Source organism: Bidens hawaiensis, unplaced genomic scaffold (assembly GCF_021521415.1).
Source record: "Bidens hawaiensis isolate Kalapana, Puna unplaced genomic scaffold, B.hawaiensis_p1.1 tig00031396_1, whole genome shotgun sequence".
NCBI lineage: Eukaryota > Viridiplantae > Streptophyta > Magnoliopsida > Asterales > Asteraceae > Bidens > Bidens hawaiensis.
Genome location: NW_027495278.1, coordinates 166,122 through 230,441, shown reverse-complemented (window position 1 = coordinate 230,441; position 64,320 = coordinate 166,122). Strand labels below are relative to the sequence as shown.

At 37.5% G+C, this 64,320-nt stretch overlaps 3 protein-coding genes and 2 pseudogenes across 3 annotated transcripts; 2 read left to right on the top strand and 3 right to left on the bottom strand.

Moving 5' to 3' along the window:
- Positions 1-6,796: 6,796 nt before the first annotated feature.
- On the bottom strand, positions 6,797-7,668 carry LOC143582016 (ATP-dependent zinc metalloprotease FTSH 12, chloroplastic-like). Its single transcript, XM_077064675.1, has 5 exons — positions 7,648-7,668; positions 7,490-7,564; positions 7,297-7,404; positions 7,124-7,204; positions 6,797-7,028 (listed from the first exon to the last, which is right to left on the bottom strand). Exons 2-5 carry the CDS (start codon positions 7,532-7,534, stop codon positions 6,951-6,953), a joined length of 312 nt encoding a protein of 103 aa, XP_076920790.1. The 5' UTR covers positions 7,535-7,564; positions 7,648-7,668; the 3' UTR covers positions 6,797-6,950.
- Positions 7,669-15,932: 8,264 nt separating this feature from the next.
- Positions 15,933-18,023, top strand: LOC143582014 (putative serine/threonine-protein kinase PBL7). Its single transcript, XM_077064674.1, has 3 exons — positions 15,933-16,974; positions 17,218-17,378; positions 17,564-18,023. The coding sequence occupies exons 1-3, from the start codon at positions 15,933-15,935 to the stop codon at positions 17,954-17,956; spliced, it is 1,596 nt and encodes a 531-aa protein (XP_076920789.1). The 3' UTR covers positions 17,957-18,023.
- Positions 18,024-40,468: 22,445 nt separating this feature from the next.
- Positions 40,469-41,239, bottom strand: LOC143582003 (receptor-like protein kinase FERONIA pseudogene; annotated as a pseudogene).
- A 5,170-nt stretch (positions 41,240-46,409) lies between these two features.
- On the bottom strand, positions 46,410-49,041 carry LOC143582013 (putative receptor-like protein kinase At5g39000). The gene is made up of 6 exons (XM_077064673.1): positions 48,021-49,041; positions 47,722-47,882; positions 47,425-47,629; positions 47,125-47,356; positions 46,926-47,058; positions 46,410-46,802 (listed from the first exon to the last, which is right to left on the bottom strand). The coding sequence occupies exons 1-6, from the start codon at positions 49,039-49,041 to the stop codon at positions 46,515-46,517; spliced, it is 2,040 nt and encodes a 679-aa protein (XP_076920788.1). The 3' UTR covers positions 46,410-46,514.
- Positions 49,042-50,535: 1,494 nt separating this feature from the next.
- LOC143582002 (putative receptor-like protein kinase At5g39000) lies at positions 50,536-56,166 on the top strand (annotated as a pseudogene).
- The last annotated feature ends 8,154 nt before the right edge of the window (positions 56,167-64,320 follow it).

Here is a 64,320-nt window from a genome sequence, read left to right as displayed (position 1 = left end):
GCGCTTTGGAATAGGAGTTATATCAAAGGGGAAACCTAGGAAATGAAGTTCTTTACTTGTAAAGGGATTCACAAGCCAGAAATCACATGCTCTCCCGCTCGAAAAAAATCAAGTAACCACAAGTTATCCCAACACAAATCTTGCCATTAGAATGGGGAATGGTAGTTTCAACTTTCTCCTTTGGTAGTCCTCCAAGCACACTTTTTTCATTTAAACGAGAAGAGATGGATAAACGCACGGGTTGTTTAGACACCATAAACCTATTCCAGTTACGCACCGCAAATGATCTCCATGACTTACAGACGCTACCGAAAGCAATAAAGTCAAGTAGTCCCAAGTGCATCATAATTAAAAACAGTAGGTCATGGCCAAGGTTTTGCCCATGATGCTGAACCATCATTGTTTAGCTTTCTGGTAATGCTTCTAGTATTGGCCATTCTGCACTCGCAAAAGAACAATTATAAAAGCTTGGTAAATGCAAAATTCCACATAATATGCAAAAGAAAATGTAACCAAAGAACAAGCATATAAGAATGTTACACTCCTCAAATCTAATCAAATTTTACAAAAGGCATCAAGACTATATTTGTAATTTTCTTTTGTAGACAAGTGTTGATTTCTAACCAACCCAAAAAGGAAAGTCCGAGATTAAAATGTAACTTTCAGTAATAATAATAGAAATGCTAAATATCTCATGTGGGATCCAGGTGTTGAATGCGTTGATTCATCACGCAGATCACAACAACTCATTTTACAAGTTCAGTAACCATATTAGCAGATCATTACGTGTTGAATCAATGAAGTGTAAAAACTCAAATCAGATTAGATTAGGTAAAAAAAATTTAGGACAATGGCAAAAAGATCAGATTTCTACACTGAAGAGTGAAGTCTAGGTAGAAAAAAGTCTGATTTGGTAATAATCAAAGTAGACAAGTTATACCTGCAAAATCTGAAATAGCAAAGATAAGGTGCTGAGACAATTGCGACGAGCGAGGGGGCACGAAAGAAGTATAAGACCATGAAATCTGAACGAATGCTAAAAGTAGGCGTCACATTTGAGTGAGAAATTACAACAACACCCCCCCCCCCCCCTTATCGAAAGACCTGTGAGTAGGAGTGACTTCACATGTTATCATTGTGTCTCCGCTACGCAATCCATATGGAATGCGCATGTTTAATTTCTTGTATGCGTTTTGCATAATAAGAAACTTTATCCTCTAAATCTAGTAAACACACATAAAACATAATATCATATATCCAAGGTAAAGCATACTTCTACAACACACCACACAACATTTCTTATAGAGTAGAAATGACATATAAGAAGTGATCAATCAATGAAGAGGTCAACCAAATCCAAAAGGCTCCAATACAGCTCATAGCATAGACCAAGACGAAACATCCGACAACCAATTAGTGGGCCAGTGGCTAAGGTTTACTTTTGATAATCAATACATTGGATCATAGTGGATCTAAAGAGCATATAGTTAAGAACTATCTGTACATATTATCATAACAAGCACTCAAGCACATATGATATGCAATATATCATAACATCTCTATAAGATATGCACACTGCAAGTGGAAAATCAGGATTAAGAAAACTAATCAACATCATATAAAATAAGAAACATACCTGGTAAATGATTGTGTTCACTGCAGGCAACAAACAGCACAAGTTCTCCATCAAAGTAAATGAATTATAAAACGCTTGGGTGTATAAAGGATAAATAAATACAGACAACTTCAGCAACTGAACGCACAATTAATCCATTAGAACCACACTTCAATTTACTCGAGTTTCAATGTGGGCTCTGAATGAGTCTCACTTCCAATTAAATAATCATGATGTGTGTATATGGAGTAGAGATGTTTGGAACCGGCTTCTTTAGGGAAAATACATACAATGAAGAAGGTGTGAACAGGAAACCAGCTAGGAATATAAATAAGCATTGGTTGTATTTCCATAAGCATCTTTATGTTATAGAGTGCAACCAGCTGACCTCGATGATTTGCAATACACAACTGAATGAAACAAAATTAACGAATCCAAGTAGCGTCATTATTTAACAAAACATGATGGCTAAGATTTGACCATGATGCTGAACTACCATGATCAGAAGAAGTCTTGCTGCTAGATGTATCATAACTTTGTTTATGCGCACCGCTTGTCGCAGCCATTACTAAACGTACTTGCAAAAGAACAGGCATCACCGGAGAGACCTTGGTAGATGCATAATCCCACATAATAAAATTGGAGCTTGTGAGCACGGTTTCTTATATATGATACATAAATTGACCTGCTTTGCATTATTCCCCATAAATTAGAGCAGTGAAATACTTAATCTGCAACTCCCAATTGCAATTACATATCGAGCCACGTGCTACAATGAAATAAAACTTAGTCATTTAACTTCTAAAGCATTTCATCGAACACCTTCTGGGCATCCTCTTTTTATATTTTTTGTATTACTTAAGAAAATCGGATTTAGTTTCGGAGAACGTGCATTGACACCGTCAACTGAACAGAACTTTTGACGAAGATGGCGGTTAATATTCTTTTAAGTAGTTGACATAGCCAGCTAGTCAGTCCCTACATTAACATATTTGCAACATTTTTTTACTATTTGCTTTTTTAAGGTAAAATAGTCGGTTTTTATTGTTTCTTTTGGGTCTATCAGGGTGGCAGATCTACATCGTTTGGTCAATCAAAAATATATAAATAAGTAGTAGCATATGAAAGTCGAGTCGTATTCATTAGGAATTTATGGTTAATTTTAGTTTGAACGATTTTTACTTTAAAAAACAAATAAATTTAATTTAGTTTTGAAGACAATTATAAGAAAAAGCAATCTTCTTCAGGTTTTTGTTAATCTCAATCACTCCTGTTAACTAGTGGGAAGCCATTAAGAGTGACCATGTCTATGATTAATCATGTGATATTTTCAGAACGATAACTTAATAGGTTTATTCAAACAAACAACAATTTGATAATATGAGTAATCAACAATTGGATTTAAAATAACTAAACAGATTAACAAATCCAATCCCAATATCTAGTATAAAACAGAAATATAGCTTTGTTGGTACTCGGTCTGTTTGCCTCCGGCTTGAGTCGGATCGTGACTCTTAACTATTTAAAAATTGTTTTTCTCCGTTAATGATTTATATGCTAATGTTAATTTTAGGGCTGTTCACGAGCCGAGCCCGAGTCGAGCCAGGGTGTTTTCGAGCTCGGGCTCGAAATTAAACGAGGTAACTTAGTTAGGCTCTAGCTTGATTTTGAAGTTAAACGAGCTTAAGATCGAGTCAACGAGCCGAGCCAAAGTCGATTTTGGCTCGGTTACAAAAATAATCAAAATCGGCTCAGGATGTTTCAAATCAACTTTTTTTAGCTAGTTTTAATCGAGCTTTTTTCGAATGAGCCACGAGCCCGAGCTTCGAGCCTCGAGCTTTTTGAACAGCCCTAGTTAATTTCATAAAAGTTGATGCGTCACAGTATTATAGCTAGTAACAAACAATCATTATATAAGAAAAACTAGTTTGAGACCCGTGTATTACACGAGTAATTGATAAAAATTTTAAAATTTAGTCATTAAGCTTAATACAGTCAATAACACAATTATCATATATTGTTAAAACAATGACAATTTACATTAAAATTACAAACAATAATTTTACACAAATATGTTACAAATAACTTATAGATAGAAATTAATAGTTGAGTCGGTAAGACCCACGTGGGATATGAAAATGAAACCATATATTGAAAATGGGTTCAAACTGTGAAGAGGATTGACAGAGTGACAAGTGGTACAAAATGATATTCTTTTATTATAGATGAGACTAATTTATATAAGTCAATGAATGAATTACTATAGTCAAATCAACTAGAGTTTTTAACTTTTTATACTAGAGAGGTACTCGGACTGCTCACAACTTGAACAATGATAAAACATTTGTGTCTTTTGGCTTTTATTTGTACATTTTGGTTTTCATTTGTGCTTTTAGGATTCTATTTCTTTGTCTTGGCTTTTATTTGTACGCTTTCGCTTCCATATGTGACTTTTTGCTTCCATTTGTGCTTTTTGGCTTACATTTGTGCGTTTTTGCTTCCATATAAGTATTTCGACTTCAATTTGTGCATTTTGGCTACAATTTATGGCTTTAGGCTTATGCTTGTGTGTAGGTCCTGAAACCAGATCCGACCAATGAACAGATTTTGTTCTTGATAAACGATCGAGGCGGGTGCGATGAAATCATGCAACTGAACGAAAACAAATAAAGATAATATAAACGAACGATCTCGCTATCGGGTAAAGGATTTAAAATATTAAACGAACCGATCCCACCCAAGGTGAGCTTCCCTTGGGTGGGTGAAAACACCATACAAAACACACACATAAAAGATACAAATGTTCTATTTATAACCAAACAACTAACATTCTAGAAGAACTCCTCCCCGTTGAAGCTAGTATCCGAATTTCTCTCCCACTTTAATTATTAGCTTGATCATAAATATATTACAAGTTTCGCCATATTGATATCGCAAGTCACAAATTATTGGCCTAACAATCACCCCTTGACTTGTGATATCAAGACTTTGTCAAATCGTGTCTCGCATCTTCACAAATCACCTGATAAGCCGAAGCCTCTTCGTTTCAATTCACCCCATTAAGTTATGACCCACCTAATTTCATTCATGAATGAGTTCTCGCTTCTTTATCCATTTTCTCAGATCTTAAGCAATATAGGTTGAGATGAGCTCGAATATCCACAAATCGTTTTCGAAATACCGGCTTCAACGATCAAATGACAAAGCTTATTAATTCGTTCGAAGTTCACCTTTCGGATCCAACTTCTCGAACGCCTTACAACTAATATAGAAATAACAAGCTTTGAACACGTTAAACGACGACGAAAACCCGTTTAATTTTGGCTCTTTAGTTAGTTCGAGGCCCAAAAACTATTCCACCTAATCGGGCCAAATATGTGATCAAATAAACATGCCCAGATTATAAAGTCATGTCTAGAGGTGTGCAAATTGGGTTTTTCAAATACCTGGGTTCGGGTATGATCGGGTATTGGAAAATCGGGTATTGGTAATATCCGGTTCGGGTCAGGGTATTGTCTCTAAAATCCATACCCTATGCATCGGGTTCGGGTCGGGTATGGAACCGGGTATTTGAATACCCTATTTCCGGGTATTGAAAAAAACCTTATTTTTGGATTTTTTTGGGGGTTTTTCTGGGTATAGATTGGATTTTTTTAAGGGGTTACAATTTTTAGGGGTATTTTTCAGGTAATTTCGGGTATAGATTGGGTATTTGAAAAACCCGGTTTCGGGTATTGGAAAAACCCGGTTCCTGGTATGGAACCGGTTCCGGTTTTCGGGTATTACCGGGTATAAATCGGACCCGGTTCCGGGTACGGGTTTTGGTACTAAAATGCATACCCTATCTGTACCCTACGGGTAGGGTCAGGTACGGGTTCGGGTATTAAAAACCCGGGTATAAAAAAAACCGGTTCCGGGTATTTTTTTCGGGTCCGGTTCCAAATTTGGGTTTTTTGTGCACCTCTAGTCATGTCCACATTACAGCCAAAAAAATAATTCATTGGCCCAATAACAGACAAAAAAAAAAAGAGAATTGTTGGCCCAACAGCCTGATCAGCCCAACACACAGTTCATTAAACAGCCCACATGGAGAAGTTCACATCATCTGCAACCCTAGCTGCCATCCCAAATAACCGTTAATTCTTTGGTCGCCAGCGCCACTTCAAGCCGGAAAAACATTTCTCTGATCAGACGCCCTCCAAACGCCGGAATGCACCATTACAAACAAACTAGAAGCTTATTATCACCATATGAGAATAACATGAGCCGAAATTTCATGGACAATACTCTCTCTTCCTGTCCATCGTTTATTTCGACAAGCTACCATAAACCAGCGAACTAACCTTGCCGGAACCACCATAGTTTTTTAGAAACCTAGCCGTTATGTTAGATGAAAACGCTTTGGTACAGAGAATGGAATTATAGAGAAATGGAATAGAGAAATGGAATTGCAGAGAAAGGGAATTGGTCTGGAGAATGAGAATTGACTGTTCTGTTTGTTAGTACAGAGATTTCAGTAGAGAAATATAGCTGAGAATCATTTCTCTTGTTTGGTACATAGAAAATAAACAGAGAATTATATCAACTTTATCATTAGCACAAGTATTTTTTTCATAACAAATATTTATTAAAAAATAAAAAACAGTCAGATGAGAGTGGTGGTGACATTACTTGAACAATAGGTACGTTTACTATGTGCCATGAAGCAGTCAAGTATCTGAAGAAAGGAGGACCTGGAAGAAGCTCAGATGAGAGTGGTGGAATAATATTGAATATCAGTGCTACTCTGCATTACACAGCTGGTTGGTACCAAATTCATGTAGCTGCTGCTAAGGTTATACAAAAAGATTCTAAATTTAAGTAAACATTATGTTTATATACATTCATGTATGTATGTTTCTTTAATGTGTAATATTATAGGCTGCAGTAGATGCTATTACAAGGAATCTGGCATTGGAATGGGGTACTGATTATGACATACAAGTCAACGGGATTGCGCCTGGGCCGATAAATGACACTGCTGGCATGAGAAAACTCGGGTCAGATGAAATAAAAGCCGAGACCAGGGCGAAAAGAGGAAGTGAAAACGCTTTCTAGAATTGTGGAAAAACGTTCTCGAGCTGCACCCACCGGGGTACCTTCTAGCAAACTCTAGCCTACCGGAAATCTGATTAATATGCATATTTGGTGATAACAACTTTTGGTATTGATGTAATTTTCTTGAAAACATTTGTGATCATTCTAGCTGTTTATCGGTCAAAAATACAATAAATATAAGAAAACAAAAAATAGAAAAGCATGTTCCTTTGGTGATACAAATTTGACTTTTTGTTGGTCAACATCTATGAAGAGGTGCAGGGTAAACATCGAGTGGTTGGTATCTCAAACGGTCATTGTGAGGTATCGGTCCTTCCTGTAAAAACAAACAAACCAAACCCGTCAACTACATTTCACAAACTACTGAATTGATATTATTAATATTTTAACTTAAAAATATATAACACGTACGTCATCTGGATTTATTTGGAAGGGCTTAACGAAATCTTCAAACATCTGTGGGGATAATCCGCTTATCTTATCTTTAACTTCCTGAAATCATCCAATCAAACTTTAAAATGTAAACATGACCTAATTTCAACTAATCTGTTAATGATATGTAAAATGTAACATGTAAAACTTACCAGCCCGGTAATTCTTGAGTTCTTTAGTAGTTCATTTGTAATCAAATCCAGTATGTGCCTATTATCCATCAGTCCCTTCATTGCAAGCTCTTCAGTCTCTTCGATATACTGGAACCCACATCAGAATAACATTAGGTAACAAATATAAGTCGAGTATATTAACGAATTATATTAAATAAAAAGTTATGCGTACTCTTGTCAATTCACGAGTGAAGAGCTCTGAAACTTCTACTGTCATATCAGCAGGAATTACATGCGGGTCATCCCACTGAAATATAATTCCAAAGCAGATGAATTAATCAACGATAAGAATGGATTAAAGGCGATGATAAATAATTAAATATTATATACCCTATATTTTATAAGTTCTCCATCAGTGCTATATGCTCTATTGGCCAATCCGACTCGGTGTGTCAATGTTGCATACGCTAATCTTGCATTTCTAGGGCTTATCACCATTTCTCGAGCAATCTAACAGATAATAATCAATCACATGTTAAAACCAATGTGATTATTAATTTGAAAGCAAAATAAAACAAGTGAAAACATATACACCTTTGTGATCTTTTCTAGATCATCAGCTCCACCATCCTTCACCATAAACAACACGTTTGGCACATCGTCCACCATGTGCAACCACCATTTGCATCATCATGTACCCAAATGTTGTGTAACCTTGGTCCACCATATCTTCTCTAGGGTAAAAAACAGATATTGCAGTTTCCTGCTCAAATATGTTAGATATTAACAAACATAAAAATATAAAATTTAAACGAACACTTTAAAAGTCAAAATTCCGATATTATAACCATACCTTACCACCGGGTAATAACTGAGAAAACGCGTGCCAATCGTATCGAGGAAATAAATGTGCTAACAAAATATGACCGGCTTCATGTACTGCCAACAGCCTCTTCTTTTCAATAGATACCTTTCACGTTTTAACAACATGATTAATGACTATACTACCCTTACAAAGATGTAAGATTCTCAAATGTCAAGAGGGCAAAAAGGGCATACTCTTTCTGCACATTTTTGTTGCTCTTCCTCTGTCAAAAGCACACCCATTCCCTCAAGCAACTGCTTATCTAACACATCAACAATATCTTGCTGGTATATTTTTGTATGTCCTTTTCTCACCTTCATAAATTTTATCATTTAACCAATTAATTCATATGAACAATATTAAGTAAATTATATAAAAAGTAACACTTACAGCCATTATTCCAGCTTCATTGACAAGATTTCTTATATCTGTCTATTATCTGTCTATTAATAAACGGAGCTCGAACCGCCACGAATATCCTTTGACACGAAACAACCTTCACCAACAGATAAATTGCCAACGCACCTACTCTTGTGGGATCCCAATTATTAACATCCTGCAAAAAGACAACATATTTCCCAAATGTGGGTAACCCCGAACACCAATAAACTCATTTAAGCACAATGTTATAAATACCCCGACTAGGCGCCGATTAATCCCCATTTGTCCAAAATCGGTCAAAATTGAAAATTTTACACAAATTTAAATATATATTCCAATCCGATCAATCTTGACTAATATCTATTAATCCTGATTAATCACTAGTCCCTATCCCACCGCCCGACTAGCGCCTAGCGATTTCTACAACACTGTTTAAGCACAATTTAGGATTACAACTACCTTCCAACGCTCCCATTCATTCCAATTCTTGAATTCAGCTTGAGACTTCAATACAGAATCTTGAAACTCACCCATAAACCCATAAACCTTAGAACTTGCATCTTTCAAATCAACCCCAGTTTCTTTCTTCAACGAATCCCCTAAATAATTAACCAAACCCTCTGAATTGTTGAACATGGCCGCTAGCCACCATGAGGGTTTAACAAACAGCAAACAAGACCCACAGCCGTCAGTCACGGGGCTTTACATCAGAAACCCTAACCAGGCCACCACACCACCGTCACCTAGGGTTCAGAAATTGAACCCGACAACAGTAGGCAAACAGGGGCGACAAACGACCATCACATCGCACATAGAGGGAGAGAAAAAGAGCATTTCTGATTATGATTAAGGTTTTGTGGGAAAGCGGTGGGTACACACAGATGGAAGAAAAACCAACTTGATACAGCAAGCACAGACAAACTACACAGAACTCAACATCTCAAAACCCAGTTCGTACGATTAATAATAATAAAGTGAAAAGGAAGCTGATATATATAGATTGAATGCTTATGGATCTGTTAATCGGAAATTTGAACCATACCTTGTTTTGGGTTGCGGTGCTCTGAAGGAGGAAGCTGGTGATAGAAGTGAAAAGGAAGAGAATGGAAGTGAGAAATGAAACCCTAGAGAAATGATTTCTCCTCTTTTTTTAGAGAAAAGAAATCAGGGAAATGGAAATGGTTTATTTCCATTTCTCACCTCTTTCTTTCGTAAACAAACAAGAGAATTGTTTCCATTTCCATTTCTCACCCCCCAATTCTCTGTACTAAACACCCCCTAACAGATTTGGATTGCAAAAAAGTTTTTATTTTATTTTATTTACTCTCTCACACACACAACTGTGTGTACGAAGAACATGACCAAAGAACAAGATGAAGAACACGAAAATGATGAACATGAGAATACAGGACCTGATGAATTGAAGAATCTTTAATTTAGTGGGTGCATATTTAATATATTTGACCATATTCTTTTCCTTATTTACTAGCTTAATGATACGAGTGATTTAATCTCTTGTTTACAAACCATGACTATAATAGTCGATCTTCTCTTTTGTAGTTTGGTATCAAATAACAAATTATGATTACCAAAGTGTTTTATATGGTATCAGGGCAGACCGCATTCAAACCCTAAAACCAGAAAATTAAGAACAAATGGGTCTTCAAGAAATTAACGTTTTTGTTCGGGTATTTGCGAAATTAGAACCCGAATATAAAGAACAAAGTTGAATAAGTTGATTTGATCCGCTCTGATACCAAGTGTAGGTCTCGAAACTGGATCCAACAAACGAATAGATTTTGTTCTTGATAAACGATCGAGGCAGGTGCGGTGAAATCAAACGAGCCGAACGAAAACAAATAAAGATAATATAAACGAACGAACTCGTTATCGGATACAAGATTTATAATATTAAACGAACCAATCCCACCCAAGGTGAGCCCCCCTTGGGTGGGTGAAAATACCATACAAAACACATATATAAAAGATACAAATGTTCTGTTTATAACCAAACAACTAACATTCTAGAAGAACTCCTCCCCGTTGAAGCTAAACACGTGCACCGAAGCTCTCGTCTTGTATCCGGATTTCTCTCCCACTTTAATAGCTTAACCATAAATATATTACGAATTTCGCTATTGATATCGCAAGTCACAAATTATTGGCTTAACATTGTGCCATTTGGCTTCTGTTTTTCTTGTTTTGGCTTACGTTTGTGCCTTTTGGCTTTCCTTTGTGTCATTTGGCTTCCATTTGTGTTGTTTTTGTGCGTTTTGGCTTCCATTTGTATCATTAGGCTACCTTTTGTGCTCTATTTGTGTCTCTTGGCTTTCATTTATACATTTTGCCTTCCATTTCTTAGTTTTGGCTTTCATTCGTACCTTTTGGATCCTGTATTTGTTTTTTGGTTTACATTTGTGTTGGTCCTGAAACGGAATCCAACAACGAACGGTTTTGTTCTTGATAGTCGTGCGAGACGGGTGCGGTAAATCATGCAATCGAACAAAAACAAATAAAGATAATAAGTATAGTGAACGACTCCGTAATCGGTTAAAAGATTTTTAATAAACGAATGAACTGACTCCAGCCAAGGTGAGCTCCCCTTGGGTGGGTGATTACACCATAAGAACACACACATACAAAGATAACATGCGACATATTTATAGTAAAACATAAATATTCTAGAAGATCTCCTCCCCGTTGAAGCTAAACGTGTACACCGAAGCTCTCATCTCGTATCCGGATTTCTCGCCCACTTTAATTATTTGATTGACCATAAAATATTTAACGGGTTTCTTGATATCGCAAGTCACCAATTATTGGCCTTACAATCACCCTTGACTTTTGATATCAACTTTGTCAAACCGTGTCTCGCATCTTCACATAGTACCCGATAAACCGATGCCTCTTCATTCATGAAGAAATTCCCGCTTCTTTATCCATTCTCTCGGATCATAAGCAATATACGTTGAGAAGAGCTCAAATATCCATAAATCGATTTTGAATTACCAAATTCAACGGTCAAATGATAAGGCTTATTAATTCATTCGAAGTTCACCTTTCAGATCCAACTTCTTGAAAGCCTTAGAAATAACAAGCTTTGAACACGGTTAAACAATGATGAAAACCCGAACAAGTTTGACTTTCTCCAGTTTGGTCAATCCGAATATTATTTACTTTTTTGCCCAAAAAGTATACCTCATAACCAAATCCATGCAGTCCAACACAAATATTAAATAGCTGGTTAACAGCTTTAGCCCATAGCTAGCAAAAAAAAAATCAAGATGGACCTGATCTCTTTGGCCCAATTAAGATCAGCCCATATGCAGTAATATGGAAGACTTACATAATTTGTAACCCTAGCTGCAAACTCATTAGCCACCAACATGAAGATGAAAAAATATAACCTAGCCGCCACACCAAAGGTCACCACCAAAAAACCTACCCTCGGTGACTGGCCGCAGAAATCAAATTCCGGCCACCACATATGCCGCTGCCGCCGATAACCAACATCATCAGCTCCACATATCCTCGAACTCCTCCTGGCCACCACTGATATCATCACCCGTGACAATCTGTCGGAAGCCGCTGCCGCTGTTTCTGGCACACCACTCATCGCCAACAAACACCAACATCACTCACTAGAAAGCCGAATTCCAGTGACTAGCTCTCTTCGCTGGAAAGATGGGCTCCGACAGCCACCTTTTGTCGGAAAACCGTTAAACACCGCCTTCATCTTCATCGTAAACACATGGTTACCAGCCACCTTTACCGGAAACCCGTACTCCGGCCACCGGAACATCCATTGCCACCTGTCATCGCCGCATACACATAACCACTTGTGACCGGCCTGCCGGAAAAACGAGCTGCCGCACAGATTTTTTTGCTCACTCCTCACCGAAATACAGACCTCCTTGAATAAACAGAGATAACCGAAACTCATGTCGAAGTTTGATGTGCATCTTCAATCTCTAGAATTGTCGTAGGAGAAGAACTCGGCTCGCCGGAATCTCGGCACATGGCAGAACGGTCCATAAAACGCCGGATCTACAAAGACGAACTTCTAGCACGATTATTTCCAACTTTCTTTCCAAGATCTTCAAACTTTATTTTATAAACTTCAACGGTCTTCAAGAAATTAACGTCTCGGTTCGGGTAATCGCGGAAATAGAACCCGAATATCAAGAACAAAGTTGAATCAGTTGATTCAAACCTGCTCTGATACCAATTGCAGGTCCCGAAACGGAATCCAAAAATGAACGGTTTTGTTCTTGATAATCGTGCGAGATGGGTGCGGTAAATTATACGATCGAACAAAAACAAATAAAGATAATAAGTATAGCGAACGATTCCATAATCGATTAAAAGATTTTTAATAAATGAATGAACTGACCCCACCCAAGGCGAGCTCCCTTTGGGTGGGTGATTGCACCATAAGAACACACATATATAAAGACAACACGTGACATATTTATAGCAAAACATAAATATTTTAGAAGATCTCCTCCCCGTTGAATTTAAACATGTGCACCAAAGCTCTCATTTCGTATCCGGATTTCTCGCTCACTTTAATTATTTGCTTGACCATCAAATATTTAACGATTTTGTATTTTGATATCGCAAGTCACTAATTATTGGCCTTACAATTTATGTCCTTTTTCTTTCAATTATGTCTTCTGGCTTCTATTTGTAAAATTTGACTACCATTTATGCATTTTGACTTTCATTTGTTTCTTTACTTCCATTGTATGTTTTGGCTTAAATTTGTGCCTATAGGCTTTCATTTGTGCCTTTTGGCTTCCATTTGTGACTTGTGGCTTTCATTTGTACGTTTTGGCTTCCATTAAGCATTTTAACTTTCATTTTTGCCTTTTGGCCTCCGTATTTTCATGCAATCATCCAACCACTGAAATAGAAATAAGGCCTAAAAACCTAAAATTTAAACAAATTCACCATTCATACACACTCAGAATTATAGAGTGTTTATAATTAGGTTAAGACATTGTTAATGAGTGATACCTATAGGGCGAAAAATTTAACCAACAACATCGGAGATGTTATCGATGCAGGCCGGCATAGCCGCCTTTGAACTATCGTCAAACACAGTCTCTTTAGCCATAGCTTGAACCGACAATGTGATTGCTTCGTCTTATCAGTTTGCAATTGAATAACACATGCGCTTACATTTATCAAACGGCCATGCTGATAATGACATAACATAAGGGTGCTTGTTAACATAAACAACATCCATAAGAAGGAAATGTTAGGCTACATTTTTATATTTAAGGGGCTGTTTGGGATTTCTTATTTTCACCTCCTTATAACTTATAAGGAGAAGTCATAAGTTACAAAAGTGTAACTTATCAACATTTCCTTTCACATAATAAGGAAACCCAAACACTTTTTGTTTAACTTATCATAAGTTATAAGTTATAAGGAGGTAAAAATAAGGAATCCCAAACACCCCCTAAGTCTTTTGTATTGTTTGCGTTTGTACGTATTTTGTCGTCTTTGTATTTTCTCATGTATTTGGGCTCGAGGCCTTGTAAACAAAAACCCATTGGGCCATGAATAATATAGACTCGCATGGCATGGCTTCCCCTATAAAAGGTGAAGCATGCACATGCTACACCAACCTTTTGCAAAATATTATCTTCTTACCACCTCCAACTTTCTCTCCTCTCTTCTTCTTCTTAGCCGAAAATAAACAACCTCAAACATGATCTGAGATCTCGGTTCTTTTAGTGTGATTTCCGCTAGCACTAAAGAGATTGATCCAAGAATAGTTGTTAGATCCGGTTTCAGGACCTACATATGCCTTTGGGGTGGTACCATTTGAAGTCTTATGTGGGAAACAAGCAGTCGATATAAGTATTAATGAGGAGCACTGGGGTTTGGCAACATGGGCTCAAGACTCCATTAAAGAAGGAAGGTTAAAGCAAATTATTGATTCTAACTTAAGGGGATAAATCTTAAAAGAAATTTGCACTAATAGCTGGTCAGTGTCTGCATAGTCATCCCAAGCAACGTCCTACAATGGCCGAGGTTGTGGTGGGTCTAGAGTCTATTCTAGCTTTATAGGAGAAAGCCAATTGATCATTGCTCCTCAAACTTTTTGGTACGAGGGCACCATCCATTTAGGAAAGCTTAGGTATAATCTAATTTAATGCTTGGCGGAAATCGCACTAAGTACCCTACATCTCGGATCTTCCTTTGAGTTTATTATTTTCGGTTTGAGAGAGAGAGAACAAGAGTTGTTGGATGGATATAAGATTAGTGTCAAAAGGTTCAAAAGTTATGTGTTGCATGCCCATGCCTCTTATTTAAAAAGAGAGCATGGCATACAACTCTTCTATTATTAACGGCCCAATGGGCTTTTGTTTACAATAGCCTCGGGCCCAATTACATGAGATTAAACAAAGACGATAAAATACAAATGTTAACAATACAAAAGACTTCTAAATAAACAAAATGGGCCTGACAAGGTGAATGCCCGGTAAACCTCCAGTAAAAAGAAAAAGAGACCCTCTGGAAAAATAGAATAAAAACAAAAAAGTTGGAACGGGATGAAAAGTGACTTGTCAAAACTGCTTAGGAGTTGGCCATAATATCATGTCTTGCATAAAAGAGAAAAAAGACCCGCAATCAAAGTTGGCGAAACCAAGAGGAAGACATAAAAAACTAGACCGGAAACACTTGACTACCAAAAACAAAAAAAAACACAAAAATAAAACAAAATCTGTTATCTTCGTTGGAGTTGTGTTCAGTTGCGGGTGGTGTCAATGTACGTTCTCTTCTCCGGCTTCTGCCACCATTCGATTAGAAGTTAAATGAATAAGTTTAATTTGATAACACTTATCTGGTCAATTTGAACAGAAGACTTCCATTAACAAAGTTCAGGTAACAACAATAGATAATGTGAAGTCGCATTTTAGTCAATGATGGCCTTAGATTCATCTTCGTTGTACATATCTCAAGTACACACACAAAAAAAAAAAAAAAAAAAAAAAAAGAGGATGCCCTTAAGGTGTTCGATGAAATGCTTTAGAGAGTAATTTAGAAGTTTGATTTGATATTGGTGGTGATTTTGTAATTACTACAGTAGTCTTCTGTGATTGCAATTGCAGATGAAGTATTTCACTAATTTACAAAAGCAGGCCAATTTATGTATCATTATTTCGTGGAAACCGTGTTCACAAGCTTCGATTTGACTAGTTCCTTTTGAAATGTCAGCAATTACCCGGGGTCTACGCCTCTTTCCGGGAAAAAGAAGTAGAAATTTCTACCAATCAGAGTGTATATTTGACTACTGACTATTGATAGTCCATTAGATTGTTTTCACACCATGATCTGTATATCTATAACTACGATCATTTATTTGGTGATGATACTATCCAGACTCTAATCCTAGTTCATACCATTGCTAACTATGTCTTTTTCTACTCGTCACGCCGTTGGATCATCGTCCACCTCGTATTCCCCACCACTGTGCCGTCAGTTTACCTTTTCTGAGATTGAACTTGCAACTCACAACTTTGATGAGTCACTGGTGATCGGACGTGGGGGGTTTGGCAAAGTTTACAGAGGAACCATCACTCATGGCGAAATACATTTGGATGCTGCAATTAAGCGGCTGGAATCAGGATCTGCTCAAGGAGCAACAGAATTTTGGGCTGAAATCGAGATGCTCTCAAATTTAAGGCACTGTCATTTGGTATCTTTAATCGGTTACTGCATTGATGGGCAAGAGAAGATTCTTTTATATGAATATATGCCTAAAGGAACTCTTGCAGATCGTCTCCACAAGCGTCGAGCTCCTCGAATTACTTGGGTGCGAAGACTCAAAATATGTATAGGGGCAGCCCGAGGGTTAGATTACCTTCACACATGTACTGGTATTAAGCATGGAGTTATACATCGGGATGTTAAGAGCACAAATATATTGTTAGATGACAATTGGGCAGCTAAGATTTCAGACTTCGGGCTGTCCAAAGTCGGTCCAACGAATCAGCCTTCAACTTATGTTAACACATTGGTGAAAGGTACGTTTGGATATCTAGATCCAGATTACTATCAAACGGGTAGGCTGACTCGAAAGTCCGATGTGTATGCGTTTGGGGTGGTACTGCTTGAAGTCTTATGTAGGAAACAAGCAGTCGACAGAAGTATTGATGAGGAGCAGTGGAATTTGGCGGAATGGGCTCAAGACTCCATTAAAGTAGGAAGGCTAAAGGAGATCGTTGATTCTAATATAAGAGAGAGAATGTCCCCTAAATGTTTAAAGGAGTTTGCACTACTAGCTATCCAATGTTTGCATAGCCGTCCCAAGCAACGTCCTACAATGGGCGAGGTTGTGGTGGGTCTAGAGTCTATCCTAGCCTTACAGGAGAAAACCGATAATGCATTGCTAATCAAACTGTATGGTAGAAGAGTACCAACATCTATCTTTCCACCCCGTCTAGAAAACTTCGGTATGTTCTCTTTAGATTTCTTTAGTCATCTTATCATTGGGTTATTTCAATGCAAAAGAAACACATAAATGTAGATGGAAGGCACCACCACCACCACCACCAGCAGTTATATATCTACATTGGTGGATTAAAATTTAAAACATTAGGGATTGCCATTGTCTGCATCTTTTAAAGGGTATCTATTCCCTTTCTTTTATCATATTCATTTCTAGTTTAACAATTATTTATTTTTGGAACTTGCAGATGGAGGTACGAGTTCAAAATCCTTGGATCTATACCTCTACATTGTTGGAGGTGAAGATCGAATAGTACACCGGTTTGATTTTAATACTATTCTTTATGCAACTGAAAACTTCTCTGAAGCTAATATGATTCCGCGGAATGGATATCGGTCTATGTATAAGGTATCTATTTTCATGGTTTAAAAGTTTTAACTCTTATTTGCTAGAAAGACCTACTTTGTTTATGTTTTAATTATGCTACAAAAACATGCAAGTAGATTTGCCATTTGTTGATCCTTATTATTCTGTATCTTATTTTTACCAGTTTACCTAAAGCTCCAATTCTTGATTTCTATTTTACTTTTCAGGGAAGGCTACAAAATGGACAAGATATAACAATCACTCAATATTCCAATGCCGGAGTATACAAACATTGCATAAAAGAAGCATCAATACGTTCAAAGCTTGAACATGAAAGTGTGACTCAATTGCTTGGATATTGCATTGCCGGAACCAAGGTGTACCTCCTCTATGACTTTGCACCTTATGCAAGTCTCGGTGGCTTGATTTCGGGTAATTTTTTTTTTCATTTGGCATGCATTCCTTTTAATTTAGGTTATTATTTGCTTGGTTCAACAGAAAGAAAATTGCAACTCTTGGGAACTCCTGATAGAGTTTTAGAGCAAGCAATTAGTGTTGTTAACCTGCTTTTATCTGAATATTTTACCTACAAACATGTGATCTGTAATCTGCATTTATAGATCCTACATGTAACCTTTTGGACTGGAATAAGCGACGCAAAATAATCCTTGGTCTTGCTAGGGCACTTGTATACCTTCACCATCATGCTCCCATTCGGATCGTTTATCGTAATATGACACTGGAAAAAATTATTTTAGATGAAAATTTTCACCCCAAGCTGTTAGACTTTGGGGTGGCAGTGGCAGTCGACCACGAGACTGATGGCATTGAAGATCTTTCTTTTCATGGTGGCTTTCTGTAAGTAATTAATATTCACTTTAAGTACTGTCATTATTCTTCTCATGATCATCTGTTGTAATCTATACATTTGTAATGTATCCATTGTTCCCAACGAAGGAGTCTCTTACGGGAAATTACAAGGGCATTTGAGACCACATTTAATTAGTGAATGAAAATTGTATCCTGGATTAGAGTTTTCCATCTACATGCATTTTCTGCTCCTATATTTTCCTTATGGCTGATACCTGCAATTGTGACAGCGGTTTCCCAACACCTGAATATCTTTCGAGAGGTTGGATCTCAACCAAGGCAGATGTCTTTAATTTTGGTATAATTGTTTTGGAAATCGTAACTGGACAACGAGCAATGGGTTTTTTGCGCCTAGAAAACGCCAAGGACATCGCGTTTATTGATTATGTAAGTGTTGTCAGGCTCTATGGACTATGATGGTACAGTTGTGCTTGTATAATCTGTATAAAATTCTAAAAAGTAAATGTGTTCCTACTTCTTTAATCAAACGCGTCACTTCCTAAGCATATGAATTTTAATATCTACATATAGCCTAACTTCTTTTCAACTTACAATATACATTTTCTAAAAAAAAATTAAGTTGGTGGACATGCATTTTATTATTCTAGCTATGATCATTTTGTTTTGTTTTGTATGTCATAAATAATAGTTGTATTTTCACATGTATAATTGTTGCAGGTCATGAGAAATTGGTTGGAAGGAACATTGTCAGATATAATTGATCCCAGACTTGACGTTGATTCAGTTTTGATGACAAAGTTTATTGAGATCGGATTGTTGTGTGTTCAAACAGATGATGTCGTTAGGCCAACAACAGAGGAAGTTGTCGGCATGTTGCTTGACACCTCGGCTGTAGCCCTCCCTGTGTTGGAAATGCGAGCAAGGATGAATAAGCCTCAAAAGTTGGGTTGGCCTATCAATGATGATTACGATGCTAGTGCAGTTGAAGCGTTTGTATCAGAGCTAGGCCCTCGATAGTTATACCGGACTAAATCAACATTGGAATAGCCGAATAGGAGGTGAGGAAGCATGGAGTTGAACACCATGATCAAGCATTATGTAAATGACAAGAAGTAAGGATAATGAAAACTTAAAAGAAACCTTGCAAGTTGAAAATGTAACTTGGATTACAATTGAAAAGAATATTTTGTGTATTTGATTGTTGGCGAAAGGTTTTTTTTACCGGCCCATTTTTAATAAAAGAAATCACAATTACTATAGTATTATTTACTTTATTTTATATATGACTTATCGAACTTATTTTTTACTTAAGGCTCAAATCCTTTAATTCTTTTAACGATTCTCAGGAACAGTCATGTTTTCAAATATAATGATTGTTTGTTACTACATATGTAACATGTAATAATTGTATTTACATGTCGCTTGCAATTCCTTATTATTGTTTTTTTTTAATTGATCTTGATTAGCACATTGAAGATTTGACACAAGAAAAGTTCTCTTTGCAACGAGCTCTTGAAGCTTCTCGGGTTCTCGCAGAGTCTTTAGCCACTGAGAACTCAGCATTAACTGATAGTTATAACCAACAGGTAGGAAACTAATTTATCAGTTTTTTTTTTTATTTTTAAACCTAATTTATAAAAAAAATGTTTTTTTTTTCAACTTTGCAGGGAGGTGCTGTCAACCAATTAAAGACTGATATGGAAAGATTGCAGGATGAAATTAATGCTCAACTGGTTAGTATCGTATATAAGTTGCGAATAGCAGTAACAAAATATATTATACTGTGGTCGACATATTTTGTTAAATTTTTCTTTGATAATTTTCTTAAATTTTTTATTAGGTGGAACTTGATGCTGTAAGGACCGAGTACAGAAATGCACAGTTAGAATGTAGTGCAGCTGATGAGTGGGCCAAGTTGTTGGCTTCTGAGGTTATTGGACTAGAAGAGAAGGTACGGATAACGGGTAATTTTGACCCATTGACTCATTTGGCCTGTTTCTTTATGGCAGTTACTTTTATGCTTTTTTATGTAGGTACTCAGACTGTGGTCTAATGAGCTAAAACTGGAAAGACAGTTGGAAAATTCGGAAGTTGAAATGTCCTCACAGAAGTACGCTCTAAGCTATTTAGTATTCTATGTATTTCAAGTAGGGTCCAAATATTAGTTGAACCGAGAACTATGGCATTCGATGATTGAAAATTATATTTATGATATATTCAGGAGAAAAATATCTAGCCTCGAAAAGGATCGCCAAGATTTGCAGTCCACTATTGATGCTCTACAAGAAGGTATTTGTATGCATTTGACTTTTGACTTGCTTTAGTTGACTGACTGATCTGCTGATTTGACTTTTAGAAGTCAAGTTATTAAGAAGATTAATCACTTGATTTTTATGTTTCTTCTTGTTTAGAGAAAAAACTAATGCAATCAAAGTTGCGGAAAGCTCCCTTGACCGTTGGTATTCAAATACATGCTATCCTTTAAACAAAACCGGGCTCTACACTGATGCAGTTACCCTCCCTGTGTCGGAAATGCTAGCAAGGACTCTAACCCTCCCTGTGTCATAAATGCGAGCAAGGATGAATCCAGGGCCTGTAGATTCGGATGAGAATGACTACGAAGGTAGTGAAACTGATGAAGTTGAAGAGTTTATATTAGAGTTATGCCCAAGATAATATTAATAATACATTGAAGTGATGCAAAAATCCAACAATGAAAGAATTTGTGAAATTAATTTTTTCCTCATGTAAAAATTGACAAACCAAAAACTATTTTCATAACTTGATGAGATTGGAAGACTCGACACAAAATCAACACATGTTAGTCAAATGCGAACAAAAAAAAAAGGAAAAATGCACGCGACACCAAATCAGCATGGTCCCAATCAACATTGGAATTGCTGAATAGGTATTAAGATTGGCAGTCGAAGAGGCATGGAATAGTGTCTCCTCATTAGGTTGAAGGTTCGGACGCTCATGTGGGTGAATAATAATGTAGATTTAGATTTAGGTTTAAAGAGTGTGTTAGTTCTTAAAAATGTATTTGAATGCTAAAACAAAAGTAGCTAAAGTTTAAAACTAAGCCCACCTTTAGCTAAACCACTAGAAAAAGTTTCTTGTTTATTGTTGTATTGTTTCAACTAGGATAGAGAAAATAAAACAAAATAATATACATAATAACATATATTATGGATTTATAAGACATAAATAATTTTTTAAAATACATAAATTAGTAACAATAATTTGTATTTGTATTTTAAAATAAATTAAAACAGAAAGTTGTGAATTTATACCAAATAAGAAAAAGAGAAGGTAACATCAATTCATCCTAGTTGAGTTGATAAGCCACAAATATTTTAAAAGCAAGGTAGTGAGTTCGATTATTATTATAGATAGATATTATTTACATAAATTGTAAAAAAATATAAAAGAACTTTACATTAAGTTGTTGTACGGGTTAAAACTGACTCACGTTAAGAAAGAAAAAAAGAAAAATGAGAAGATCAGGTATAATTTATTGAAAAGATACCAGTAACCCTGTTCCTTAAAATCAATTATAGCTTGGGACTCGCATCTAGATTGTTGACTCGTATAACTTAACTCGTTAAAATCTTAAGCCGACTTAACTCGAGCTTGCTGACTGTAGTTTGTATAAAAAAAGTTAAAAACTCTAGTTGATTTGACTATAGTGATTCATTCATTAACTCATATAAATTCAGCATGTCGACAACTTCATCCTTGGCAGGGCCGGCTCCGAGAAAGCAAAAAAGCTTATGGGCCGAAGATGAAATTTTTTTTGGTCCTTAAGTAGAAAAAGTATTTTGTTGACTTTAGACAGTTTAATATTTATATGGGCTTACTTGGTTATAATTTGGGCTGTGTAAAAAATTTTTGTATAAAAAAAAATTAAAAATGCCTTAAATGAGGCTAGAACCCACAACCTTTTGGTTGTGAGTAATAACCGTTTGCCACTAGATCAAGCTAATGGTTATGTGATTATGTTTAAACATTAAATATACATATTATTTTTAATAAAAGTACATATAATTTTTTTCAAAAAAATTTTTTCGGGTCTAGCGGGTTGTCGGGTCTGTGGCTGTCGACTACCCTGCCACCCCCAAGGGCCGGCCCTGCACTAGCTAGCAGAAATCACTAGTGGTTAACCTAGATCTCGAATATTGAAAGTTTGGTTTATTTGCTAGAAAGTAGGAGAAGAAGAGAGTTAGAGAGAAATAGCAGAGAGTTTTTGGAGGGTGAGAGAAATGTGTTTGGTAAAAACATGATATGCATGTGAAGTCTCCACTATTTATAGCGAGATACTTCCATGCTTCCTTTCATATTATTTACGGCCCATTGAGCTTAACAAAGCAAGGCCTCGGGCCCAAGCATACAAATAAGCAAAACCGACATGCTACCTAGTTACAACGATAATTGACTAAGTATTTACAAAAGACTAAATAAACAAAACCGGGCTCTACACTGATGTATCTTCTTGAACACACAACAACCCGATCTCGATGAGTTTTGTCATCATGCATGACTGAATCAGCATTAATTCTGGGATCAATAATACCTAAGAATGTTCCTTCCAACTAATTTGCCTTGACCTGCAAAAATTATACATGTCAAAATTCAAAATGTATATAACTATTTCTTTATGATGATCATAGAATAGTTGTAGGTTCCTATTCGGGTGGATCTAACAACGTCTTTGGATCAACCTAATTTAGTGCTAGCGGAAATCACACTAAGCAACCAAGAGGTCTCGGATCTTGTGTTTATTTTCAGTCAAGGAAAGGTTAGTGAGAGAGAGAGAGAGAGCCGAGAGATATAAGAAGAGAAAGAGTGATGGTGTTTTTTGCCAAAAGGTTTTCTATTGAATTATCCACCCACTACTTCTCATGGCATGCTTCCTATATATAGGGAAGCATGCATGAGAAGTAAAACAAATTTAATGCCCAATGGGCTTCTTTATAATGGACCGTGGCCCAACAACGTACAAAATGACCAATCGGCCCAAATACATAACTGAATCAATACAAAAGACTAAATATATAAAACGGGGCCTAACAATCTCCCTCTAGTCTTTAGTATTAAAACCCGTCGGTGTCGTATATCAGACACTTGTCCTCGGTTAGTGGAAGTTCAACAAGTCTACGCACGAACTTGTTGAAGGCTTCCACTATCCGGTCGGTATTTTGACGTCCCAAATCCTCGACGGTTCCCAGCGGCTTGTTGTAGAGCTTCCTCACATCTTCAATGTGTAGTCCCATAAGCTCATGCTCGTCAAACACTCTGACCTCATGCATATCACGGCAGTGAATGACGGCCTCGCCGGTTGTGTTGTCAAACTCCCAATCGATGAAGTCTCGGAGAGTGTTGGGAAGATAGGGCTCGCCATGATAAATCTCGTGACATTCTTTTGGCGCCTTGTATCTACATATAGTGCGAGGCTCTCCGGTAGCCGGGTTTCTCTCTTTTGGGTTCTTGTACTTTCGACCCTTATTCGGCTCGAAGTCCTTGTAGTTGACTCTCGATTGACGCTGTAGATAAGTCGAGACCCAACTTTCCAGCGTACTTCCAGTAGCACCATGACCAAGAGCTTTCTGTAGATAGTGTAGATCAAGCTCAGGTAGAGTCTTCAGCTCGTGATGACTGAGATAGATGAGGTCCTCGCTGTAACGTCTGATGGCCCAAACGCTATTCCGCTGATCGTACCTTGCGTATACAATCAGCGAGTCATCATGATACGGATAGTTGAGCACGCGGGCAGACGCACAGTTTGAGACAATGTGCGTCTTTGGCTTCTTCTTTGGCGGGCGAACAATGACAGGATCGGTTGCAGGAGCCTCTGAAGCTTGAGCGGGAGGAGTATCCGGATTTGGCGAGTAGTTAATGTCATCATCTTGTTCATTTGTTGCCTTTTCCGTTCCCGTTCCTTCGATGAACTCCTCAAAGCTCATACCTGCATTAATAAAATCAACGATCACACTTGTATTGTCAGTCGGAGAGATGATATCTTTATACAAGCTATCGAGTAGTGAGTCATCCTCTCTGACTTTGCTGGCTGAACCGGGGTTAGCAGGGTCTTGAGCATCGTTTTGAGAGTGTGGAGGTGATTGAGTATTATCTCCACCTCCACCTCCTGCCGCCCCGGCCCCTCCATTTCCACCACCACCGTTGTCACCATCACCATCATCATCATCAAAGCTGTCATGAACTTCATCATCATCGTCATCGTCTTCATCATCATCATCATCTTCATCACCATCATCTTCTTCATCACCATCATAACCACCACCAACACCGCTAGATTGGCCGCCCTGTTGTACTAACTGACCAACAGTCGCCTCTCCTTCAGACACCACAGCCTGTACGCCTCGCATGGTCATAGAAGGACCTGCAACAGGTTGCGAACCACCAACTTGAGAAGTCTCACCAGACTTTCTCCAAGTTATAAACACAGCGTCAAGCCTATCCTCCAGACCATGAAATTCGTCTTCTTGAATGCCCATGAGGTCTGAGGCCGCCTGGTACTTGCTCACCATCTCTTCATTAGTCTTGAGCTGTAGCTCATTCAGACGGTCTTGTTCCTTGATTCTTTCTTTAATGGCCTCCATGTCTGCTCTGAGCGTATCGAGAGAGGTAGAGGAAGCAAGCTAATTTTCCAAATCAGCAACTCTTGAGTTCATAGTTTCCTTTTCAACGTCCCACCTTCTCGTAGCATCTTCAATCTTCTTGTTTATGCTTGATCTGAGAGCACTAGCACTTGGTAAGTCTCTTTCAAGTGTAGCCAGTCTATCTCCAAGTCTAGGGTGATCGGCTCTCAGATTAGTGTTCTCAGAGGCCTCATGATTCATCAACGTTTGTAGATTCTGGGTTCGGGTGTGGAAGGTGTTGGTCAATAACCGTTGATTTTCAGCAATTTCATCGCTTGCTGCCTTCTGTTCTTCCAACACCCGGATCCTTTCCCTCAGATCTGCCTTTTCCTTTTCATCCTCAATAGCCTTTTGCTTCATATCTTTGATGAGCTTGAGGAGCGCAATCTCTCGTTCCACCCGTTTAGCGTTTGATTCCTCCAGTGCGACGATCCTATCGAGGATAGGATCAACGTACACTGGAGGTGTCGAAGACATCCCTCGGGAGATGGGTTTGGGTGAGATAATGGTGGATGGTGGGGTGGTGGTTGCTATGGGTGGTGAGGTTGTTGGAAATGGTAAGGTGATGGCTTGAGTAAGGATTGGTGGAGTTATAGTGGTGGGTGGTGTTGGTCTTATTGCAGATGGTGTGACGGATTGGGTTGTGGAAGTAAGGATGGTTTTGCTCCATAGGCTTGTTGTTTGTATTGGGGAGCTAAAGACTAATGAAGTGAATATGGATGAGGTTGGTTGTGCAGGTGGTGTTGAGGCTTGAGTTGGTTCGGGTTGGGTTTGTTGTTGTGGTGGTGACTGTGGTAAGGAAGGTATTTGGGGTAGGAATGTTGAAATTGGTTGGTCTATGGGTGAGGGTTCAGGTGAGTCATGAAGTAGGGTCTTGGTTTTCTTGGCTTTGGTTTTCTTTCTGGTTTTTGGTGGTTTGTGGGAAGGGATTTGTATTTTAGTTACATCTAGGGTTTTGAGGGCTTGGGCCAAGGCTTCTTTGGTTATTTTTGGTTGGTCTGAGGGCTTGTCTTGTGAAGAAGACTTGACATGAGACTTGGTTGACTTCTGGGAGTCTCCAAGTCTCCTCAAACGCTTCAGGGGCGGCTGATCTTCTTCCTCCTCCTCAAGTTCTATCAATATTCCTTTTTCAGCCGCCTTTCTCTTCAAATCATGCTTGGCCTTTGTTCGATATTCAGCCGGCTCATCAGATGAATCTTGACCACCTTCAGCTACGGGTTCTTCATCACCTTCACCTTCACCAGACGCCTCATCCCCAGCAGGCTCTGTCTCTTCAAACAAACCAAACTTGGGCCCAGGTCGTGGTCCCGTATACTGATGACCTCTACCCTTGGTGCTCAACAACACACCAAAAACTGATACCTTGATCTCGTGCATATGAAATGGCTCGGGGTGTGACTTCTTGTCCTTTGCCTTCTTGAATCCCGGCCTTTGAATATCTGGAATCAGATCATCTAACAACATCTGTACGAATCTCGGGTACATCAACCATGTAGCCCCGCTCTTGATGTTCGCGAGCATGCACAAAAATATCCGTCTTTAGTAATTAAACTTCTCCTTGTTGGTCAATGCGGACATAATACGAACCCAGTCCGTACTCGTGCTGTCAAAACCACCTCGAATGTCTGTGAAACAATGAGTGATGATGTGGAAGAAAAATCTCCAGTATGGTGACAGATGACTCTTCTCTAAGCTCTTCCATTCCGGGTCGTACCCCATCTGAGCAACGAAACCTTCCAGCTTCTTTTTGTTTCCTCTCTCATACTTGTAATCGGGCTAGTCATCAATCTTTAACACCCTTCTAATGTCATCTTCGGTGATAGTTAATTCATGTCTGGCAACGGTTGTTGTAAATGATAGAGAATCATCTGCAACCCTGGCGAATGCCCAGAAATCTAAGACCCATTTGTAGTAAATGGCTGGATCTGCAGTGATGGCATAGGCAAGGGGGGATTGCCTGAGCCCCTTGACCATAGGAGTGAACACCTTATCAGCCTTTGCCTTAGGCAACTCGAGAGCACAGAAGTTGTTATGACCCTGAAATTGAAAATCAAAAGATCATGAGAATCATCATTAAGACAAAACAAAACAAAACAAACAAGATATGTACATAGACATTAAGTATTTACATGTTAGATAGATTAGATTTTATATTGTACAATTTAGATTAAATGAGTTAAAAAGTTAATTTATAAGTTAATTAGATCATACTGTACAAGATCAGGTTTAAAACAATCCAATGGACCAAACAGTTTATTTGAGTAAAAACAAATCAGTGGCACTATGTTTAAGACTCTGAAAAATGTAAGGCCCCGTTACCGGTAACCCTACTTTCCTGTTGGATTTACTCATAAACACAGTTCTTCAAATCAGAGTTTATTAAAACTTTTCGCGGAATATAAAACGTCAATCATTTGTTACAAAACATTAAATCTTTTCTTTGATACCATAACACAAAACTTTATATTTAAAACATCTTTACTTCTTTCTTCAGATGCCAGCCGTTCAATCCATGCCGTGTGTCATCCTCATGCTAACTCTATAATCAGCTCACCTGCGTGCATACTAAAAGTCAGCTACGCTGAGTGAGTTCTAGTTAATCGAACGCCATACAATACATACACATACATACATATCCGTAGATACATATCCATACTTCACTAGTTACCCTTCTGTTCTACATACATACTTGCTACCATACATACATACATATCTACAATCACTAACCTCAGTCTACCGAGAGTACGTTCATAGTTCACCGTCTATACCTGTACTCAAGGTCGTGAACACGTACAAGGTTCGCAGTCCTTACCTATGTTCACCGTTTATGGTATGTACAAGGATCGCGGTCCTTCCCTATACCATAGTACATCCACAACACGTACAAGGTTCGCAGTCCTTCTCTATGTTGCAACCTAATTCATAGCACGTACGAGGTTCGCAGTCCTCCCCTATGCTACAAGATCAGCACGTATAAGGTTCACAGTCCTTTCCTATGCTGAAATACATCCACAACACGTACAAGGTTCGCAGTCCTTCCCTATGTTGCAACCTAACTCATAGCACGTACGAGGTTCGCAGTCCTCCCCTATGCTACAAAACCAGCACGTATAAGGTTCACAGTCCTTTCCTATGCTGACGCCTATCTACATTACGTATAAGGTTCGCAGTCCTTATCTACATTTACATATATCATCTACTTCACGTATAAGGCTCGCAGTCCTTAACTACGCCATCACCAGCCGAGTCTATGTCCGACAGAAGCTAGAGGGATTTGCCATCCTAACTTACTATGTCGAACGTAGAACTCACCTGCCATTCGTGTACCTATATTCACATACTTCTCATATACAATAATTACATTATAACATAAGAACACTCTAGGCGTCCTTTACATCATTCGTTTAACAACCATACCCCTTATCGACACGTGCAATATCCGAAGATCGTTCACGCCCCGACAAGTATTCATTTGAAATATTCATACATCTTCGATATATAATATTCGTACCTTTATTTTTAACCTGACAGTACGCGCAATATCCGAAGATCGTTCGCGTACCGACAAGCGATCATTTATATCTATCACACATATCACATATGACATACACTTATCACTTAGGATAAATGTATTAACAACACGTCGAGTATGCACACAGCCCCGAAAACATAACAAGGAATGGGGCTAGAAACTCACCTGAACACGGTTACGTTCACCGTTAATCGTAATCCCTTTCTTCAGCTGTGCACGGCTGACTGTATGACAAGTACACGTATCAAACAACTATCACTACTCATATCATCTTTCCAGTCTTAACTACTACCCACAACGAACGGGGGTCCGGGGGCAGCGCCCCTGGCAGCGGGGTCTAGGGGCGGCAGCCCCTAGCAGGGTCCAAGGGGCAGAGCCCCTGGCTGGGGTCGAGCTGCCAGGTCAGCTTGAAAAAATTTTATTTACATTAACTGTCTTAACACATTTTCCATTAGGTTTTTAATTTATTTTCTAAGCGAACTTAACTTTAGGCGAAGTTAAACCTTAGGCGAACTTAGCTTTAGGCGAAGTTAAACCTTAGGCGAACTTAGCTTTAGGCGAAGTTAAACCATAGGCGAACTTAGCTTTAGGCGAAGTTAAACCTTAGGCGAACTTAGCTTTAGGCGAAGTTCATCAGGCGAACTTAGCTTGCAGGCGAAGTTGTCGTCTGCAGGTTCTGTTCGCGCTTAAATCCTTCGTTCCTTAACCAAATAACTCGATTTAGGTATCCATGGAATCGTCTGACCAGCGCCTACAAACCCCAACTATTAAATCGACATAACATCGATGTTTAGAGGGTGCGATTTAGGCATATAGGTTACGGGTCCTTTTTATCAATCGATTAACCCATCAAATCATAACCATTTTCAGTAAGTTTAGCTTTGTTGGATTCGTTTTTACCATACAAACTCAGATCTACCATTTCTCAAATCAAATCGAACCTATACGAACGATTTCTAACTATAAACGTACCTTGAACGAGTCGAACTACGAACCCGGTTAAGCCTTGATGTTGTTTTGGTCCGTCACGACGTTCCAGCACCAACAAGCTCGGGTTTTCGCCTTCGGATCTTGGTTCGGGTCGTGTGTGTTTTGGGTGTGTGTATGGAATATGTGAGAAATGGTGGTTAAGGGTATTTATATTAGGGATCATGGGCTTAAGCCCATGGACTCTCCTTCCTTCGTTCATAACCCAAGTCCATAACCCATATCCATTACCCAACACTAGCCCGACCCATACCAACTCCTACTCTATTTATTTCCCGATAACCCGAGTAAACTTTCCCTCTATTATTAAGTAATATAATTAATATCATTTTGGAAATTTCGGGATGTTACAAAAAATTTGCTAAGTATGGGTTTTTCGCATGAGACATTGTTTCGCTTCGCATGGGGTCAAGCGAAGGCTTGAAGCGAAACAGAGAAGTGTTTCGCTTCGCATGAGTTCAAGCGAAGCGAAAAACCCTTTCATGCGAAGACCTGTACTTAGCCCCTTTTTATCCTTCCCTTTCTTTACACAAGGTCGCCTATATGCGAATTAGGTTTCTGGAAAGTTTAAACTTGAATCTCCTCTATTTACTAGATCAAATTGTCCTTAGAACATTCAAATAAACAAAAAAACTTAAATCTACAAACTTTATACAAACAACCCTAATTCTAGTAAATAATGATGATATTCAAAATCAATAAGTCCAATCAACAGATTGTTCATAACATATGAATCAATTTCATATGAAGATCAGTCATGAATCAAGCCGATGGCTCATCTGAACCGTCGTCTCGATCCACGAGAACCCAGAAAACATGAAGATGAAATGATTTATGGTGTTTTGATGTTATACCAAAGGTGGATATTCTGGATTCAACGGCATGTTTGTGATTATGAGGGCCGGATTCTTTGAAAAATGGAAGATGATCTGGGTTTGAGAGTTTGAAGATTTGAGAGAGAAGAGAGTAAAACTTTAAAAATGTTTGGTGAATAGTGAAAGATATTTTAGGTTTTCCTTATATATATAGGGTTAGCCTATCTCGCGATAAGGTCAAAACATCGTGAGTATTCACAGAAAATACACTCTCAGTCCTCGGTCTATAAAACAATTAGCATTTTCAAACCCGAAAAACATTTACCCACCGAAACCACGCACTTGATTGTTTATAATATTTTCTTTTGTCAGTCCTTAACTGTTAACATTTGCACGATCGATCTCTTTTGTCAAAACAAAACATAATAAAAGAAGACACTAAAATAAAATTAAAATTAGAATTAAAAATTAAAAATAAGAAAGAAAAAATAAATAAAATTAAGATAACATAAAATTAAAAATATTATTTTTTAAAGTTAAAATCAATAACATAGAATTTTCTTTGGTTAATTTTCAAAGAATGATCACGATATGGAATCATATTGATTTGCAAAGCCCTAGATCGGGTTTCCATTTTGAAATTATTGTGACACAAGTTCATCATTGACTATAGATATTGTCCTCCTTTTTAACTTGACAAGTGTTTTGATGCCAGAAGTGATACATTTAAAGCACAATTAGGCACGGTGCTTATGTGGTCCCCGCTTAATCGGACATGTTACTGATTCCATCATATCTCAGGCCTACTTTGTGTTAACATATCACCTCAACTTGACTTAGACCTTTCTTAGTTGATCACAGTAATCTTATTAACAAACTTGACTTATTGTACACTGTACACATGACACTTTGTGCTTTGCACACTTGACTCGATCTAGAAAGATTAAAATAAGGTAGAAGTTCAGGCCATAACAATCAGGTCGGATAATACCATATTATCGCGCAGAGAAAGTCCAAGGCTTGAACAAAAGAAAGAAAATAAAACAAAGCAGAAGACTCAGGGCCTTAACAATCAGATCTTGTATGACTACAAACGTAGAAAGTCCAAGGCTTGCGTCGAAAATAAATGAAGAAATAAAGCAGAAGTTAAAATTCCTAGGACTGACTCTTTTTCTGACTTCTTTTCTTTTGTGTTTCTGACTCTTTTGTTTTCTTTTTCTTGCTTTTCTTGACTTTTTACTTGACTCAATGAAAACTAAAATTGACACTGACTTTCATAAGACGACTGTGATCAGGTAAAGAGAGGCTTGGGTATGACATGTAGAGTTACATTTTTGCCTTCATGAATATGACTTTATGGAATCAAGCAACCGCTTCATAATTGTATATCCACTAGTACCGGTCATTAGTTTAAGTTTATATCACCCGACACTTACTTGTTTGTCAAGCCTACCTACACATCAATGATTGATCTTGTAGCCTTTTGTTCTATTCTTTTAACGCGCTAGAATCATTACAAACCAATGTACTATCACTTTCCATAAAGTCGGATCAAATTCTTGATTGAAAAAATTTAAGTATCCGACTCCCTCTAAACAGGAGCTCCCTCTAAACGGGATAATTTGTTTTGAATTTTCTTGAAATATAAAAATAAAATCTTTTTGTTAAGTCAAATGACTTGTTTTTGTTTTACTGAAAGTAAATTTAAAATCTTTTTGGTGAGTTAAAGTTAACTCATTTTCTCCCTCTAAAAGTGTGAAATATTTGAAAAATATTTACAGTTTTAAATTAAAAGATAGACGATAAAATTTACTGAAAGGAAATTATGCCCAATGACTCAACGAGAAACAAAAATTGGGCATGACTGAAAGCTTTTGTAAAGAGATCTGCAAAGTTAAAATCAGGATGGACCTGTTTTATGTCGACAAGCTTGCGATCATAACAATCACGAATAAAATGTATCCGGATGTCAATGTGCTTAGTCTTTGAGTGCTGGACCGGGTTTTTGACACTAGCAACGGCCGCCTCATTATCACATTTGATCGTTGATCCATAGAAATTCAAACCGTAATCCAGCAGCTGATGCTGGATCCATATCACTTGAGAGCAGTAGCTGGATGCGGCTATGTACTCGGCTTCGGCTGTGGATGTAGACACAGTGACTTGTTTCTTGCACTGCCATGAGATCAACCGATCTCCCATGAATTGACATCCACCAGATGTGGATTTTCTGTCCAAGTTGCAACCCCCATAATCACTGTCGGTGTAAGCATGAAGTTCCAAGGGAGAATCTTTTGGATACCAAAGACCCAAACGTGGTCTCCCTTTCAAGTATATGAAGATACGCTTGACAGCAGTCATGTGGGATTCTCTTGGGCCAGACTGATATCTGGCACATTGACAAAAAGGGAACATGATGTCGGTCTGCTTGCAGTGAGATACATCAAGGAACCAATCATTGACCTATAAAGGTGTTGATCGACTGGTTTTCCTGATGGATCAGGAGCGAGAACAGGACGCGTAGCGATTGGTGTCCTGAAAGCTGTTGAGTCCTTGAATCCAAATTTCTGAACAATGTCATGAACGTACTTTTCTTGATGAATTAAAGTCCCGTCCTTCTTTTGTTTAACTTGTAAGCCCAGGAAGAAAGTCATCTCCCCTAAGGAACTCATTTCAAATCGCTTCTGCATGATCTCAGAAAACTCCTTGCACAGAGTCTCATTCGTGGACCCGAAGATAATGTCGTCAACATATACTTGAACGAGAATTAAATCATCCTTCACTTTCTTAACAAAGAGAGTTTGATCAACAATGCCTCTCTTGTAACCGTTCTTTACTAAATGATCAGCCAGTGTGGCATACCAAGCACGAGGAGCTTGGTGAAGACCATAAAGTGCTTTGTCAAGACGGTAAACGTGGTCAGGATAATTTGGGTCTTCAAAACCTGGTGGTTGGCTAACATAAATTTCTTCTTTTACTTTCCCGTACAAGAAAGCAATCTTCACATCCATCTGATATACTTTGAAATTCATGTAAGAGGCATAGGCCAAAAAGATACGAACTGTTTCCAATCTAGCCACCGGTGCATAAACTTCATCGTAATCAAGTCCTTCTCGTTGCCAAAAACCTTGCACAACTAACCGGGCTTTATTTCTTATAATCACCCTTTGTCATCTTTCTTGTTACGAAACACCCATTTTGTTCCGATTGGCTTCTTGTGATCTGGTTTCTTCACTAGCCTCCAAACGTTTAGCTTCTTGAACTGTAACAGCTCTTCCTGCATTGCTTCTACCCAAGAGTTCTCTTTCAACGCAACTTTGTAGTCCTTGGGCTCTACCTGTGAAATAAAACAAGCAAAAAGACATCTGTTAATGTTACCAGAGGTGCTGTGTGTTTGGATGCCAGCGGTCAGATCTCCAATGATGTTCTCAGTCGGATGTCGGCGATGGATTGGCAACTGTGGAATTTGTTCGACACTCTCGACTGGTGTTGCCTCAAGCTCAATGGTCAAGCTCTCTATGGGATGAAAGACTGCGGTCACATCGACAGCAGCATTTGGTTGGGGATCGCTTGCATCTTCTTCTTGATCAACCAAATGTTCCTGAGCGATGGCGCCTTCCCATAGGTTGTCGTAGAAAGGTACGAAGATTACAGGAACCGACGATGAGTCAGTGCTGCGAGAAGTTCCAATAGGAACGGTGTCATTCTGCACATTCTCTTGAATAGCTTCCTCAGCAGATCCATGAATGTCATCTTCAGAGGATGGTGTAGGAACTGATTCAACTATACTCGGATCATCAGCTTGGGAAGTTTCCATTTGGTGGGTTTGTTGATCCACCGCTTGATTGGTCTGGTTATTTTCCACATTGTCAGCTGACATAAATGAGTCGGTGTCTGAATCATCTGTGTCTTCGACAACGGGTATTTCAGTAGAGTCTGCAGATGTTTGCACATTGACTGCCGGAACTGATTGATTTGCCACGTGTGGAACATTAAGTGTGGGTGCAGGTGCAGCAATCTGAATATCTGTCAGATCTTTCACAACGGCGTGCATCAAGATTGACTGATCAACATTTGTCGGAGTTGGTGCAGAAACAATAGGAGACATCACTGGTGCAGAAGGTGGTACATACATTCCTCAAAACTGCCTGAACAAACCTTCATAATCAAACATCCAATCAGGACCATTGTGTGCATCGGTAGGGTTTAGTTCTTGCCAATCAATGTTGAAGGATTCCAAAATCACTCGGGATTTCTTGTTGAAGACACGATAAGCACTTTTGTCAGTGGAATAACCAACAAAATAGCACTCATCTGCCTTTTCAGCAAACTTTGAAGTTGTAGCAACATTTGACTGAAGCACTGTGCAAGGACATCCGAACGTCTTGAAGAAATTAACCCTTGGCTTGTTTCCATAAAAGACTTCATAAGGTGTCTTATTCAGTCTTTTGTTCAGCAACACACGATTCTGAGTGTAGCAAGCAGTGTTAATGGCTTCCCCCCAGAAGAATAAAGGGAGTTTGGAGTATGACAGCATGGTTCTTGCGGCTTCAACCAGTGTTCGATTTCGTCGTTCAGCCACCCCATTTTGTTCAGGAGTGTAGGGTGCACTGAATTGACGTAGAATCCCCTTGTTGTGACAGAATTCGTTGATTACTTTGTTGTAGAATTTTGTTCCATTGTCACTTCTAATGCACTTGACTCATTTGTCCGTCTGATTCTCAACCAACACGATAAATCTGATAAGAAACTGAGATGTCTCATCCTTGTCCTAGCAGAAAAGTCCAATTGAAATGCGAGTAATCATCAGTAATAACTAGACAATAGGCTTTTCGACCTATTGCCATTGGTTGAACGGGACCAAAAAGATCCATATGCAATAGTTTAAGAGTGGAATTTATGGAATTGACAGTCTTAGGACGATGAGGGAGTTTGTGCTGTTTGCATTTAGAGCAAGATAAACATTTTTCAGCACAATGAAAAGATTTTGCTAGTAAGCCCCTCACATGGTCACCTTTAACCAACTTATTCAAGTTCTTAAAGTTGACATGCCCTAGACGACGATGCCATAAGGATGAGTCGTTCTCCGAGGCCTTGGACAGCAAGCAGGAAGCAGACCGCATAGAAAAATTGCTTCTCATGTCCAGAATGTAAGCGTCATTGTGCCTTGGAGTACGCAACATAATCCACTCTTCAGGGACTCTAAAGCCTGGTTTAAGAATAAGACATTCATTTTCAGTGAAAAGAGTTGAAAATTTCTTATCACAGATCTGAGAAACGCTTAGCAGGTTGTGGTTGAGATGTTCCACAAGATTAACTTCGTCGAAGGTCAATGAGCCATTTGAGACCTTGCCTTGTTTCGTGATTTCTCCTCCTACGTCACCAGCAAAGGAAACATGTCCGCCATCGAATGGTTTAGTGTCAAACAACAGGGACTCATCTCCCGTCATATGTCGGGTACAGCCACTATCCAAGTACCAAATGCTGTTGACAGGCCTTCCAGGCTGACCCTACATACATGAGCAGCTAGTTAGTAGAAGGGCCCCGAGACGAACTTGTCTCGGGAAAAGCAAACAGAAAATCACCCAATTTTATTTTATGATTCTTAAAAATGTAATCTTTTGGGGAATCTGAATCTGAAGTGCAATCACTTGAGGAACTTGTGTTAAGATTTCCTGGGTTCTGAAAAGGTTTTCTTGATTGCCTTCGTTTTGGTTTGGGCTTGACTATCAAATCTTCTTTGTTTGCTTTGGTAAACGGTTTAGAGGGGATTTTAGGGTTTTCAGCTTCTGACCCCTTGGATAACCGCTTCCTTTCTCTTTGTGTTAGCCAAAATGGTTTCTTGGGTTTGTTGGTTCTTTTAATTTTTGAATCTGTCTTACTGGCTGAGGTATAAGTTTGATAAGACATTTTCTTAGATTGAACATTTAACTCGGCAAATGTCTGACCAAACTTACATTTAGCGTCTCTTTGTTGCTTATGCCAGTTCTAATGTCTTGCAAGATGAGACGGATTTCCACACACAAAACAACATTTTCTTTTGTTACAATCATAGACATGTTGATCACTGAAATATAAGGGGTGAGGTAATGTGGTAGGGTTAACATTTTGATAACCTCTATCTGAGAACACATTTGAATGATTAGATGCAAGGTAATTTGATTGCCTAGGTTTCTGACCAGAGTAGTAATAGGTACTATCAAATTGATCATAAAATTGAGAACTATTACTATAATCAGTATTTTGTGAAAATGAAGTTTTCTTTGAAGGCACATATTTACACGACGTGCTTGGTTTTTCCTTTTCAAAAGCAGTTTCTTGTTTTCTCAAGTTCTCAAAATTACGATCAGTTAACGAGCAACTAGAACTTGTCTGTTCATCAACTATAGCCTGTTTTGTTTCATCAAAAACTGTTTCACACTCAGAATCAGATGAAGAACATTCACTTTCATTACATACATCATTACAACTGTCTTCACTAGTGGTTTCACAAAATACAGTTTTTAATCCCGACATCAAACATCCTAACATAGATTCACAAACTTTATTACAGACAGGGTTGTTAATAGTTTTTGTTAGACCCACACAAGACTCAAAACGTGGTTCTAATCCTCCATTTTGCTTAAAACCCTAATTAACCTTCCCAAAATCACCATTGTTTATATCACCTGCTCCACAAGACACATTGACGTTAGATTTATCAAATGATTGGATTGGAGCAACAGTTTGAGATGCTGCGGGAAAAAATGTCACATGTTTTGGTATCCTACCAACCCCGTACGCCATTTCTTTGTCAGGAGAAGTATTATAGCTAAAGTGGGGCAAACTGGTGTAGTTATCATTGAATGGTGGTGGTACGGCAGGGTAATCGTACCCCATCCCCGCTTTAACTTTAGTACTTCTCTGGGCTCCAATAAGATCATCTAATTTCTCAGATGATGCCTCAAATCTTTCGACTTGTTTTTCCTTTCCTTTCATATCAGAAACTTCGAGTTTTAATTTCTTAATTTCTTCTTTTAAATCATTAATTATGTCTTTATAATAAATGACATTATGTTTTTCTCGAAAATTTTCAAGTCTAAGATTAGCTACATCATCGTGATGAATTTTGATCTTTTCAATGTAGATCTTATCAGCTTTTACATCTTCAGTGTTCAACTGACGAAGTTTTGCATTTTCTTTCAAAACTTCGTCTTGTAAGTATCTATAGTATGTAAACTTGTTAACACAAGCTTCCGTGCAAAGATTTCGTTTTACCTCATCAAGGTGTGATGTACTTGAACCAGCAGTAAAAGATGAAGAGGCTTCATTGTTTGAAGTGAAAACCATGCCAGCCATATTCAGTGGATTCTGCAGCTCTTGAAACTGTTCGTCCCAATCCATACCAGTGTGGACCTCTGTTTGAGAGACAAGGGCTCTTGAGTTTGAACTTGAGCTGCCCTTGTGTGGACGATTCCCGATTCTTGGAGCTGAGTTGTTTGGCTTTTGTTCCTCAGGCCTCTTTCCAGCAGCTTTCTCATTCTCTTCATCAGTTACTTCTGTCACATGAATATCGTTTGCTGGTTTGGGAGGATTTGTGCATTTCCTGGCAAAGTGACCCATTTCTACACAATTGTAGCATCGAAGCTTGCTCTTGTCGAAACCAATTCGCTTTCGATCAGAATCATTAAAGCTGTCCTTCCCGTAGGTTTTGATGAAGTTGGTGGCCCTTTGTACAGCCATGGCCATCTGGTACTTGATGTCCATTTTCTCAAGATCCTTTTGATTGATGTCTTTCAAATCACCTATCTCAAACTAAGCCGGTAACAGATTCCCTTGCAATAGCTCTTCATGACAAGACAGAAAAGCTTTAACAAGTGTTACATTTGAATCATTCAGCATAGGAATGGCTTCACAATAGCTGGAGGGCTTGTTTGCTTGAGGTTTGGTTGCAGAAATTCCATGTGCCTTGAGAGCTTGAGCAACTGCACTGTCAACTGCCTTTTGAAACGAACTTGCACTGGATGGAGTTGATGGGTTGTTGGTGGAGATGAATGCTGTTGATTGTGGAGGAACACTTGGTGAGTACTTTGGATTAGTTACAGGATACATATTCTGTTGGGTTTTGCTAACAAAAGCAGTTGGCACACTTGAAGATGTAGTACTCACTCCGGCTTGATTAAGAGAATTCATGTGATTGTTCATTCTCATCTACTCATCCATTTCAAATGATTTGATAATGGATATCAATTCACTGTCTGTCATCCTATTCAGATTGGTGGTTCTCTTGATCGTTATTGTGTTTACACTCCAACTGTAAGGCAAAGAGTTCATCAACTTCTGATTGACCTCAGTGTTGGGAATGTTAATACCTGTAGCTCTTACTTTGACCATGAGCTTCTCAAACCTCTTCACTAAATCTAGCACAACTTCACCTTGACGATGGTTGAACATGTATTCCATTTTCATTAACGTAACATTTTTTTTTCCACAAGCTGACAAGTCAAATAAATAAGTATGAGTGTGATTTAAGAAGTAGGAATACATCTAATTTTTAAAATATTAACGGATTATACAAGCACAACTGTACCATCATAGAGAGCCTGAGCATACTTACATAGTCACAAAGCCAAATGTCCTTGGTGCTAGCTTGGCGGCCTAAATAAAGTGTTCGTTGTGCAGTTATAGTTTCCAAAACCAACATAATAAAATTTGTCCACTGTCACATGCACAGGTATTAATTAGCCATGGGTCAATAATACAAATTATCAGGGTTTCAAAAGGAAGATATAAAAACAGAAACAAGAATGTAGCCGCTAGCTGGAAAGCTCAAAATGTGGTCACAACGGCTCCTGTAAATTTCCAGTATTACAAAAATATAAAACTTCAACAGATGAGCATGGGATGAAAAATGAAAGGTACTTTAAGTGAATTATGAAGTACTTACTTAGTCTCATAAACCCCTTGAGCCTCAATGCCTTCAGTCTCGTCTTCGACTGCCACTGCTAACCGAAAACTTGACAGTTTAGGGTCAAAACTTTGATCTAAAAGAATGTTTGAAGGTCTCACATCACGATGAATGATCTGAATGAGAGCATGATCGTGAAGGTATACAAATACCCTAGCTACACCTAGGATTATTTTGCACCGTTTATTCCAGTCCAGAAGATTATAATTAGAATCTACAAATTAATGCAGATTACAGATCAGATGTATGTTGGTAAAAGAATCAGATACAATCAGGTTAACACACTAATTGTGTGCTCTAGAACTCCATCAGGAGTTCCCAAGAGTTGCAAATAATAGCCTTAATTAAAAGGAATTTACCAAAAATCAAGCACGCTAGAGTTGCATTAGGTGCAAAGTCGTAGAGGAGGTACACCTCTGCTCCGTGAATGCAATATCCAAGCAATTGAATCACATTTTCATGTTCAAGCTTTGCAAGTATAGATACTTCATTCATGCATTTTTTGTACGTACTGTCGTAGGAATATTGAGTGACTGTTATATCTTGTCCATTTTGCAGCATTCCCTGAAAACAGAAATTAAGTATTGGGGCTTTTGGCAAATTGGTAAAAACTATATAACATAAGGAGTTATAAGGATCAACATATGGCAAATAACGTTAAAACTTTGAAACCATGAAAATAGATACCTTATACATGGACTTATATCCGCTATGCAAAATCTTATTAGCTTCAGAGAAGCTTTCAGTTGCAAAAACAATACTACTAAAATCAAACCGCTGTACTATTCGCTCTTCACCTCCAACAGTGTAGAGGTATAGATCCAAGGATTTTGAACTCATACCTCCATCTGCAAGTCACAAATAAATAGTTGTTAAACTAGAAATGAATATGATGGAAGAAAGGGTATAGATCATTTAAAAAATGCAGACACTGGAAATCCGTTAATGCTTAATGTACATATCTAGAAATCTGTAGAAGTACAATCTTCCTTCTATCTCCTAGCTATCATATTTTAATTTAACTAAACATTTATGCATTTCTTTTGTATTAGGAAAACCCAATGGTAAATATTTGAACACAGAAATCTAAAGAGAACATGATACCGAAGTTTTCTGGACGGGGTGGAAATATAGATGTTGGTACTCTTCTACCATAAAGTTTGATCAGCAATGCACTGTCGGTTTTCTCCTGTAAGGCTAGGGTAGACTCTAGATCCGCCACAACCTCAGCATTGTAGGACGTTTCTTGGGACGGCTATGTATGCTGATACCGTTCAGCAAGTAGTGCAAACTCATTTAAGCATTTAGGGGATACTCTCCCTCTTAAATTAGAATCAACGATATCCTTCAGCCTTCCTTCTTTAATGGAGTCTTGAGCCCAGGCTGCATTGCTCCTCATCAATACTTCTATCCACTGCCTGTCTCACACATAAGACTTCAAACAACACCACCCCAAATGCATACACATCGGATTTTCGAATCAGCCTACCTGTTTGAAAGTAATCTGGATCCAGATACCCAAACGTACCTTTCACCAACGTGCTAACATAAATAGATGGCTGATTCGTTGGACCAGTTTTAGACAATCCAAAGTCTGAAATCTTGGCTGCCCAATTGTCATCTAACAATATGTTTGAGCTCTTAACATCCCGAGTTATTACTCCGTGCTTAATACCTGTACCAGTGTGCAGGTAATCTAAACCACATGCGGCCCCAACGCATATCTTGATTCGAACCCAAGCCAGAGGAGCACGATGCTTGTGGAGATGATATGCAAGAGTACCACGAGGTATATGCTCATATAGAAGAATCTTCTCTTGCCCATCACTGCAGTAACCAATTAAAGATACCAAATGACAGTGCCTTAAATTTGAGAGCATCTTGATTTCAGCCCAAAATTCTGCTGCTCTTTGACTAGATCCTGATTCCAGCCACTTAATTGCAGCATCCAAATGTATTCCGCCATGAGTGATGGTTCCTCTGTAAACTTTACCAAACCCCCCACGTCCGATCACCAGTGACTCATCAAAGTTTTGAGTTGCACGTTCAATCTCAGAAAAGGTAAACTGGTGACACAGTGGTGGGGGATATGAGGAGGATGATCCAACGGCATGACGGGTAGAAAAAGACATAGTTAAAAATGGTATGAACTAGGATTAGAGTGTGGATTGTATCATCACCAAATATAAGATCATACTTATAGACATACACAGATTATGGTGTGAAAACAATCTAATGCCCAAGATACACTCTGATTGATAGGTATTTCTTCCTGGAAAGAGACAGTAGACCCCAAGGTGACTTTTGACATTTAAAATGAAAATCTTGTAGCCACAGAACTAGTCAAATTGGAGCCTGGGAACACGGTTTCTACGATATTAAGATGACCTGTTTTCTGTATTTTCCCCTAAAAGTAAATCAGTTACTTCAAAAGGTATGCAGTCAATTTGGGTTCATCTTCTTTAAGGGTGATGGAAACTGTTTCGGGAATTTCGACAGAAAAAACCCAGAACCTGTGCTACAGGTGATCCCGACAAAGTTTGTACGGACCATCGTGACAATGGTGATTATGAATGGCAGTTTGGTGGCTGCGGCCATTAGTAAAATCTTCCACATAAGTTTATTATGTTACTTTGAAAACTTCAAATATTCTTCAATTTGCTTCTTAGTTTCTAATTTCAAATTCACAATTGTTACTCCATATTCATAAGTTCTTTAGCACCAAATGCCTTTCACATGGATCTAAAACCCAAAAATATCTTGGCAAAAGTTAAAATCAAATTACTTATAATATTTGTAGTTGTTTAGACCATCTTACTTATAATAATTTTAGTTGTTTTTGCCCATATCAGATAATAAAGCCCGAAGGCAATCAATCATCCACAAGAAGAAGCCCAAATTGACGTCAACCAAACCTCACAAGCTTAATTATATATAATTAAATTCAAATGGAACCACAAAATAAAACTGCTAAATACACCCTTTGGTTGAGAATTATAAAGAACTCAAGGACAATAAAACTGCAATTAGTTTTAAACATCTTTCAAGTTTTAACAAGTCATCATCTATTTACTATTCTCTTCACTTTCCTTTGCATTTGAAATCCCACATCTCTTGCTCTAATCTTCCATGATATTCAGCAACGCGCCAGTTTTCTTACCTGATGAAACAAACAAAGCAGAAGCATTCCAATTATTACGCATTCAAGTTATTTGATCTACTCGTTTTTAATCATTGTATTATATAGGTTTGGTACTTACTAGTCAGCATTAGACCGGGTGAAAATTTCAGAGATATATTGTAGCAGTAGTTATAACTATTTGTGTTGACGAAAATTTCACCCGGGTCACCAAATTAACAAGAACCCAAATAAACAGCTTATAAGTTGCTATTAATACAATCAAAGATACCTTTTTCAGTAATGTTAAAGATAAAGCGGGAACTAACCTGCAGAGTCAGTATCAATCAAGCAATCATGTGGGAAGTACCACATGTTTGTGTTTAAACACTTCATTATCTTATTTCGATTTTGATAGTATCCATCGGAGAAATTAAGCCTTTCATACCGTGCCCAAGGATGGACCCATGTATCAGGTCTAATAGCTGCAGCACACTTTAAGTTACTTAAAAAAACTGCATATTCATCAACTATCTTCCCACTCGAAACAACCCATCTCATCTCACCAAAATCAACTTCCAAAGCCAAAAGCAAATTTCGATATGTTTGTATGACATAAAGGTTTTCACGTGAACTTACAAAGTCCAGCACACGAGTGTGTTTCCATGCGAAATTCTTCACTTCCAGTATGGTTAAGGTGGGCACTGGATGAAGTCGTAGTTCACATAAATTATTTTGATGGTCGATCACATATATCTTTCCTTTGAAAAAATGAAGATCATGGAGGAAGGTGCAAGGGGATGTGACATGATACCACCCGCTTTGTTCACCAGGTAAAGAAAATGCTATTTTATTGGGAAATGCGTGAGTGATTACAACAAACACCCACCCGGACATCGACGGCGAAAAGACAAGAATGCCCCTGAAACGTTTTTGAAAAGGATTTACACCAAAGGGGAAATCAAGGAAATGAAGTTCTTTCCTTGTGAAGGGATTCACAAGCCAGAAATCACAGGCTTCCCTCCCGAAAAAAATCAAATAACCACAAGTTATCCCAACACAAATCCTGCCATTAGAATGGGGAATGGTGGCTTTCATCTTTCTCCTTTGGTAGTCCTCCAAGTAACACTCTTTTTCATTCAAACGAGAAGAGATGGATAAACGCACGGGTTGTTAGACACCATAAACCTATTCCAGTTACGCACCGCACATGATCTCCATGACTTACATACACTACCGAAAGCAATAAAATCAACTAGTCCCAAGTGCATCATAATTAAAAACAGTAGATCATGGCCAAGGTTTGACCATGTTGCTGAACCATGATCATTGTTTAGCTTTCTATTCATGCTTCTCGTATTGGCCATTCCTACACTTGCAAATTAAAGAACAATTATAATTCCACCGCTTGGTAAATACAAAATTCCACATAATATGCAAAAGAAAACGTAACCAAGGAACAAGCAGATAAGAATGTTACACTTCTCAAATCTAATCAACTTTTACAAAAGGCATCAAGACTATATTTGTAATTTTCTTTTTGTAGACAAGTGTTGATTTCTAACCAACCCAAAAAGGAAAGCCCAAGATTAAAATGTAGTTTTCAGTAATAACAAGTAAAATACTAAATCTTTCATGAGAGATCCAAGTGTTGAATACGTTGATTCATCACGCAGATCACAACAATTAGTTTTACAAACTAAATTTACAACTTCAATAACCAAATTTACAGATCATTACATGTAGAATCAATGAAGTGTAAAAACTCAAATCGGGTTAGGTTAGGTAAAAAAAATTTAGGGCAATGGCAAAAAGATCAGGTTTCTACACTGAAGTCTAACCGAAAAAAAATCCGATTTGGTAATAATCAAAGTAGCCAAGTTATACCTGCAAATCTGAAATAGCAAAGGCACGGTGTCGAGACAATTGTGACTAGCAAGGAGGCACAAGAGAAGTATAAGAGTGAAATGGGAATGAATGCTAAAGTAGGGTTACATTTGAGTGAGAAATTACAAAAATACCCCCCCCCCCCCCCCAAAAAAAAAAACCGAACCGTGAGTAGGCGTGACTTCACGTGTTATTATTGCGCCTCTGCTATGCAATCCATATGGTATGTGTATGTTTAATTTCTTGTATGCATTTGCATAATAAGAAACTTTATCCTCTAAATCAAGTAAACATACAAAAAACATAATATCATATATCCAAGGTAAAGCATACTTCTACAACACCTCACACAACATTTCTTATAGAGTAGAAATGACTACACACTATATAAGAAGTGGTCAACCAAATCCAAAAGGTTTCAATACAACTCATAGCAAAGACCAAGATAAAACATTCCACACTCAAATAGTGGGCCCGTGGCTAAGATTTACTCTTGATAATCAATTTACGGGATCAGAATGGATTTAACGTGCATATAGTTAAGAACTATCAAACTAGAATAGCATTTTTTTTGTCAGAAAGTGTTTTACTCGACTGTCAACCATATTAGTATAACAATCTCTCAAGCGTATATGATATGCAATATATCGTAGCATCTACATCTATATGGCAGATATGTACACTGCATGTGGAAATCAGGATTAAATAAATTAGTCAACAATATAAAAAAAAAAAAGAAAAAAAGAAACATACCTGGTAGAACATGATCGGATTCACTGCAGGAAACAAACAACAGAAGCTCTCCATCGAAGTAAATGAATTATAAGATGTTAGCTGAATAAACGATAAATAAATTCAGACAACTTCAGCTAAATGAGTCTCAGTTCCAATTGAATAATCATGATGTGTGTATGTATGTATATGGAGTAGAGATGATTCCAACCGTACCGGCTAAATTACATACACGTTGGTTGTATGGATTCCATAAGCATCATGGCTAAGATGGACAATGATGCTGAACCACCATGGTCAGAAGTCTTGCTGCTTGATGTATCATAACTTTGGTTATAACACCTGTGGAAGCCATTACTAAACTTGCAAAAGAACAGGTATCACTGGAGACCTTGGTAGATGCAAAATCCACATAAAATTGGGCCTTGTGAACACAGTTTCTACGAAATAATGATACATACTTCATCTGCAATTGTAATTACAGAAGACTACAGTATTAATTACAAAACCACCACTACTACCAAATCAAACATACTAAAATACCCTCTGAAGCATTTCATCGAACACCTTAAGGGCATCCTCTATTTTGTTTTAATTTTTTGTAGTTAACAAGTACTTGAAATCTGTACAAGGAAGATGAATCTAAGGACATCATAGAATAAAATGCAGCCTCACATATATATTATTACCTGAATTTTGTTTATAGAAGTCTTCTGCTCGATCAAATCGGCGAGATAATTGTTTATTGGATTCAGTTTCCAGAAAGCCGGAATAGCGGTTAATATTATTTAGTCTCTGCTTGCAACATTTTTACTATTTGTCAATGTTTTAACAACCTGGCGGTTGAGCCGGTTATATCGGATTTTCACAAGGCAACTAGTATTTCGAGCCTGATATTTTTGGGCGTTTTACTAGAACATCGTACCGTCGGTTTTTTTAAATACCGGTTTAAACCGGCAATCCGGTTTTAAATCCAAGAGATTTTTGATATTTTTCCCATATTTTTAAAAATTGACTTTTAACATTGCGGATAAAATTGAAACGAGTAAACACGGTAAACGACGATTCGTTAATCAATCAATTGTGTATCATGCAAATCCAATGTTGGTTTATTTACATTATTTGTAATTGACTAATTTCGTATACAAAGTACAAACTTTCTATCTGACTCGACTATTGTTCATGTGTGATTTTTGGGTCAAGTGTAATGTTTATTAATGTACCTTTGGGTTATTTTTTGAGTTGAAATTGTATTTATATGGAATTAAAGGTAAATTATTCAACCCGGTTGAACCTTCCGATACATTCCGGTTCAACTGATTGTACCAATTTTGAACTAAATCCGGTACGAGTAAAATACCGAATTTTAAAGCATTGCTATTTATAATCATTTTACACAAATATTAACTCAAACTTGCAACAAAATAAGTTCCATATGACTTTTTAAACTTACTCGTCAAAAAGGAAAAGAAGCAAGACAAAACCACAAGGATTATTTATGTAATACTCTAATAATAGAATAATCATAATTAATATCATGAGGAGGCTTTAAGCCCTTAACCATAGTTGGTTACTTGGGTTGGCACTTGCTTCTAACTTTCCAAGAAAAAAAAAATAAAAAACATGAATGAACACTACTATATATAGTCAATTTGCATCACTTCAATGCATTATCTTGGGCATAACTCTGATATTAACTCATCAACTAGACCAGTATCACTATCTTCACTGATAATCCAAGGCTTCACCCTTGCTCGCATTTCTGAAACACGGAGAGTTAGAGATGCAGTGCCAAGCAACATGTCGACAACTTCCTCCATTGTTGGCCTAACCGCTGGGTTTCTTTGAACACACAACAACCCAATCTCGATAAATTTTGTCATCAAGATTGAAGATTCAACATCAATCTTGGGATCGATTATATCCAACAATGTTCCTTCCACCCAATTTCTCTTGACCTACAATAAGTCAACATGCATATATATAACTATTAATTATAACATACACAACATAATTATCATAGAATGACAAAATGCAATGTATTAAAAAGGTGTACCAATAAAGAATCTAATCAGACTTACATAATCTTTAAGCCTAACTCCAGAGCCTGACCTTTTCCCAGTTACAGTTACCAAAATCAACATACCAAGGCTAAAGACATCCGCCTTGGCCGACAGATATTCGCCTTTTAAATATTCAGGTGCCATGCATCCGCTGTCACATATGTAGGTATTAGCCAGCCATTAAAAAATGAAAGTTATTTATATATTATGCACTTACAAAGTCTCAGAAAGGCGATCAACATGAATGCAGTCAGTCTTGTTAATTGCGGTTGCTAACCCAAAACCGGAAAGTTTGGGGTGAAAACTTTTATCCAAAAGAATGTTCGAAGGTTTCACATCACGATGTATGATCCGAACTGGAGCATGATTATGAAGGTACACAAGCACCCTAGCTACACCAAGGATTATTTTGTACCGTTTATTCCAGTCCAAAAGATTACACATAGGATCTACAAACACAGACGATGTAACAAATTAATAACTTCAAAAGATATAGAATGTTGTACGAAAAATTTACCAAAAAGCAAGCCATCCAGAGTTGCATAAGGTGCAAAGTCATAGAGGAGGTACATCTTTCTTCCGTGAATGCAATATCCAAGCAACTGAATCGCATTTTCATGTTCAAACTTTACAAGTATTGTTGCTTCATTCATACATTTTTCGAATGTGTAAGCATAGGAATATTGAGCGATTGCTATATCTTGTCCATTTAGTAGGCGTCCCTGAAAAGAGAAATCAAGTAAGAGTTTCTAGAAAATAATGATTTAAAACCATTCAAACGCGAAAGTATATATGTAATTAAGAATAAGAATACCTTGTACATGGACTCATATGTGCAGCACAAAATCTTATTAGCTTCAGAGAAGTCTTCAGTGGCATAAACGACGGTATTATAATCAAACAGGTGTACTATTCGGTCTTCACCTCCAACAGTGTAGAGGTATATACTCAAGGACTTTAAAAGTGTACTTCCGACTGCACGTTCTACAAATAAGTCGTTAACTTGATATGAAAATGATAGAAGAAAACGAATAGATCATAAAAGAATTCTCTTTTATGAAAAAAAAAACCCGAGATACAATAAACATTGACAATCTAAAGAGAACATAATACCCGGGCTTTCCTTATTGGATGGAAAGAGAAATGTTGATACCCATGTACTATCGGTTTTCTCTTGTAAGGCTAGGATAGACTCAAGACCGACAACCACCTCGGCCATTGTAGGACGTTGCTTGGGACGGCTGTGCAAACACCGATCAGCTAGCAGTGCAAACTCCTTTAAGCATTTAGTGAATATTCTCCCCCTAATATTAGCATCAACAATTTGCTCTAGCCTTCCTTCTTTAATTGAGTCTTGAGCCCATGTTGCCAAACCCCATTGCTCTTCATCAATACTTCTATCCACTGCTTTCTTCCCACATAAGACTTCAAACAATACCACCCCAAAGGCATACACATCGGACTTTCGAGTCAGCCTACCTGTTTGAAGGTAATCTGGATCTAGATACCCGAACGTACCTTTCACCAAAGTGCTAACGTAAGTATATGGCTGATTCGTTGGACCAATTTTCGACAACCCAAAGTCTGAAACCTTTGCTGCCCAATTCTCATCTAACAATATATTGGTGCTCTTAACATCCCGATGTATAACTCCATGCTTAATACCAGTACCAGAGTGTAGGTAATCTAAACCACGTGCGGCTCCAATGCATATCTTAAGTCTCCGCACCCAAGTCAGAGGAGCACGACGTTTGTGGAGCCGATCTGCAAGAGTTCCGTTAGGTATGTATTCATATACAAGAATCATTTCTTGCCCCTCATTGCAGTAGCCAATTAAAGATACCAAATGACAGTGCCTTAATTTAGAGAGCGTCTCAACTTCAGCCCAAAATTCTACTGCTCCTTGATTAGAACCTGATTCCAGCCGCTTAATTGCGGCATCCAAATGTATTCCACCATGAGTGATGGTTCCTCTGTAAACTTTGCCAAACCCCCCACGTCCAATCACCAATGACTCATCAAAGTTTCGGGTTGCGAGTTCAATCTCAGCAAAGGTAAACTGATGGCACAGTGGTAGGGAATGTAAGGAGGAGGAAGAGGATGATTCACCGGTATGACGAGTGGGAAAAGACATAGTTATCAGTATGAACTAGGATTAGGAGTCTGGATCGTATCATCACCTAATTAATATGCGATCATTGTTACAAATATACAGACCATATATGGTGTGAAAAGAATATGCTAATGTCATGTGCATTGTCAAATATACACATTGAAGATTGAAAATAATAATAATAATAATAATAATAATAATAATAGGACACGTTGACCGCACCTCAACAAGGTGATCGTTGACATTGAACTTTTAAAATTAGATCCTGTCTACTAAATTATAATATGGTTGACTTATTTTGTATTTCCCCCACAAACCTTGTAAAAAAAGGAAAGATAAAAAAAGAAACTATGTACAAACTGTAGAATTTGGTTTTAATCTAACGGACATGTGACCGGTAAAAGCAGAAGACACTATCATACAATAAATAGTTAATTCGGTTAAAAAAACTTAAAATATGCCACAAATATATTTCTAAATTCTAAATCAAAAATTCCTGTGTGAATATCATTAAAAGCACATGTTTTTTAATGCAAAAATAACACTTAACATAACATATCAAGTCACTAAACGTATAAAAATCACCAAAAAGATTCTCAACTCAGTTTTAGTATATTAAATTTTATAAACCTGTCTATAACACACTTATACTTGTATATTATACTTAAACTAGAAGCAAATCTCAATATAATATGCGAAAATAAGAACTGTAAGCTTTCTAAATATGTACGTAAGTGCAATATAATAATACGAGGAAATCATCATATTTAATAGTCAACATTTGAGCACCAAGTTGTATTAAAATAACCTTTGATTGAACATGTTACTTGTGTAGCAATTGTTTTTTTTTTCCTTTTGAAGGTTCCCAACTGTTGAAAAGATATATCATCTTTTTATACGACGAGTAACATGTTCACATGTTTTTGAAACGATAGGACATTGAGCATAAAAGTGAGCAAGATTTGCGCTATCAAGCAATAATACCACGATACGTGTCTTCTCCAATGGGGCATTGAGCGCCAAAGCAAGCAAGCTTTTGCATAAGAGGTGGTCAAATAATATCATGGCACATGTATGAACCGATGCAACATTAGGCACAAAAAATTCAATGTGAGATGAAGCTGTTTTATGTACAAGTATACGTGTGTTATAGACATGCTTATTAAATTTAATTAATATACTAATTAAAATTGAGTTGATAAGGCCATATAAAGTGAATCATATAACTAATAAATGAAAAATTGGGAGTGATTTGATGTTGAATAAACTATATCATATACAGTTTGTTGCTTCTTTGTGTTTAAGGAGCTTGGATTTTTATGTGGGAATACAAAATAAGTCAACTATATCATAATATTAAATTAGTAGAAAGCACCAATTTGAATACTTCACCACAATATTAAAAGTCAACGATCACCTTTATGGGATCATACCATGATCTGTATGTCTCTATAACTCTGATCAAAGGTTTGGTGTAAGATCTGGACTCTAATACTAGTTCATACGCGTATAACTATGTTCCTTCCTACCAGTCACGCTGTTGAATCATCGTCATCCTCATTCTCATCATATTTACCACAACCATGTCGTTGCTTTACCTTTTCTGAGATTGAACTTGCGACCCAAAACTTTAATGATTCATTGGTGATCGGACGTGGGGGGTTTGGCAGAGTTTACCGAGGAACCCTCACTTGTGGGAAAATTCTTTTGGATGCTGCAATTAAGCGTTTGGAGTCAACTTCTAATCAAGGAGCAGTAGAATTTTGGGCGGAAGTTGAGATGCTCTCCAAATTAAGGCACTGCCATTTAGTATCTTTAATTGGTTATTGTAGTGACGGGCAGGAGATGATTCTTGTATATGAATATATGCCCAATGAAACTCTTGCGGATCGTCTCCACAAACGTCGAGCTCCTCTGACTTGGGTGCGAAGACTCAAGATATGCATTGGGGCCGCTCGTGGTTTAGATTACCTGCACACCGGTACAGGTATTAAGCATGGAATTATACATCGGGATGTTAAGAGCACAAATATATTGTTAGACGACAGCTGGGCAGCTAAAATTTCAGATTTTGGGTTGTCCAAAATTGGTCCAACGGATCAGCCGTCTACTTATGTTAGCACTTTGGTGAAAGGTACGTTCGGGTATCTAGATCCAGATTACCTTCAAACAGGTAGGCTGACTCGAAAATCCGATGTGTATGCCTTTGGGGTAGAGGTGCACAAATCGGTTTTTTTGAAAAAACCGGTTCGGTTATTAACCGGACCGGTTTTTTTTATCCAGAAAAAAACCGGTTCGGTTAATAACCGGACCGGTTATTAACCGGTTTTTAATGGTGAAAACTCAAACCGGCCAAACCGGTTTGGACCGGTTTAAAAACCGGTTAGAACCGGTTATTAAACCGGTTTTTTATAACCGGTTTTTAATAACCGGTCTAACCGGTTATCCGGTTTTTTTTTTTTTTTTTTTTTTTTTTTTTTTTTTTTTTTTTTGCTTTAGGGTTTAGGGTTTAGGGTTTAGGGTTTCGTTGTTAGCATTCTTTGCTTGGAAGATTAAAAACACATAACTTTCATTTATAGCTTTTACATTAAAAATACAAACATTAAATCGTTATCGCATATTCGTAACTCAAAAATACAAACATTAAAGAATGCTTAGACACGATTACATTAACAAGTTGATGTTTGTTACTCATTTTCTTCGCTACCCGATCCCGAGCTATTCCTTAGGTAATCGTCGTACGCGGCTTCTTCATCGGTCATTGGTTGAATGTGTCCTTGATTGACCTCGTCTTCATACAAGGCCGCCTCATAGTCCATTTCCCCCTCGAGTGAGCGTTGATGTTGTGCCCTGTCTAAAGAGTCCAAGTAATCCTTGTAGCAAATCGACATCTCTACAGCTGCTGGAGTGAGTCGAGTCCTCCTAATCGATATAACCCTGCCAGAAACAGAAAAAGCAGACTCCGAAGCTACCGTGGAAGCTTGGACCGTTAGTAAATCTTTGGCCATGGCGGCGAGGATCGGAAACTCATCCTCCTTACCTCTCCACCAAGCCAGCAAATCAAGACTTCTAAATTCATCCGGAGTCATGTGTTTCACAAAGTTGGTACCACCATACCTTCCAAGTTCACTGCTTGGGGTGTTTACCCTTTGACGTTTACCGGCGTCTTCCCAAATCATGTAGTACATCCCCATTTCAAGGTCGGTTTGGGATTGGGATTGGGCAACAGCTCTTAACGAGTCATGAATTTGGGAAGACGACCCGTGTTTTGTAAGGTAAACATCATACATGTTTGCCAATGTGGTGTTGAAATCATTCTTTAAAGTTTGGCTATGATAGGGGTTTTGATCGTCGTTTAACCCTAGCTCATCACAAATTTTTTCTATTAAAGCTTCAACACCACCAACATTGATGCAAGGGTTTAACGCAGCCGCACAGGTCAAAACAGCGGGTAGTTGTTGAAAATATTTTATAAATTTTTCTTTCATTTTTGCACCCATATCAAAATAAGGTGCACCCCTACAATGAATTTCAGTCAACTTTGTGCACATGACAGCAATTTTTGGTAAAGCAATGGGGCTTGTTGGATAGTAAACCCCGGATAAACTAGTTGTGCAAGATTTAAAAATTTGAAGAACCTCCGTAACGATCTCAATCAATAACCAGTTTCTAGGATCGTACGGTGCACATTTACCCCTACTTGACATTATTTGATGAAACGCAACTAGTGATTCTTTTTGTTGGATGGCTTTCTCAAACATATCACAAGTCGAGTTCCATCTTGTTGGACAATCCCAATTGGGCCCCAACCATTGACAATTAGCTTCATCACAAAATTTTTTGTATCTTGAAAATGTTTTATTGTTGCTAAAAACATCTCGTAACATTCTTTTAAAATTGTTTCTTTGCGTTTCGATCACGTTTAACCCATCTTGCACGGCCAAGTTGATAATATGTGCAATGCATCGGCTATGAAAAAACGCTCCATCACAAATAGGTTTATACTTTAATTTTAAATGGCCAACCGCGGCCGTATTGTTGGACGCGTTATCAAACGATATTGAAAAGATTTTATCTTCAATCTTGTATTGTCGAATGACTTTATCCAAGAGTTTAAAAATATTTCTACCCGTGTGCGGGTAATCAAACAATTGAAACGCAACGGTTCGTTTCATCATTTGCCACGACCGGGGGTCAACCCAATGAGCCGTCACACAAATGTATGAGTCGGGCGAACCATTAGGTACCGACCACACATCCGTTGTTAAGTTCACACCAGTTTGTAAGTTTGAAAAGTATGAAATTAGTTCGGATTTAGCGTCTTTCCATGCTTTAAGCATATCTCTTCTAAGGGTCGAACGACTTACGTGTTGGTAGCGTGGTTGAACATACTTTTGCATCATCTGCGTGAATTGAGGGTTGTCGAAGTGGTTGAAAGGAAGTGATTGTTGAATCACAAAGTTGCCAAACTGTTGACGTACCGCTTCAAGGTCGTACGTAAACACCGTTCCTTGATTCGTCATCTCCGGCTGCGAACTACTTCCGGATTCGTCCTTCAAGACCTTGCAAGAGGGCTTTTCTACATGAGCTCTTAAACTGGAGTTTGCTTCTTTGTTATAAAACTTCAAACAATGTTTGCATCTAGCTTTTTGGGTTCCGTTAGACATTTCGCATAGGTCGAAATGTTGCCAAATATCTTGGTTTCGTTTCGTGGGGATGACCCGAACGACGGTTTCTCCCGTGTTCGAGGCACCCATGTTGACCGATGAAGCAGCACTTTGGGAGGCCATGATAATCGACAACGAATTAAGAGTGGTATACTCGAGTATGAAATAAACGACTACGAAAGAAGAGCGTTTGGAGTTATAATCGCGTATGAAATAAACGTTTAGAGCTTTTGGAGTTGTATAATCAAGTGTGATCTAACCAATACCCAACCTAAACTATATATAGATGTTTGTGGGGGTTAAAAAACAAAAAAAACGGCAAAAAAAACGGGCAAAAAAAAAAAAAAACGGCTATAAAGCCGTTTGGTAACGTTCGAAAACCGGTTTAACCGGTTAACCGGTTATTAAAAAACCGGTTAACCGGTTTTTTTATAACGGCTATAAACCGGTTATTTTAAAAACCGGTTAACCGGTTTTTTAATAACCGGTTATTAAAAAAAACCGGTTTTTTTTATAACCGGTTACAAAACCGGTTTTGGCTCCAAAACGTATAACCGATACGTAAACCGGTTACGTAAACCGGTCAAACCGGTTTTTAAAAAAACCGGTTTTTAAAAAACCGGTTTTCCGGTTAACCGCCCAAACCGGTTCCGTAACCGGTTTTTTTGAACACCTCTACTTTGGGGTGGTATTGTTTGAAGTCTTATGTGGGAAGCAAGCAGTGGATAGAAGTATTGATGAAGAGCAATGGGGTTTGGCAGCATGGGCTCAAGACTCAATTAAAGAAGGCAGGCTAGAGAAAATTGTTGATTCTAATATTAGGGGGAAAATATTCACTAAATGCTTAAAGGAGTTTGCACTACTAGCTGATCGGTGTTTACACAGCCGCCCCAAGCAACGTCCTACAATGGCCGAGGTTGTGGTGGGTCTAGAGTCTATCCTAGTTTTACAGGAGAAAGCCAATCGCTCATTGCTCCTCAAACTTTTTGGTATGAGGGCATTATCCATTTAGGAAAGCTTAGGTATAATTTTCTTTTCAGACTTTTATGTGTTTAATTTACCTATAAATTTTGTAATACAGAAATATTAGCACAAGAAATGCAATAATATGAATTAAATTAACAAAACTTGTAGTTGGAAGGAAGATTGCTCTTTTACATAATAGTATGTATTCCTTTCTGGTTAGCAACTAGTTATTTGTGGAACTTGCAGTGGAAATTACAAGTTCAAAATCCCTGGATCTATACCTATACACTGTTGGAGGTGAAGACAAAATAGTACGCCGGTTTGATTTAAACACCGTCGTTTACGCAACTGGAAACTTCTCTGAAGCTAATAAGCTTTCGTCTGACAAATATAAATCCAAGTACAAGGTATCAACAATCACATGCTTTCACATTTTTAAGCTTTTAACTGCTATTTGCTAGAAGCACCTCTTGATTTCTCATTTCAGGCAAGGCTACAAACTGGAAAAGATATAACAATCGTTCATTATCACTATTATGGTGTCCCCACGTATGAAGAATGTATGAAAGAAGCATCTATACTTGTAAAGTTAGAACATGAAAATGTGATTCAGTTGCTTGGATATTGCATTGATGGAATAAAGGTGTACCTCATCTATGACTTTGCAATTAGTGCAACTCTGGATGCCCTGAATTCTGGTAATTTTTTTTTCCATTTGGAATGTATTCCTCTGAATTTATTCTGGTTGTTTCTTGGTTCAATCGAGAGAACGTTGCAACTAGAACGTGTTGTTTTTTAACCAAATTATACACCGACAAATGACTGATTTGTAATTTGTTTTTGTAGATCCTATGTGTAATCTTTTGGACTGGAATAAGCGATACAAAATAATCCTAGGTGTCGCGAGGGCACTTGTATACCTTCACAATCATTCTCCCATCCGGACCAAACATCGTGATGTAATATCTGAAAACATTCTTTTAGATGCAAGTTTTGATCCTAAACTATCAGGTTTTGTGTTCGCAACCATAATCTTAGAGCCTGACTGCATTCCAACAACCATGGCAGATGTCTATAACTTTGGTGTGTTGGTTTTGGAAACTATAACTGGACAAAGAATATTCGATCCAAAACGCAAAGCTAATAACAGTGATGTTGATATTACAGGTTGTGTAAGTATAATCAGATTATATGATGGTACACTTGTGCTTGTATAATCTATATTCTCAAAAGTAGACACATTCTTACTTCTTACTCAAGCGCATCACTTTCTAAGCACATGGATTTTAAATATCAATATTAACCAACTTCTTCTACATACGACTTTTCAGTTAACAAAAATCACATTTTGCCATTCTATCATTTTTGTTTTGTTGAACTGTGACATGTATTATTGTTGTAGGTCAAGAGAAAATGGTTAGAAGGAACATTATCTGATATAAATGATCCCAGAATTGATACTGATTCAATCTTAATGGCAAAACTCATTGAGATTGTGTGTTCAAAGAGATGATGTGGATAGACCAACAATGGTGGAAGTTGTTGACATGTTGCTTGGCACCTCATCTCTAACTCTACCTGTGTCGAAAATGCGAGCAAGGATGAATGGAGAGATTTTGAGGTCAAGAGTAGTTTATGATTGAAGATGCTAGTATTGTTAACATTGCATGCATGTAATTGTTGATCAAATTTTCTCTAGTGCTAGTGTTCTTCCGAATCCTTTACACGCTTTATTTTATTTTGGAAGCAAGTGTCAAACAACATGGCTTAATTTATTCTCTCTACTGCTACCAAGTGAAAGAGGTGAAGTTACACCAATTTTTGACAAGCTGTTAAACAGAAACGATGAATCATAATCTGAAAGTAAAACCCAATGCTTTTAGAAACATAAGTGAATTCGGAACAATGACATACATAGATTACTGGCTTAATTACTGGAAAAAAAACAAATAAACCAACCATTCATCCATCAAAGCAATGTTAGGTTCGCCATTTTGCAATTATCAACAGTAAAAGTTGCTCATATCCTGTACTTCAAAAAAAATAAGAAATAAAAATCCAAATATTTTCAGTTAGATTGTTCACAACCCAACGTCTAATGTTTGAGGTTGCCCGAAAACATGAATGGTCAAGACAGCAACTTGAAGTAAAATGATCAAATGGATTGAAAGTCGCCCAAAGTTCTATATTTTAAGCATATGTCTAAACTCCTAATCATAACCAATAAAAGCATTAGTTATGAATAATAACTTTTAAAAATGAGCAAGTTAGAGCTTTGCTGGTCAACCCGACCGCAATGCCAAAGCATGACACGTTTTCAACCAGAGCCCATTTGTTTTTACTATACTGGGGATTTTCGAAACTTCAACTTGGATTATTCAGAGAGTCATATGAAAACTTTGAGATTAAAAGTTATTAGTGGTTTTTAAAATACTTTAATCAAATAAAATTTTGAATATGAGACAAGAACCAGGTATGAATTTTGTTAAGAAGATGAACCAGAGAGACTGACCAATTGATACGAGCGTAATCTTTATCTCCAGAGCAGTTTGGGTAAGGATAACTGTCCTATGCAATTTTATTTTGATATTTAAATATCATTAATCTTTCCTTCATGTAATACTTATGATTATGTATGACATAGTCATAAAATTCATTTTTCTATTAATTTTAATGAAGCATTCGTTAACGAGCTTTTAACGAAGCATTCAGTTTTCCAGCCAGGAGCCCCTAGGACCCCGCAACCGCTAGTGCTGCCGCTAGACCTTGTTCGTTAGGGGTTTCGCCACTAACATCATAACAAACTAAAGCATACTCTGCACATTCCTAACTTACTTAATGTTTATTATGATTACATTAATTTATAAGTTAATCAAATTATACTAAAATACTAACATCTGACCCGTCAATAAATCTACATCTAACATTCACCCATCCCAACATTAAAGTATGTTTGGAAATTAAGAGACCCATTAATTTAGTCCAATAAAGCATCCTCATGGCAACCGTTGCGGCCTAAGAAATACGCATTTAACTAATTCAAAGTTTTTATTTGAAAGAAATAACACAGGGATAATCATTGACATAAATGATATGGCTAACTTGAATAGACTTTTCATGCAGGGCATTTAATGATTATCTAGACAAATTTTTTTAATACAAAGAACATGAAAGATAGTAGATATAGGAAAGCTTAATTTTATTTAGAGAAGGTAATTGATAGGAGGTGTATTGGATTTTAATACTTTCAGGTTTTACGTTGGTTGAGGACACTTTAAACTATCACTTTGTAACTCACCAATCCCAAATTTGAACCTATTTATTTTTGTCACTCCCTCGCTAACGAACGACCATCGTCGTTAATGAAGATGCTGATGTGGACGTTTATTTAACTGAGTTAGCATGCTTATGTGTTATATGTGGGTCCCACAAGGTCGTCGCATCTTCTCTTCTTTACCATATTAACCCTACTCCATCACCACCCACCAACCTCTGCCGTCACCAACAACCTCCATCACCACTCACCCTCTAACTCCTCCACCACTCACCAAATTACATTCATACACTCGTAATTACTAGACTCGCATCGCTCTTTGCAATTGCCATAAATCAATTTAATCAATTCTTGATAAACATCTGAATGCAAAGTCAACATAGGCATTTTGAACTCACCTCCCTCGCATTAGAGCCTAACACCACACTAGCCTGAATCAGAATCAACTTCAACGAAATAGGAACCACAACAACACTAACTCCATGAGTCAGGCCTTCCTCAACCTCACTTTCACCGTTAATTGTCGGCAATGGAGATGGCGCACCATGGTTAATCATACCGCCCCGAATTTTCTAGAAATCTAAGCACATTTGTATGGTAATTAACGTCACTAAACACACAAATAAAATTTTTCTCGATCCGGTGGATATTACCAAGGATAACTAATTTAAACATACTCGTAGAAAACACAATTAAGCTAGGGTTAAGGTTAGGTAATGAGAGAGAAAGCACATAATGTAACAGGGACTTACCAGAGGTGTCACGGATGGTGTAGAGTTCGAGTTTGAAGTTGTGATAATGAACTCTGGTGGAGGTTGGTGATACCGGTATAGGTTGGAGGGTAGTGATGGAAGTGGCTAGGGCTAATATGATGAAGAAGATGATTAGATAGCCTTGTGGGACCCACATATAGCACATAAACATGCTAGCTCAGTTAAAGAAACGTCCACATCAGCATCTCAACTAACGAAGTTAGTCGTCCATTAGTGAGGGAGTGACAAAAACAAATAGTGTCAAAGTTGGGAGTGGTGGGTGATAAAGTGAAAATTGGGATTGTTATCAGCCAATGGGTAAAACTTATGAGTATTAAAAACCAATACCCCTTGATAGGAACCAATACGAAGAATGAGAAGTCCCTAACCAATACTAACATGGAGCGAGTCATTTTCAAAGTATTCCTTTGAAGTGTTGATGCGGTGTGGTTAGGATAGAAAAAGTTGTTAAGTTCTTCTAAAAGTTTGTTCACACAATGCCTAGTTTTAAATTTATAAAAATGATTATCATCTTAACTAAACCATACACAAATAGACAAGTTTACATATCGTATATGTAGTATAGTATAGGTAAGAACTAAGTATCGATCCACAGACACACCTGTTTGATTTTTAATACTAAATCGTTGTATTTATTTTAACCGGAAGTAAATATCATATTGGTTTTGATTTGACAAGTATGTTTTAAAAGGAAATTAAAGACATACATTAAATGTCACACCCCGCCTTCGGGCCTAGGCGTGTGAGTCACAGTTGGTGCCGTTTCTGACAATTTATCAAAGTTTGCAGCAGAAAATATAAATTTAAAATATTTACTTTTATAACACAGGGAATTGAACACCCTTGTTTGTTTATAAAATTACTTATTTAAAAACAAGTTTAATATATGCTTCATTACAAAATTAGCTGAGCCATCAGCGGTATACTATGCCTAGTGTTCTTCTATCTCCACTGGCCTATCCATCACTATTCCTTACTCCCGGTTACCTGAAAACAGTTTCAAAATACGTCAGCTATATGCTGGTGAACACGCTGACTCAAAAATGTTTTCACATTCGTTAAGACACAACACCAATAGCGTTCAACGACTCAGTGGGTCTCAATCCCATCTCATCGGAACTAAATATATGCACAAACCACATAATCGGACTTCACTCGCCCTAGAGACAGTCACTTGCCTCATGGTTAGTATGTCTGTAGTGTGCCCACTACAGTACATATATGTAAGGATCCAGACACATGTGTATTTTAGTCTGAGTGTTTAGTACTACCTTGTATCAAAACGTTTTAGAGGATTTGAACCAACCCTCATGTAAATATTTTCATAGCTCTTTTACATATGGATAACAGTCCATAGTTTTAAAAGTATCTTTCCAAAAAGACAGTACATAGACGTATTCACGTCATAAAACATTTCATACTATAAAAAGGTTTGGACGTATTCACCTTTTGTGATATCAATGTATCTTTCTGACAATTGCCTGATCTTTATCTCGGATCTATAGTACGAGAATAACATTTTATAAATAACTAGATCTATGATCTAGCTATAGACCTCAAGTCTATTTGCATAACCTTTACCTTGATATTTATTTCATTTTATAAAACATTTATGTACTACGTTTCTTTATCTTAAAGAAGCGTATATATATATATCCCATTTCTTTATTATCTTTATAATAAAGAATAATATTTTATTCATAACCTTATCTTATGAAAGCTATATTTCACTTATTAACTGATCAAGGTATAGACTACACCCTCGACTAGGGTCTAAGCCATACATAATAAAATAATCGGGGCAGAACCCCTACCATGTATGGCTTGTCTGCGAAATGCTTAAACTTTGCGTAGGTAGCACTCCTACTTGCACGTACTTCTAGACAACAAACGCGTCGGAATTCTCGAGGCTATGGCACGGAAACCGAGGTATGATGTGAGTGTGATGTGATGGGAGCTTCATCCCATGGCTGCCTATTTATAGCCTGAATTCGTGCATCTTCGCGTATCGCGAAGCTGCTTCGCATATCGCGAAGGTGCACTAGCTTGGACGAGTCATCGTAGGCTTGCCACGTGTCGCCACGTGTCATTCCGGTCTGACACGTGTCCCGTGACATGTCCTGCATCTTCGCGTATCGCGAAGATGCAACTCTGATTCTTCTTCGCCTATCGCGAAGATGCAAAATTTCAAATCTTTTCATTTTTAGTCCCTAATATTTTGGTAACTTGTCACATCTTGATTTCGTCTCATTATCCAAAAATACAAAGGCGGCTCGCGGCGTGCAAAGTGCGCCATCAAAGCGCCACATTGCGCCCATCGCCCTTCACCCGAGCCCGTGCGCGTGCGCGTCGGGTGCTTCGCACCCTCCGCTAAGACTAGTGAGAGTGGCTAGCCATACAAGAACATTTCCATGCAAAACTCCTTCCTTATAAAGTGATTTCATTTCTTTCCCACTTTCCATGTGGGATGGAGTTTCCCTTACTTATTTCCTTTGCATAAAAATGCTTTCTTTTCTTTACCAAACATTTCCCATTACTTATCTCATGAATATTTTAGTCTTTTAACTTTATAAACTTGTCAAATTTGTACCAAAATTTTGTGTGTGTTACATTAAAAGACAATTTTTTTTTATCTTTATATTTTTAAATAGATGATTGATGTGCCAAAAAGTGGTATAAAAAATATTGCAATTAATAACGTAGCACAACGAGTAAAAAAATCTAGAATACCCTAAACCAAACCACTAACAACAGGCAAGTGAACCTATCGGGTGTAGATTCGCTATGGGAAGTCCGGGAATATCGAACCCTAGAGACACTAATTAAATTAACGAACTTAGATTCTAAAAGCTAAATAAACTAATAATTAAGAAAAAGATTCTTTTTGGATTTTTATTATTTTATTATAAAACTAATTATTACTTAGACTAATTTAAACTAATAAATTAAACTTAAAATTCTAAAACTTAGATGAAAACACTAATGAGAAAGGCGTTACCTAGGCAAGGAATCTGAATTGTGATGACTCAGTGTCACACCTCGTTAAGCGAATTGCGGAAGCATAAAACGGAAATGCAACAGATACAACTGGTATCAAATACATTGTTCATAAAGAAACATTACTAACTAATTTACAATATATTATATCGTTATAACATCTTTTACCAACTAGGTGATACAATCAAACCGGTTCTTCAATTACTTTACTTCTAACTCAAATGCCCATGACATCAATCACCAATCAGACACGTAACGCACAGGAAATTACTTCTCATATCTGATTACCTGAAAAGCATGTTAAAACAGGTCAACTACGAATAGTTGGTGAGTTTCATAAGTTTTAACGAAATCAGTTTTGCGTACCACACAGTTATAGTTTGTATGTACGCGCGTATGTAAAAATATGTATTTACGTTTGTATAAATATGTACAGCCATATCCTTGTGTGTGTATATGCACACATGTAAGTTTATAATATAAATTCGAAATTTCGGTAAAATCGTGATTGTTTGTTCGTACTACCTGTTTCCAATTTCCGTGTTTAACCAACCACTGTGGACCCCCTTCCTCCCACAACGGTTCCACATAAACTCAACCACTGTGGCCCCCCTTCCGCCCACAACGGTTCCGCGTTAACATCAACCACTGTGGTCCCCCTTCCACCCACAATGATTCCACGTAAACTCAAACATTATATAGTGTACACGCAAATAATTAGTATATTCTACATATAGTATTTCCTATGGCTAGTCACATAGCATGTATATAGACACATATACACATATAGTATTTATCACGTATCACCAAATACTGTGGCTCCCCATCCGCCCACAATACGCATAATCACATTATTTTCTTAACATTCATGTCATAATCAAGTTAGTTCATTTAATAAGTTGCAGCAGAACTTGGCTCATAGGCCATACTCAACTTTAGTTTATAAGTTGCAGCAGAACTTGGCTCATAGGCCATACTCAACTTTAGTTTAGTAAGTTGCAGCAGAACTTGGCTCATAGGCCATACTCAACTTTAGTTTATTACTATTGTGGCTCCCCTTCCGCCCACAATAGCCCCATAATCATCATAGACCACGTTATCCCCATGGCCATTACAGACCATGTTGTCTCCCAAATTAGTTATGTTTAACATTACATAACGTGTTTGTATAAACATGCTGTCACGTGTAATTTCATTATGTTTTGCAATTCGTATTATCTCCACTCAATATATCAATCAACGATAATAATCATCTTTCATCAGCATGTAGTCAATCATTATGTTTGTAGGGACTTTTCATATATAAATGTTCAGATATTTTATATCATGATCCGTTTTCAGATAGATAACGTGTATAAACATGCTTTCCACCCCAAAAGTTCGTAAAATAGTTTAAAGAGTGGGGTCATGAAACTCACAGTTTTGTAAGCACTCAGTGCGAGATCAGCACGGGGTTCGTTTCCCTTGCTATCACTTAGTCCCTATAGTCCATATTATAATAATATTAATATTTTAATATTATTATAATCTCAGTACTAAACTGGGCTGTATAACTAATCTGGGTATAGCTGGAACGCCCAGAAAGTGGCAATAGGCTTAGGTTGTTGATATAAGGCTAAATATATATAAATCCCTTGTATATTTAATATAATATTTTATTAGTTTTCGTTCGGTTTTTATTAGAATTGTATATTACTAATTTATTTGAATATTTTAGGTTCCGGGTTTTTACCATGTCAAAAAGAGGGCGAAAAAAAGCAAAATGGGGAAGGTCCGTCGCGCGGCACTTTGGGCTCAGTTTTCTAGAATATTCTACAAATATTAAGTTTATGGGCTTAGATTTACAGAATCTTCTACTAATTTTAAGTTTATGGGCCTTAAAAGTCTATATAAACACTCATAAACTTAACCCTAATCATAACCTGAAAGCCATAAACAAAATTTGGAGCTCAAGAGGTGATCTTTTGGAGGTTTTGAAGGCTTGGAATCATACGGTGGCGTGCTTATCATCCAAGAACGAAGACCACGGGTTTTATCGCCTTTAATCTTTCGTTTCTTTTGTTTTCCACCATGAATTCCTTTATTATTGTTTTGTTTTATTTTATGATGTTAGGCTAAAAATTATAGATTGCCTAGGCTTATGATGAACCTATTTTGACGTTGTGTTTTGATTTGGGATTTATTTATCGTTATGATTTTTATGATTTAGTAAAAGGTTTAATCATATTAAATTGATGCATATGGATATTTAGGATTGTTTGATTAATTGTTATTATTCCATAGTTGCCTAGATTATTGTTTGTCATTACGATAGGTTGCTATTAGGTCATCTACTTTGTGTTTTTGACTATTTTATGATTGATATGCATTAAGATCATAGGAATAATAATTATTAATTAATTAAACCTAAGTGTGCTGCTAACCTAAATCTGTAAGGTGCTAGGTTATTGATAGATCTTTACTATTTGATCTTGCTAGATTTAGTTCTTCGTAAGGAGTCCGTCTAGGTTTGATTATTTAATTATTGTCTATTGAATCAATTCGATATATTAAACTGCCTTTGATTTCCGCGCTGTAAGGTAGGATTTCGTATAAAGGAACTAAATTGTAACAATTGGGTGAC

Bases quoted from the DNA above. Each gene is read 5' to 3' on its own strand.
- LOC143582016 (XM_077064675.1), bottom strand. From the start codon at position 7,534: ATGACAGTAGAAGTTTCAGAGCTCTTCACTCGTGAATTGACAAGA. The intron at 7,205-7,296 runs GTAAGTTTTACA...GGATGATTTCAG, and splicing joins ACTCAAGAATTACCGGGCTG to GAAGTTAAAGATAAGATAAG. The intron at 7,029-7,123 runs GTACGTGTTATA...TTGTTTTTACAG, and splicing joins TCCAAATAAATCCAGATGAC to GAAGGACCGATACCTCACAA.
- LOC143582013 (XM_077064673.1), bottom strand. From the start codon at position 49,041: ATGTCTTTTCCCACTCGTCATACCGGTGAATCATCCTCTTCCTCCTCC. The intron at 47,883-48,020 runs GTATTATGTTCT...TAGAACGTGCAG, and splicing joins ATCCAATAAGGAAAGCCCGG to TCGGAAGTACACTTTTAAAG. The intron at 47,630-47,721 runs GTATTCTTATTC...TTCTCTTTTCAG, and splicing joins CATATGAGTCCATGTACAAG to GGACGCCTACTAAATGGACA.
- LOC143582014 (XM_077064674.1), top strand. From the start codon at position 15,933: ATGTCTTTTTCTACTCGTCACGCCGTTGGATCATCGTCCACCTCGTAT. The intron at 16,975-17,217 runs GTATGTTCTCTT...TGGAACTTGCAG, and splicing joins ACCCCGTCTAGAAAACTTCG to ATGGAGGTACGAGTTCAAAA. The intron at 17,379-17,563 runs GTATCTATTTTC...TTTACTTTTCAG, and splicing joins GATATCGGTCTATGTATAAG to GGAAGGCTACAAAATGGACA.